Source organism: Rhinoraja longicauda, chromosome 42 (assembly GCF_053455715.1).
Source record: "Rhinoraja longicauda isolate Sanriku21f chromosome 42, sRhiLon1.1, whole genome shotgun sequence".
Lineage (NCBI taxonomy): Eukaryota > Metazoa > Chordata > Chondrichthyes > Rajiformes > Arhynchobatidae > Rhinoraja > Rhinoraja longicauda.
In genome coordinates, this window is record NC_135994.1 from 6,985,722 (window position 1) to 7,056,760 (window position 71,039).

General features: G+C 50.7%; 2 protein-coding genes across 2 annotated transcripts in view; one reads left to right on the top strand and one right to left on the bottom strand.

Moving 5' to 3' along the window:
• The first annotated feature begins 647 nt into the window (after positions 1-647).
• Positions 648-31,751, top strand: stac3 (SH3 and cysteine rich domain 3). The gene is made up of 11 exons (XM_078431367.1): positions 648-713; positions 14,913-15,177; positions 16,809-16,906; positions 17,794-17,875; positions 19,925-20,022; positions 22,789-22,852; positions 23,926-23,975; positions 25,577-25,680; positions 28,520-28,571; positions 29,746-29,883; positions 31,653-31,751. Exons 1-11 carry the CDS (start codon positions 648-650, stop codon positions 31,749-31,751), a joined length of 1,116 nt encoding a protein of 371 aa, XP_078287493.1.
• Positions 31,752-45,925: 14,174 nt separating this feature from the next.
• LOC144611940 (diacylglycerol kinase beta-like) overlaps positions 45,926-71,039 on the bottom strand; it is a 49,599-nt gene continuing 24,485 nt past the window's right edge. Inside the window, exons 12-20 of the mRNA XM_078431288.1 lie at positions 68,176-68,261; positions 61,053-61,142; positions 59,143-59,300; positions 57,547-57,611; positions 55,992-56,082; positions 52,235-52,418; positions 50,356-50,476; positions 49,657-49,717; positions 45,926-48,099 (exon numbers count right to left, since the gene is read on the bottom strand). Of these exons, the coding sequence (XP_078287414.1) occupies positions 48,025-48,099; positions 49,657-49,717; positions 50,356-50,476; positions 52,235-52,418; positions 55,992-56,082; positions 57,547-57,611; positions 59,143-59,300; positions 61,053-61,142; positions 68,176-68,261 (931 nt within the window). The 3' untranslated portion in view covers positions 45,926-48,024. The remainder of the gene's footprint in view (positions 48,100-49,656; positions 49,718-50,355; positions 50,477-52,234; positions 52,419-55,991; positions 56,083-57,546; positions 57,612-59,142; positions 59,301-61,052; positions 61,143-68,175; positions 68,262-71,039) is intronic.

The following is a 71,039-nucleotide window of genomic DNA, read 5'->3' on the forward strand; positions in this document are numbered from 1 at the left end:
GCTGGTCAGCGCAGACTCAGTGGGCCGAAGGGCCTGTGTCCGCCCCGTATCTCTAAACTGAACTAAACAAAACCATCAATTCAGTACATCCTCTTACAACAGGTCAACACCACTCATGGTTCTCCCTCAAACAATGCACCTGTGAAGTGTTGGCGAGGCTGTTACACTGGGCCCAGTCCTACAGTGACCAGAGGTGACTGTGGTCCTCCCCCACAGAGCCTTGGCCTTGGCTGCACTGAGCTTCAGTGCGTCCCTCAGCGCGTACTCTTGCAGTCTGCATCTCGTTCTGCTGGGAGGACATCAAGCTTCATGAAGACAAAACTAGGTCTTTCACTAGTCGATGATCTTCCAGAATCTGTCCCATGTTCATACAATACGAAACCTAATTCCAGTTGGCATAGAGCCACGTTGTAGATCACCAGACATCGTCATTCTGGGATGCATGTTCCTGGGAAACTCGAGTGGTTCTGAAACGTTATCCCACTGATCATTTCTATGGCTGATGTCACACGGTGCTACGTCAAAGTTGGCATTGCTTTTGGAAGAGAGTTGTTCACAAACAGGAGGACGGGATTCATTCGTTTTTTTCCGACCAATTTTCTCTTCGATTTCATGAAGCAATTTTATTCCTTCTCTTTCCATCCAGAATGACAGAGAAAGAGGCGTTGAATGATTCCAACTCCCCGCAGCACGATGAACAATCTGGATCTCCGGTAAAGTTGGTCGTTTTGTCTTGTTGAGCTGATACCACGCTGCTTGTGGGAGCAGAGAGAGAGACTGGCTCCTGTTCACGGAGATGCAGTGCTGAGGAGTTGAGTGATCAGAGTGTACCTGGGTGGAATGGGTCCGTTTGGAAGATGAGACTAAATTTCTCCTTCCTTCCTCCAATGATGTGATCCAGTGAAAGATACAATGATGTGATTATTTTCAGACTTGTCTTTCCCTTGCAAAATGGCCTGGAATGTGGTCCCCTAACCAGACCAATGACATCAATGTTGACTCACAGTTGGTTGTCAACCTCTGATTTAAGATGAGATTGGGCATTTACAACCCACTCTCGGGCAGCAGATCCACGAATCACCTGTAGAATGATGCCGTGTTGCTTATTTTAGTCAGAGGTTTCTTGGCCAGCTCATGTGGAAGATTGTAAACTTCACACCAGTGGCGAGGCTAAGGTTGGGCCGTATCGCAGCTTTGTCAGAGCGTGGATGGTGTACACAACCAGTAAATGCAAAGGGATCCTGTGTTTGTTTATGAGCCAGTATAATGTCCCCTGCCAAAGGGAGACAGATTCTCAACAAGTAAAGAGGTGAAAGGTTATTGGAAGTAGATGGGAATGCAGTGCGAGGTTACAATCAGATTTTAGTTTACTCCAGAGATACAGCATGGAAACAGGCCCTTCAGCCCATCAGGTCCACGGCAACCAGCGATCACCTGTTGACACTAGTTCTATGTTATCCCACTTTCTCATCCATTCTCTACACACCAGGGGCAGTTTACAGAGAGCCACTTAACCTACAAACCTGTGCATCTTTGGGATGTGGGAGGAAACCGGAGCACCTGGAGGAAACCCATGCGGTCACTGGGAGAACGTGCAAACGCCACAGGCAGACTGCACCCAAGGTCAGGATCGAACCAGGATTTCTCTGATGCTGCGACCACCTCTAATCAGCCTGGTTTTCACTTACATTATCAACCTGACTCTTTATTACTATCTATCTTCTTTGGTGGTACAGGTTGTGGGTTTAGGAGTTATCGTTGGAGTAACTGCCTTGCAGTTTGCAGTGGAGGGAATGGATCTTTAGTTGGCTGATGGGGAAGCAATGAAGTGGGCTGCTTTGTTCTGTGTCGAGTTTCTTGGGAATTGTTGGCAAGTGAAGAGTTTTCCATCACGGTGGTGTAGCGGTGGAGCTACTGCCTTAACAGCGTCAGAGACCTAGGTTCGATCCTGACTGTGGGGGCTGTCTTTACGGAGTTTGTACGTTCTCCCCGTGACCTGCACGGGTTTTTAACCGTGACCTCCAGTTTCCTCCCACACTGCAAAGACGTACAGGTTTGTAGGCTAATTTGCTTGATATATAGTAATTGTAAATTATCCCTAGTGTGTGTAGGATAATGTTAGTGTGCGGGGATTGCTGTTCGTCGCGGACTCGGTGGGCCGAAGGGCCTGTTTCCATGCTGTATCTCTAAACTAAACTCCTGACCTGTGGCTGGTAGATGGTGCAAAAGGCTTAGGGTGTCAGGAGGTGAGTCACACACCTCTGACATAGACTTGTAGCCGCAGTGTTTAAGTGCCTAGCCAGTTGCATTTCTGGTCACTGGTGATTCCCACGATGTTGATAATGGCAGACTTGGTGATGGTAACACTAGTGATCGTCAAATGTGGGTGGTTAGACTCTGCCTTGTTGGAGAGGATCATACTGTCTGGCACCTCAGTGGCATGAATGTTATTTATCACTTATCAACCCATCCCTGAATGTTGCCTGGATCGTGGTCCACACAGGCACGAGTACCCCGTGCCTGAATACAGTCCAGGAGGAGTCTGAGGAGTTGTGAATGGAACTAAGCATTATACAACCACTAGTGGCCATCCCCACTCCTGATCTGATGATTGAAGGAAGGTCACTGATGGAACAGCTGAAGATGGCTGGGCCCAGGACACTGCCCTGAGGAACTCCTGCAGTGAGGTTCTGGGGCGGGATGATGGACCTCCAAGAACGACAACCACCTTTCTCTGTGAGGTAACTCCCACCGAAGTTGACTTCAGAGTTACCTGGGGTCCTTGATCCCACACTCAGTCACATCTGCATTCTGCTCTGTGGTCCATGTGTGGACCATGGCTGTCATGAGGTTGCATCAAAACCAGCATTCGTGAGCAAGTGAGTGGTGAGCAGGTGATTGGTGAGCAGGGGGTTATGAGCGGGTGAGTGGTGAGCGGGTGATTATAAGCGGGTGAATGGTGATCGGGGAGCGGGTGAGTGGTGAGCGGGTGATTGTAAGTGGGTGAATGGTGATCGGGGAGCAGGTGAGCGGTGAGCAGGTGAGTGGTGAGCGGGTGATTGTGAGCGGGTGATCAGTGAGTGGGTGAGCTCGCTGCTGATGACACCTTACGCCACTGTCCTTCATTCCATCAGTGTGAATGTGACTGGGCAGGAGGCAGGTGGATCAGATTCGCCCTGTGTTTTCTGAGTGGGACACGCCTGGGCAAATTGCCACATGACCGGGTACAGGGCGATCTGTTTTCACTCGATGAACAATAGACTGGGCAGCGCGTGCTGTGTGCAGGAGCATCTTGGGCAGGTTCCCACTCTGCTGGAGCTCAGAAACATCATGTTCAAGGAGGGAGAAGAATGTCAGGTCAGACACTGCCAGAGACGCAAAGGTGTGGGGAGATAAGTGAGTGTGGGGAGCGAGAGGTGAGTGGGAGAGAGAGGTGTGAGTGTGTGGGGAGAGAGAGGTGAGTGCGGGGAGAGAGAGGTTTAAGTGTGGGGAGAGAGAGGTGAGTGTGGGGAGAGAGATGAGTGTGTGGGGAGAGAGATGAGTGTGTGGAGAGAGAGGTGAGTGTGTGGGGAGAGGTGTGTGTGGGGAGAGAGGTGAGTGTGAGGAGAGAGGGTGTGAGTGTGGGGAGAGAGGTGTGAGTGTGGGGAGAGAGAGGTGAGTGTGTGGGAGAGAGAGATGTGTGTGGGGAGGGAGAGGTGAGTGTGTGGGGAGAGAGAGGTGAGTGTGTGGGAGCGAGAGGTGTGAGTGTATGTGGGGAGAGAGGTGTGCGAGTGTGGGGAGAGAGGTGAGTGTGTGTGGGAGAGAGAGGTGAGTGTGTGTGGGAGAGAGAGGTGAGTGTGTGTGGGAGAGAGAGGTGAGTGGGGAGAGAGAGGTGTGTGGGGAGAGAGAGGTGTGTGGGGAGAGAGAGGTGTGTGGGGAGAGAGGTGTGTGGGGAGAGAGGTGATTGTGAGTGGGGAGAGAGGTGTGAGTGTGGGGAGAGAGGTGTGAGTGTGGGGAGAGATAAGTGCGCGTGGGAGAGAGAGGCGAGTGTGTGTGGGTAGAGAGGTGAGTGTAGGGGAGAGAGGCGAGTGTGTGGGGAGAGAGGTAAGTGTGTGTGGGGAGAGAGAAGTGAGTGTGTGTGGGGAGAGAGAGAAGTGAGTGTGTTTGGGGAGAGAGAGGGGTGAGTGTGTGTGGGGAGAGAGAGAGGGGTGAGTGTGTGTGTGGGGAGAGAGAGGGGTGAGTGTGTGTGTATGGGGAGAGAGGTGTGTGTGTGTGGGGAGAGAGAGGTGAGTGGGTGTGGGGAGAGAGAAAGGTGAGTGTGTGTGTGGGGAGAGAGGGGTGTGTGTGTGGGGAGAGAGAGAGGGGTGAGTGAGTGTGTGGGGAGAGAGAGAGGGATGAGTGTGTGTGGGGAGAGAGAGTGGTGTGTGTGGGGAGAGAGAGAGAGGGGTGAGTGTGTGGGGAGAGAGAGTGGTGTGTGTGTGTGTGGGGAGAGAGGTGAGTGTGTGTGGGGAGAGAGTGGTGTGAGAGTGTGGGGAGAGAGAGGCGAGTGTGTGTGGGGAGAGAGAGGGGTGAGTGAGTGTGTGGGGAGAGAGGGTGAGTGTGTGTGTGTGGGGAGAAAGAGAGGCGAGTGTGTGTGTGGGGAGAGAGAGGGGTGTGTGTGTGGGGAGAGAGAGGGGTGAGTGTGTGTGTGGGGAGAGAGGGTGAGTGTGTGTGTGTGGGGAGAGAGAGGCGAGTGTGTGTGTGGGGAGAGAGAGGCGAGTGTGTGTGGGGAGAGAGAGGGGTGAGTGAGTGTGTGGGGAGAGAGGGTGAGTGTGTGTGTGTGGGGAGAAAGAGAGGTGAGTGTGTGTGTGGGGAGAGAGAGGGGTGAGTGAGTGTGTGGGGAGAGAGGGTGAGTGTGTGTGTGTGGGGAGAAAGAGAGGCGAGTGTGTGTGTGTGGGGAGAAAGTGGTGTGAGTGTGTGGGGGGAGAGAGAGGCGAGTGTGTGGGGAGAAAGTGGTGTGAGAGTGAGTGTGTGGGGATAGAGAGAGAGGTGTGTGTGGGGAGAGAGAGAGGTGAGTGTGTGGGGAGAAAGAGAGAGGTGTGTGTGTGTGGGGAGAAAGAGAGAGGTGTGTGTGGGGAGAGAGAGGTGAGTGTGACAATAGACAATAGGTGCAGGAGGCCATTCGGCCCTTCGAGCCAGCACCGCCATTCAATGTGATCATGGCTGATCATTCTCAATCAGTACCCCGTTCCTGCCTTCTCCCCATACCCCCTGACTCCGCTATCCTTAAGAGCTCTATCCAGCTCTCTCTTGAATGCATTCAGAGAATTGGCCTCCACTGCCCTCTGAGGCAGAGAATTCCACAGATTCACAACTCTCTGACTGAAAAAGTTCTTCCTCATCTCCGTTCTAAATGGCCTACCCCTTATTCTTAAACTGTGGCCCCTTGTTCTGGACACCCCCAACATTGGGAACATGTTTCCTGCCTCTAACGTGTACAACCCCTTAATAATCTTATACGTGTGGGGAGAAAGTGGTGTGAGAGTGAGTGTGTGGGGAGAAAAAGGTGAGTGTGTGGGGAGAAAGAGAGGTGAGTGTGTGTGGGGAGAGAGAGGTGAGTGTGTGGAGAAAGAGAGAGGTGTGTGTGTGTGTGTGTGGGGAGAGAGAGAGAGGTGAGTGTGTGTGGAGAAAGAGAGAGGTGTGTGTGTGGGGGGAGAGAGAGTGGTGTGTGTGTGGGGGGAGAGAGAGGTGAGTGTGTGTGTGGGGGAGAGAGAGAGAGGTGAGTGTGTGTGTGGGGAGAAAGAGAGAGGGGAGTGTGTGGGGAGAGAGAGAGGTGAGAGTGTGTGGGGGGAGAGAGGTGAGAGTGTGTGGGGGGAGAGAGGTGAGTGTGTGTGGGGGGGGAGAGAGGTGAGTGTGTGTGTGGGGAGAGAGAGAGGTGAGTGTGTGTGTGGGGAGAGAGAGAGGTGAGTGTGTGTGGGGAGAGAGAGAGAGAGGTGAGTGTGTGGGGGGAGAGAGGTGAGAGTGTGTGGGGGGAGAGAGGTGAGTGTGTGTGGGGGGGGAGAGAGGTGAGTGTGTGGGGGAGAGAGGTGAGTGTGTGTGGGAGAGAGGTGAGTGTGTGTGGGGGGGGAGAGAGGTGAGTGTGTGTGTGGGGGGAGAGAGGTGAGTGTGTGTGTGGGGAGAAAGAGAGAGGGGAGTGTGTGGGGACAGAGAGAGGTGAGAGTGTGTGGGGGGAGAGAGGTGAGTGTGTGTGGGGGGGAGAGAGGTGAGTGTGTGTGTGGGGAGAGAGAGAGGTGAGTGTGTGTGTGGGGAGAGAGAGAGGTGAGAGTGTGTGGGGGGAGAGAGGTGAGTGTGTGTGGGGGGGGGAGAGAGGTGAGTGTGTGTGTGGGGAGAGAGAGAGGTGAGTGTGTGTGGGGAGAGAGAGGTGAGTGTGTGGGGGGAGAGAGGTGAGTGTGTGGGGGGAGAGAGGTGAGAGTGTGTGGGGGGAGAGAGGTGAGTGTGTGTGTGGGGGGGGAGAGAGGTGAGTGTGTGTGTGGGGGGGGGAGAGAGGTGAGTGTGTGGGGGGAGAGAGGTGAGAGTGTGTGGGGGGAGAGAGGTGAGTGTGTGTGGGGGGGGAGGTGAGTGTGTGTGTGTGGGGGGAGAGAGGTGAGTGTGTGGGGGGAGAGAGGTGAGTGTGTGGGGGGAGAGAGGTGAGTGTGTGGGGGGAGAGAGGCGAGTGTGTGGGGGGAGAGAGGTGAGTGTGTGTGGGGGGGGAGAGAGAGAGGTGAGTGTGTGTGGGGAGAGAGAGGTGAGTGTGTGGGGGGAGAGAGGTGAGTGTGTGGGGGGAGAGAGGTGAGTGTGTGGGGGGAGAGAGGTGAGAGTGTGTGGGGGGAGAGAGGTGAGAGTGTGTGGGGGGAGAGAGGTGAGTGTGTGTGTGGGGGGGGAGAGAGGTGAGTGTGTGGGGGGAGAGAGGTGAGTGTGTGTGTGGGGGGGGAGAGAGGTGAGTGGGGGGAGAGAGAGAGAGAGGTGAGTGTGTGGGGGGAGAGAGGTGAGTGTGTGTGTGGGGGGAGAGAGGTGAGTGTGTGGGGGGAGAGAGGTGAGTGTGTGTGTGGGGGGGAGAGAGGTGAGTGTGTGTGTGGGGGGGAGAGAGGTGAGTGTGTGGGGGGAGAGAGGTGAGTGTGTGTGGGGGGGGAGAGAGGTGAGTGTGGGGAGAGAGAGAGAGAGGTGAGTGTGTGTGGGGAGAGAGAGGTGAGTGTGTGGGGGGAGAGAGGTGAGTGTGTGGGGGGAGAGAGGTGAGTGTGTGGGGGGAGAGAGGTGAGTGTGTGGGGGGAGAGAGGTGAGTGTGTGTGGGGGGGGAGAGAGGTGAGTGTGTGTGTGGGGGGAGAGAGGTGAGTGTGTGTGTGGGGGGGGGGAGAGAGGTGAGTGTGTGTGGGGAGAGAGGTGAGTGGGGGGAGAGAGAGAGAGAGAGGTGAGTGTGTGTGGGAGAAAGTGGAGTGAGAGTGTGGGGGGTGAGAGGTGCAGGTGTGGGCCGCCATCTTTCTATAGCAGCTTACCTGTCCCCTGTCGGACATCCCGCGGTGCTTTGGCGTCGAGGGCCGTCGGGGAGGGCGGGCCGTGCCGTGCCGTACCGCGCCGGACCTCCCCTGCATGGACGGTGAGCGGACAGCGGTCATCCGGCGGCGTCGCCATGTTGGCGGGAGGCGTTGGGCGCGCGCGGCCCGAGGCTGTGCCCCTGAAGCGGCGCGCGGGAGCGTTCCCGCCAACATGGCGACGCCGCCGGATGACCGGGGGGAGACGGAGGCCAGGGCCGCCAAATAAGTCATCCTGTTTTAGCGACGGCCGGTCAGTCTGTCCCTGTCCGTCACACACACACACAATCCCTTTGTTGGTTATTTTTATCTGTCAGATTTGGTCGACGCGCCCTTTGAAGTGTCAGTGTTCACAGCTCGGAGCCGCTGGCAGTTAGCAGGGGGGTGGGGGTGGGCGGGAGAGGGAGGTCGGGTGGAGGCGGGATGGTCGCGGCAGCTCACTGGTCCACGGGCCGTATATCTGGACTCCAGTCACCGGGAGCCGCTCACATCCCCGGCGAGACCCCGGGGTAGCGCCCCACAGACTGTGAGTGAGTGAGGGAAGGGAGGAAGGCAGCAACAGCAGCAGCAGCCCGGGAGCGCAGGGTCACACAAGGGCAGGCACCGAGACTGCATGGACCTCGCAACGCCATGAAAAGTGTGTTTCAGGTAAAACCGCGAGGGTAGCGGACACGAGGAACTGCAGGTGCCGGACTCTTGAACAAAACACAAAGTGCTGGAGGAACTCAGCGGGTCGGGCAGCATCGATGGAGGGAATGAACAGGCGACTTTTCGGGTCGGGACCCCCCCCTGCAGTCTATCTCCAGTGCTGAGCTCCTCCAGCACTTTGTGGTTTGCTCAGTACCCGAGGGCTGTTGAGGACTGTTGAGGGGTAGAAGGACGCGAAGTTTGCCTTTTTGGGAATTGGCACAGCAGGGCGAGGGGCCGAATGGCAGCCGGTGCGGGAAGATTATGTGGAAACAAAGTGGTTTCGGTGCTGTTTACACGGTGTCGCTGTCTCCCCGTTCTCCACGCCTTGTATCCAATTGGTTCCCTCTGGAAGGAGTGACTGAGCTTCTGCACAATTTACAATTCAGAATGTGTAGGAAGGAACTGCATGCAGATGCTCGTTTAAACCGAAGATAGACACAAAGTGCTGGAGTAACTCAGCGGGACAGGCAGCATCTGTGGAGAGAAGGAATGGGTGACGTTTAGGGACGAGACCTTTCTTCAGACTGAGAGTCAGGGGAGAGGGAAACGAGAGATATAGACGGTGATGTAGAGAGGTGTAGAGCAAATGAATGAAAGATATGCAAAAAAGTAATGATGATAAAGGCAAACAGTTAACAATGGCCAGTTTCCCAAAACGTCACCCACTCCTTCCCTCCAGAGATGCCTGACCTGCTGAGTTGCTCCAGTATGTTGTGTCTATCTACAATTCAGAGTTTGAGTCTCACTTGGAAGAATTTTCCACAATCCTCGTCCATCATTTATCGCAATTCTGGGCAGCATCTTGCCGTTAACTTGTTCTGACGGGTGATGCCACTGGCAAAGCCCACTGAGGGAAGTGGAATATCACAGTCAACAAAGGCTTCAACCCACGCAAACTTACTGAGTCTCTGCACACTTGTCACATTGGAATGTCTCTTGCCAATAGAGAGACGAACAAGCAGCTGTAATGTGTTACAGCAAGGTCTTCCCTCATCAATGAACTGTAACAAAGACAGTGTTATAACAGCTTCTTAAATTGAGTGTGTGTTGGAAAGAGTGTTATTACAGTCTTACACCAAGGTGTGTAACAGTATTGATACAGTCTTACATTGAGTATATGTGTGTAACAGAGAGTTAAGTGTTTTTATTGTCATCTGTCCCAGATAGAACAAAGTTGTTATTTTATAAGTCTTATGCTATGTGTGTAAGTTATTACAGTCTTACACTGAGTGTGTGTGCAATAGAGAGTTCTGTCGTACACAATGTGTGTAACAGAGAGTTATAACAGTCTTACTCTGAGTGTGGACGCTGCAGACGGTTGTCACAGAGTCTTATCATGAATGTGTGTGTGGCAGTGTTATAACAGATTTACAGGACCATACTCCCCAAATACCATCCACGTGTCTCCTGCCCCACGCAGGGTGTTTAACGCTCTTGTCCATCGCTTCACCACCATCGTACGCTTATTGCTCCATCCCTCACCCACACTTCATTCGGTCTGGTCATCTGTCGGTGCCGTTCCTGCCAGCTTACAGACCGAGACTGAAACATGGGTCACCAATGAAGAGAGGAATACAGCAGTGGTCTGAGGAGTCCAAGGGTCTGCTTCAGGACTGCCTCAAGCCAGTGGACTGGAACATGTTGAAGACCACTTCATCCAGCCTAAATGAGTGTACCTCGGTCGTCACCAATATCATCGAGAAATGCCCTGACGACCGCATTCTCACAAAGACATTTAGGGTCTGTCTTGACCAGACGCTTTGGATGAACATGAGATCCACTGTGCTAAAGTCCAGATCGAAGGCTTTCAAGCTGGGTGATCCCACACTGTACTAGAAGGCCAAGTATGATCTCTGCAAGGGATGCCAAGCAAGGCTTCTAAAACAGGCTGGAGGCTCAATTTAGTCAAACATGCCAGGTGACTGTGGCAGGGCCTGAATACCATCAGGAGCTACAAGCTGAAATCAGAGGCGATCTCTGTCAAAGACGCATCGCTATAAAATGAGCTCAATGCCTTTTATGCTAATTTCGAGCAGGTAACAAACTTCCATTTAGGCGCATCTCCCATTCCTTGCTGGCTTTACCCCATACATCGAGGTGGCAGAAATCAGATCTGCCCTTGTGAGGGTAAACTCTGGGAAAGTGGCCAGCCCGGATAGTCACAGGACAGGTCCTGAAATCGTGCGATAATAAACTGTCCACGGTCTTCACCAACATCTTCAACCTCTCACTTCAACAGTCCACTGTCCACATCTGCTTCAAGGAAACCTCCATCCTTCCAGTCCCCAAGGAAAACAAAGTGATCTGTCTCTGTGGCTGCTACCCAGTTGCTCTGACATGGACCTTAATGAAGTGCTTTGAAAGATTGGGCCACATTTGCACCAGTTTTCCAGACAAACATTGCAATTCATGTTTCGGCGAAATAGGTTGATGGAGGATGCGATTTCTATGCACTACATTCAGCCCTGGATCACCTTGCCAATAAGAACACCTATATCAGGATGCTGTTCATTGATTGCAGCTCAGCCTTCAACACCATAATACAGAATAAGCTCTTCTCTAAACCTCTGGCCATTGGCCTTGGGGCCTCCATCTGCAACTGGCTTCTGGACTTCCTGACCGGCTGTGATTTTATGAATTAGTGAGGGAACTACAGATGCTGGAATTTTGCATAGAACGCAAAGTGCTGAAGTATCTCAGTGGGTCAGGAATGGGGATGGTTACTGATGATTGCACAATGTTCAATTCCTCAGGAACTGAAGCAGCCCCTGCCTGCATCCAGCAAGACACTGACAACATTCAGGTATGGGCTGGTTATGTGGCAAGTATCATTGTGCCACAAAACTACTGCGCAATGACAACTGTGGATTGTCACCTTGTCGTGGTGGAGAAGCTTGTGTGGTCCTGAAATCCTGAGGAGCGTACGCGCCTGGTAGGGTCACCCATGGCGGTAAGGTCGAGGGGGAGGTCCCTGACAAAGAGCAATCCAACCAAGACCTCAACGGTGGAACAGGCGGGGGATGATGGCTGACTTTAGTGGAGCGTCACAACAGCTGGGAAGGCGGATGAAGGCTACAGCAGAAAAGGGTCTCCGGTCGCCTTGGATTCCATGCCACTGGATCCTGACCCAGATCTGTCAAAGACCGTGTGGTGGTTGTCTGTGCATCAGTCTCCCCATGTTATACAAAGTCACGCACAGGCATCCTAAAAAAGAGGACAATCGCTCGCTTCGAGTGACCGCCGATGATGATGACTGGGCAGTGACAATCTCCAACAAGGGAGAATCTAAGCACCTTTGTTTGACATCCAGTTGCATTGTAATGACCGAGCGCTCCACCACCATCCTAGAGGGTTATCGTTGACCAGAAACTCAACTGGACCAGCCACTCAATGGACTGTGGCATTAAGAGCAGGTCAGAGGCCAGGCATCCTGTGGTGATGATTCACCAAAGCCTTTCCACCATCCGCAAGGCACAAGTCACGAGTGTGAAGGAACACTCTACTTGAATGCTGCTCCTCCAACTTCTAAGAAGCTCGATCTATCCAGGACCAAACAACCCACTTAATTGACAGCCCATCCTCTGCTCCAAACACTCCCTCCCTCCACCACCGGTACAGTGTCCAGTGTTATTCACCAAACCCACCTCTATGGCCAAGGTTAGCAGGTGCTTCGGAACACCACCACTGGCTCTAAATCCTGGAATTCCCTCCCCAGCAGCACCGTGGGAGCACCTTCACCAGAAGGTCTGCAGTGGTTCAAGGAGGCGGCTCACCCTCACCTTTTCAAAGTTAATTAGCGATGGGCAATAAATGCTGGACTTGCTGGCGATGCTCACATCTCCAAAACTTAAATAATATTCTGAGATTACTGTCAGATGATCTCTGTGCCATGTTTTCCTGTATCAATAAATGGCGATCTTCCATTGCACAACCTGCAGTCTCACAAGGAAAGACTGAAATCTTGCATTAGATCACTCTTTGAATGTAATGAATCGCTCAGAGTTTTCGTAGGAGAACAGATAAAAATCTGCATGGTCACAAACACAATACCTCATCAACTGGAAATCCACTTCAGCTTGATACTTCTTAATGTATATCACCTCATCTTACTGAATTTTGTATGATTAAGCATTGTTTAATTCCCAGTTATATGATATTCCTTTATAGAAAATAAAAGTGCAAAAACTAATACTAGGTATGAGGTGCAACGGAGAGAGATTAAGATGCTTACACTAAGTGTGGGTATAACTGAGTGTTGCAACAGGTGAGTGAATCTATAACAGAGTATAATACAGTGTTCAGAGAGTGTTACAACAGTCCTAAACTGTGCAGGAAGGAACTGCAGATGCTGCTTTACACCGAAGATTGACACAAAAAGCTGGAGTAACTCAGCGGGTCAGGCAGCATCACTGGAGAATAGGTGATTGTTTGGGCCGAGACCCTTCTTCAGACTGCTTTCTTCAGAAAAGTGCTTTTCTTGCCACCGGACTGGGAAGGAATGCAATAAGTCATAGATCAGAGAAACTCACTGCATAAAAGAAGCAAATTACATCATCCCTCACTGCTTTATTTTCCACAGAGTATTTTATTATATGTCTGAAAAGCACTTTGGGATTGTAATGAAGAGATTGAAAGATGCTAAAGAAGCATGTTGGTAACCTATTCAATAAAATAAGCAGCAATCTTTATTTAGAATTGTAATTCCACGGGGAAAATAAATTACACAGATTCTAAAATTAAATTTCACAAGATAGTTCTGTCTGTTAACGGGTTAGTTAGAATAGAAGAATGATTTATCTTACGGGAATGTGACCAACCAGAGTTGGTGACTCTGACTAAATATTTTAAGTCATAGAGTTTACAGCCCACCAGGTCCATGATGATCTTTGTTCCCATCTATACTAATCCTATTTACGCACACGGGTCTGTATTCCTCCAAGCCGTGTCTATTTATATGTCTATCTAAATGCCTCAAACGTACTGATTGTATCTGATTTCACCACTGGCAGCGAGTTCCAGATTTCAATCGCTCTCTGGTTTTGAACAAACCCACCCCTCAGATCCCCTTTCCAACTCCTTCCTCTCACCTTAAACCCTTGCCCCCTGTTGATACCCCTGTTGTGGGAGAATAGATATTCTAGACAGGACAGGCCCTCGGCCCACAAGGTCTGTGCTGAACATAGAGCCAAAATAAACTCTTATCTGCCTACATGTGATCCATGTCCCTCTATTCCCTGTATATCCATGTAGCTCTCTAAAAGCCTCTTAAATCCCAACATATCTGTTGTGTTGCTGCAAGTAAGAATTTGATTGTTCTGTTTCCGGACATATGACAATAAAACACTCTTGACTATCGTATCTGCCTCCATCACCACCCATGGCATCACTTTCCAGGCATCCACCACTCTGTGTTTAAAAAAAAACTTGCCCCGCACTTCTCCTTTAAACTTTGCCCCTCCCACCTTAAAGCTATGCCCTCCATTCTTTGACATCTCCACCCTGGGGTAAATGGTTCCGACTGTTTACCCTATCAATGCCCCTGATAATTTTATAAACTTCCATCAGGTCACTTCTCAGTCTCCAGCACTCCAGGAAAAACAAGCCCAACCTATCCCCCTAACTATAGACCTCCAAAACAGGCAATGTCCTCGCGAGTCTCCTCGGTACTCTCTCCAGTGCCAACACGTACAGTGCCCTTTCCTTACAACGCCAGAGACCCGGGTTCAATCCTGTGCTGTCTGTGTGGAATTTGCACGTTCTCAATGTGGCTTGGTGGAACCGGGTGCTCCGGTCTCCCCCCACATCCCAAACACATGCGGGTTTGTAGGTAAACTGACTGCTGTAGATTGCCCCGGATGTACAGGGAGTGGATGGTGGGAGAACCAGGAGAGTGTTGATGGGAATGTGAGAGGCAGTAGGTTACAGGGAAATAAATTTGGGGAAATGCTCGGAGAGCCGGCATAGACTAGAGGGGCTGAATGGGTCCTTTCAACATTGTATGGAAACATGAGGAGGAGGGGGAATGCAGCAAAAGAATTGAGCTCAGATCCATGGTAATACCTCCAGCTATGCCCTGGGCTGACATGCATGCAGTACCATCCTGTGACTTGCTAGAACTCCCCCAGGACCCCAGCTTCCAGGCCAGTTCTCCTTTTGTAACTGATTAGAGGTTTTAACTTCAAGAGATAACAACAGAAAATGCTGGAAACAGCAGGTCAGGCAACATTTGTGGAGATAGAAACAGCTAACATTTCGGACTGAAGACTCTTTGTCAGAACCGGGCAAGAGAAAACAAGGTTATTTTAAGTTGCAGTGCGAAAACAGGCCCTTTGGCCCACCGAGTCTGCATTGACCGGCGATCACCACACGCTCACACTATCCTACGCACTAGGGACAAGTTCCAAATTTTACCGATGCCAATTAACCTACAAACGTGTACGTCTTTGGAATGTGGGAGGAAACCGGAGCACCCGGAGAACGTACAAACTCCGTACAGACAGCACCCGTATTCAGAGTCGAACCCGGCTCTCTGAGGCAGCAGCTCTACCACTACGCCATCATTTGGACCGGACAAATGTTGAGGCTAGAGTTGCCCAGGAGATTTCAATGTGATTGATAGTTAGTAAATCTCCTGTGGGCAGGGCATTGTATAATTCCATTGGAATTCCATCCTTCTGACTTCCACTGTCTTTCCCTTAGGTCCAGAAACTGAAGTCAATCTTTCAGAAGAAACAGAAAGAATCCAGCATAGAAGAGATTCTGCCTCAGCAACCGAATGGCGAGATTGTGAACACAGGGGGCGGGGTGGTCTACTATTACTATGAGGATGACGAGGAGGAAGACGAGAAGGAGGAGTTGCCACTGCCAGAGCCCCCCAGGCCCGTTAACGACAAGCCCCACAAGTTCAAGGACCACTACTTCAAGAAGCCAAAGTTCTGCGATGTGTGCGCACGGATGATTGTCCGTAAGTGGCTCATCTAGTTGTAGTTTAGAGATACAGCATGGAAACAGGCCCTTCGGCCCATCGAGTCCGCACTGTCACTAACACTATCCTACACACACCAGGGACAATTTACATTTATACCAAGCCAATTAACCTACACACCTGTACGTATTTGGAGTGTGGGAGGAAACCGAAGATCTCTGAAAACCCGTGCAGGTCATATCATATCATATCATATATATACAGCCGCAAACAGGCCCTTCGGCCCACCGGGTCCGTGCCGCCCAGCGATCCCCGCACATTAACACTATCCTACACCCACTAGGGACAATTTTTACATTTACCCAGCCAATTAACCTACAAACCTGTACGTCTTTGGAGTGTGGGAGGAAACCGAAGATCTCGGAGAAAACCCACGCAGGTCACGGGGAGAACGTACAAACTCCTTACAGTGCAGCACCCGTAGTCAGGATCGAACCTGAGTCTCCGGCGCTGCATTCGCTGTAAAGCAGCAACTCTACCGCTGCGCTACCGTGCTGCCTTCTCTGCGTTACTGGCGGGGGAGAGGAGGATGGAGGGGGCTGATGTGGCAAACTGGACTGAGGCATTAAGTCTGTCTGTCAGTGTGTCCCAGAGTTCAGGCAGAGGGTGCGTGGTGAGGATTTGCACCAGCTCCGTTGAGGCGTGGCGTGTCCCTAACTGGTGTCTTCACCAGCATGTGCAAAATATGCTCCATGCTACACATGACTCACAGGTGTGAGCTGACCATCAACCATCCATTTACACTAATCCCTCATTAATCCCATTTATTCTCCCCACATTCCCATTCACTCCCCAGAGATTCTACTGCTTATCCACACACTTATTTTACAGAGGGCCAATTAACCCATCAACCCACACGTCTTTTGGATGTGGGAGGGAACCGGAGCACCCGGAGGAAACCCAAACTCCACACAGACAGCCCCCGAGGTCATGATTGAACCCAGGTCTCTGGCGCTGTGAGGCAGCGGCTCGACCAGCTGTGCCACCGTGCCGCTCGTGTTGGTTTATTATTGTCACGAGTACTGAGATACAGTGAAAAACTTTGCGTGCTATCCAGTCAAATCATACTATGCATGAGTACAATCATGCCATGCACGGGTACAAAATGTAGTGCTAAGAGAAAAATAACAGAATGCAGAATATAGTGTTACATCGTTAAAATAGGGAAATGTCCAAGAGGTTGGAAGATTGGGATAACACTCTAGCTCTTGGGAGGACCGTTTAGTAGTCTGATAACAGAAGTTTTTCCTGAGTCTCGTGATATTTGTTGAGTATTCTACAAGGTGCCAAATCTCCAACTGATGGCGATCAGTGACCTTTCTCTGGATGCTGCACTGGTTGCCATGGGAACTTCTCCAGTTGGGAATAACAGGTTCCATTCAGGGTGCTTCCTAATCTTTCAGCTGCAGCCTCACATATTCAACTCAGGCTTGATATCCAACTAAAATGGGCTCCCATTCCCTTAACAGCATTTGTGTGAGTGGTAACTGCATATTAAGCGCAGGGTGAAATGTTTTCACGTTTGTCGAAAAAATGATTGATGTCTCTTAAAATTCAAAATCCTTCTTTCCCCATCACGTGTTAATTGTTGATTCATTCCTGTCTTGCAGTAAATAACAAGTTTGGCTTGAGATGCAAAAATTGTAAAACCAACATCCACCAGCACTGCCAGTCTTATGTCGAGTTCCAGAGATGTTTCGGCAAGATCGTAAGTCTTCGCCTCTCCTTGGTGTCGGAACACTAATGAGGGGATATTCCTCTTAACAATCGCAGTGTACAATGATCAATGTGTACAATGGGCAATGGTTACAATGGGCAATAGTGCTGAGTGTTTTAATTCAAGGATACTTGATATTTTGAAAAGGCAAGCAGAGAGTTCTGATAGGCACTGAGACATGATGAAAACATAAAGTACCGGGGAACTCAGTGGGTCACGAAGCATCAAGGGAGAGAATAGACAGATGACGTTGTGGATTGGAACCCTTCTTCAGACTCCCAATCTGAAGAAGGGTTCTGACCCAAATCACTGTCTGTCCATTCTCTCCCTAGCTGCTGAAGATAGACACATAATGCTGGAGTAACTCAACGGGTCAGGCAGCATCTCTGGAGAAAAGGATAGGTGACGTTTCGGGTCTCGACCCTTCTTCAGAAAGTCTGAAGGAGGGTCTCAACCAAAAAGGTCACCTAATTCTTCTTTCCAGAGATGCTGCCTGACCCGCTGAGTTACCCCAGCATTATGTGTCTACCTCAGATGTAAACCAGCATCTGCAGTTCCTTCCTACACACTCTTCCTAGATGCTGCCTGACACACTAGGTTCTTCCAGCACTTTGTACTTTGCTCAGGATGCCAGCATCTGCAGTTTCTCGTGTCTACATCAAGACATGATAACTGGCCCAGAGACCGGAAGTAGAATTGTTTTGTGTGGTATTACAAATGATGATAAAATAGCAGAAAAGGGAGATCAATGAATAACCAATCTGCCAAGTTTCAGGAAGGGAAGGATAACAAATTTATCACCAGGAGAGCCACAGTGTTGCTAGTCGGCAAATGTTTTGTTAACATGCTTTGTGACTTCGGGTTTCTTTTAAATCCAGCCTCCTGGTTTCCGCCGAGCCTACAGCTCTCCCCTCTACAGTAACCAGCAGTTCGCCTGCATCAAGGAGCTTCTCCCATTCTGTAAGTGCAAAATTAGACATTAATGCATCGTGTATAGACACAAAATGCTGGAGTAACTCAGCGGGACAGGCAGCATCTCTGGAGAGAGCAAATGGGTGACGTTTTGGGTCGAGACCCATTCCTTCTCTCCAGAAATGCTGCCTGTCCCGCTGAGTTACTCCAGCATTTTGTGTCTGTCTTCGGTGTAAACCAGCATCTGCAGTTCCTTCCTACACATTAATGCACTGTGTGTTTGCTTGCGGGATGTTCGAACAAGAGGCGTTTATGACAGTGGATGATATCTGGTTTAATCAGCCCAAGCTATTTGCTGCAGCAGTTTATGAGAGCAAATGATGGGCCAAAATATCCAACCAAGTGTATCTGTAGTGTTACTTTTGAGTGGCTTGAAAATGGCCCTGTAGCACTGAAGGATCCACATTTAACAGAGACTGTACCTTCTACGCCACGCCACTGACTCTGGCACCCAACCGGGTTAAGCAGCCCATGTTGCCCTTCTCCACACTCCCTTGAAAGAAGAGCTGTGTAGGCATTTTGGGAATCCCAAGCTGCCGTTTCATAAAGCACCTGAGCAATGTCTGGCTGGATATACGTTGGAATATCGTGTGGACAGGTGTGAGGTCATCCACCTTGGTTGGAAAATATAGAAGGATAGAGCATTTATTTAAAGGATGAGGGATTGAACGGAGTTGGTATTTGGAGGAACCCACATGCACACATTCGGGCAGCACACGTGGCACAGCTGGTAGCACCGTTGCCTCACAGCGCCTGGGACCCGGGTTCGATCCTGACCACGGGTGCTGTCTGTGTGGCGTTTGCATGTTCTGTCTGTGACTGCGTGGGTTTCCTCCGGGTGTTCTAGTTTCCTCCCACATCCCAACGACATGCGGGTTTGTAGGTTAATTGGCTTCTGTCAATTGCCTCTAGTGTGTAGGGAGTAGATGAGAAAGTGGGATAACATAGAACTAGTGTGATGGTTGGCCTGGACTCTGGGCTGAAGGGCTAGTTTCTATGCTGTATCTTTCAATTCAATCAATCCCTGAAAGTTAACCCGTCGGTACAACAAACAGCTAGGAAGGTAGCAATAAGTTTATCTTTAGTCCATGAGGATTTGGGTAAAAGAGCCAAAATATGTTATTGGAATAATGTAGGGCAGATGATTGTGACGTCGTCAAATGTGAGTCCTCCATTTTAATAGGAAGAATAGAGGATTATTTAAATTATGCAAGGCCATTAAACATTGGAGTGAAAAGATCAGGGTACCCTCATACAGAAACACATGAAGTTTGCATGCAGGTAGAGAAGTCACAAGGAGGGTCCTTCCATACTGTCCGACATTGGACTTTGTCTCTGGAACTGATGCGCTACAATGCTGACAAACATATTCTGCACTCTATATCTTCCGCTTTGCTTTACCTATTGTACTTGAATTTGGACTGATTGTGTCTATGTATGGTATATCAGATCTGTTTGGATAGCATGCAAAACAAAGCTTTTCACTGTACCGTGATGTATGTGGAAATAATAAACCTAAACCGAAATAGAAGGCTGGCCACAGGAACATTGTGCCACATGATAGAATTTTAGACCTTGTGTCTCCACGTTGTAAAAGGGATCACAGGCATTGATGATGGGGCAACAATATACAAGGACGATCCCAGGACTGTGAGGCTGTTAGGGTATACCAAGCTGGTTGGGGCACTCCTCTCAGGAACATGAGAGATTCAGGTCTGCAGAATAATTAAAGAACTGAGAGAAAAGGTTCTACTGGTGGGGAGTAACAGATACAATAAAAGACTTGGAACTCTAAGTCTTTATCCCCAGAGACTGGGAAGAATATGGAAGTTCCTACTACCAATATGGACTTGGACGCAGGGTGGATGATGGATGTGCTTGAGACCTTGGGTGAGCTGCCATTAATAGGATGGGAGGGGGCTTGTGGTGTGTGAAAACATTAACACAGACCCGTCGGGCTGATTGGCCAGCTGCCCTGCTGTGTTCAGTAACTCAGACTCAGGAGGGCTGGTTTAACGTTCTGTTCTTCTCCATCAGCTGTCGCAAACCGGTCAGACCCTGTTTACGAGACCCTCAGGACGGGCGTGGTGATGGCGAATCGCGAGAGGAAGAAGAACTCGGAGGACAAAAAGAATGTGAGTGGGAAGCCCTGTGAAGGAGGGGGGGGTCGCGGGGGACGGGGCTGAAATTGTGCTCCCCTGCACCGGCATCGCGGGAGTATGCCAGGGGCAGTGGGAGCCAAAAGCTCGGGGTTCTTCGCGAGAGCCCCGTGTTTTCTGAAGGATGAGGGAGGAGTGCGGAGCCGCTGGGGAGAGGCGCAAACAAGGCTTCTTCTGTTTTAATGCGCCAGCCCTTGCAAACTGCGCAATGTCAGCAGGAGACCTCAAGCTGAAGGCACAGCAGCAACAGGAAGTAGCGTTCTCTTTGTATTGGTGTTGACCAGTCTCTGTTTTGCCTTTTGACCCTCCGTGACCCTTGGTAGGCGGCATTCGGTCTGTTAACCCTTGCGTTTGAGCTGGCAACTGTTTCCAGGGCAAGGTTGACCCACACATTTTAGTGGTCCACGTCCTGCAGCAAGGGAAGCAGCTGTCGCCAGAGAAGGTGGCTGAAGCCTTGAAATCCCCCAAGCTCAGGACGGGCGTGGTCCTGGGGGGGGGGGGGGTGGGGAGGACCTGAGAATTGGCAACATTGGCAACATTGTCATCTCTGCAGACGATCCTGGGCTGGCACTGCCCTGCATAAAGTGATGAGGGTTCCTGCGAACTTCAGTTCGCACTCTGTGCCCACCTTGGCACTGCTTCTAACCTGCTCTGACGAAGAGCCGCCAAGGCAGCAGAGGACTATCACTGCGCCAGCTCTGGAACCAGTGAGGCAGCAGCTCTACCACCTGCGCCAACCAAACTTCGGTGCTGGAATGGAGTCACATTTGGGTAAAACAAGGTGGGGCCTGTTTGTCTTTCGAACTATTAAACAGCAGCATAATAACATCCTCGGCTAGCCCGGTGGGGGGGGTCCAGTGATCTGTGGGACTCTCCACTGAGGTCACTGCAGGATACTGAGAATCTTTTCATTTACATCTTCTGGCAGCCATGGTGGCATTTGATTACCTGTCCAGTACCCTAACGAACCTTTGTAAGACCTTCACACTGCCCTCTCCAGAGCAAGCTCCATTATGGTCAACCCCCAGCAACACATTTGTGGACCTGGACTTCACAACATCCACCTTTTTGGTTCTCGAAGGTCTCCTGTCCCAGGAGTGCTCACACTTGCCCTTGCACTGACCAGAACATTGAGCACTGACCTTCAGTGATGCAACAAGGAACTGCAGATGCGGGTTTACCAAAAAAGGCATGAAGTGCTGGAGTAACTCAGTGGGTCAGGCCGCATCTGTGGAGAACGTGGATGGGTGACGTTGCGGGTGGGGACCCTTCTTCCGCTTCTTCAGGAACACCTGATGGTTGGCACGGACACGGTGGGCCAAAGGGCCTGATTCTGTACGCTCGCTGATTCTTTCCAAGATCGGACTTTTCAGTGACTTGGAAGTTGTAAGATGGCGCCAGAATGTGGCGATTCTCTGCGTGCTGTACAAGAAGAGGATCTGTTTTACCCATGTGTATAAGGATTTGACTGGATAGCACGCAGAACAAACTTTTCACTGTCTCGGTACATGTGACAATAATAAACGAACTGATCTAAATTAAACTATCTTTGACACTCACGAATGGCTTCTGCTGGGCAGCTCCTGCCTGGCCCTGGTTCTAGGTCTCGCACCTGAGTGCGGTCTTTGGGTGGACTTTAGGCCAATGGCAGCACTCGCCAGCACTTGTTCATCATGTGCTGTGGAATTGTAGGAAAATGGACTAGGAGAGACTTTGCTCAGCGCTCAAAAGGGACAAGGAGTGGGAGGCCAACACATTTTGGTTGCGTGTCCAGAGTGTTGGCATTAGGCCTAAGCCTCTCTCCAACTGGGCCTTTACATTAGAGTCGGGGAAGAAGGTCTGTCAGAATAAGACCATGACCACAGTCCTTGTCTTGATAGAAGCCCAAGAACAGATGGGACACATGGACGCCACACAAATCTTTCATGGGCCCATTACAATGAGTGACAGGGTTTTGGGGAGGGGACAGGAATAGGGTTAGGGTGCTGTAAAGGTCAGAAAATGCCCCAGGAAAGCCATTAGTTCTGCGTATGGCAGAGGTTTTTGTGCGTGTACATCATTGCAGGCAGATAAACAAACAAACAGAGGCTGAGCGGACACCTGATAGAAGTATACAAAATGACGAGAGGCATAGACAGGGTTGACAGTCACAACCTTTTTCCCAGGGGGGAAATGTCAAAGACTGGAGGGTTGAAGCTGAGAGGGTGAGAGTTTAATGGAGATGCAAGTCTTTTTACACAGAGGGTGGTGGGTGCCTGGAACATGCAGCCGGGAATGGTGGTGGAGACGGATACGATGGCATTTAAGAGGCTTTTAGATAGGCACATGGATATGCAGGGAACGGAGGGACATGGGTTCACCTGTAGGAAGAAGAGGTTCGTTTAACTTGGCATGGACATTGTGGCCAAAGGGCCTGTTTTTATGCTCTCTGGATCTCTGCTCTATTGGGTGTTGAGCGAGCAGGGGGCAAAATTGTTGGATTTTCTTGAAGCTTTGCAGCAACTCCCAAAACAAGGGAGTGCTTTCCCCAGAGCCGGGTGCATCTAGGCAGGGCATCGTGCTTCTCCAATGCTTCAGCTGGGAGCCCTTGATACCCGAGCACCTGTCAATGCAAAGGGACAAGGAAGCCCGACGTGCAAAGTGCCGGCCATTGGTGCGGGAGCGCAATTTCAGCCCCACGGTGTGCAAGTTGGTGGAGCGGACGTCCCGGGTAACTCTGTCACTCTTTCCTGTGCTTTGCAGCCTGCGCAAATGGTTGATGAAGAACTTGATATCCCCAAGCCCGGCGAGGAGCTCGGGTCTGGAGGTAGGTGTCAGGGCAGCGGCAGCGGCAGCACCGCACGTGAAACACCGCCTATGTTGGGATGAGTGTGAGAGGTTTCCCATCTAACAGGTTGCATTGCTCCCCCCCCCCCCCCCCCACCCTACCCCCAGCAGTTGCCACAATACCTAGCCGACACAGAGAGAGGTCGCAGCAGGGTCACTGAGATGGGTTACTCACCATTCAATCATCTGCTTGAGTTTCCCTGTGGCCTTCCCGTAGGAGAAAATGATTCCCCTTCAAACCTCCAGCAGAAATAGTTGCAAAATTCAACTTGGGTGGGGGTGCAGGGCAGGTGATATCTGGTTGCTTGCCCCTCTTCCTGTGTGCACCATCTCTTAACGTTGCAGCTGGTTGAGGTGGTTGGGCAGAGAAAAGGGAACCCATCCATGCCCATCCACTCTTCACTCCTTCCCTCCTCCAATATTCAGCTCCCAAAAGTCTGCAAAATTCATGTGGAGAGAAGCAGGGGAGACCCCACTGGCCTGAACTACAGCACATCCCATCTCCACCCCTCCGCCGCCTAGCTTACAGTGTGGTTGCACCTCTTGGCTAGACGTGGCTAGATATTACTGGCAACTGCTGGACTTGAGGGTTTAACTAACCTACAACAAAGATTACTGTCAACAGGAAAAGATGAAGGCTGATGAGGGAGAGTTCTTTGTTCAAAAGGCAGGCATAAGTGGAAGAGTGAACAAAGCTGGGGCGTGGGGAGGCACATGGGGCCATCTTAATGCCCCCACAGTGTCACTTCCAAATTCTGATACTTCCAAATCCCCAGTGATTGAAAGGAATTCAGTAAATCCCATTCAGTGGAATGGTTTATTTATTAAATGGTGCTCTGTATTTTTTGGAGAGCAGGTTCAGTCTAATTGTTTTGAGTCTCCTCATTCTTCCACAAATTACGGAGAGGAACTGACTGCTACCAATGAGCGGGGCAGATTCCATGGAGCACGACTGTGATGTTGGTTTGGGTCTTTGTCTCACGAGACCGAGCTTTTTCTGGTGATCTGAACACCTTGGAAGTAACGTGGATTTTTTGTTGTTTTTTTTTGCAGTTGGAGAGGCAGCAGACAAAAAGGACAAGAATAATCCAGATGAAGCAAAGGTAAGTCTAGGAGTCGGCCATATTGGTGAGGTCAGTGGCATGCATGTGAAGGTCATCTTCACAGATGAGAAGAGGTTGACCATCCTGGATTACAGAGAGGGAAATGGTCAAAAAGCAAAACTTCTCTCCTCATCTCTCAACGTTGCCTTTGCTGATGAGTCAAGCTGAACATAGGCCAGCACAGTGGGGCAGCCTCACATCCCCAGCGACTGTGGGTTCAATCCTGACCTCCGGTGCTGTATGTGTGGAGTTTCACAGGCTTCTGTAAACTTCCCCCTGTGTGTGGGTGAGGGGTAAAATCTGGGGGTTGGGGAGAATAAAATGAGATTAGTGTAAATGGGTGCAGGGCTTGGTGGATCGAAGGGCTTCTTTCCATGTTAGAACATAGAATAAGCACAGTACAGCACAGGAACAGGCCCTTCAGCGCACAATGTCTCGCTGTTGGTGCTGTGCCAACCTCCATTGGTTATGGCCTGCCAGTGCAGATGCCAGTGGCACCCAGGCGTGATTCAACCATTGTCTGATGTGACGGATGTGCAGCACATGGGACCAAGGTCAGATCTGGCTGGGGATGGAGGGGGGGATATTAGAGGAAGAGGGTTGGTTGATGGGGGGTGCTGCGTCGTTCCCGTGAGTGTTTGGACCGATGGACCAAGAGCACTGGATGGGAGTGCGTCCAGTGTGGAGATGGACCATTCGGGAACAAATTCTGCAAACAATTAATTCTCCACACAGTGAGTTGACATCTAGAGCGGCCTCCTGTCCAAGGAGTTGGATCACTGGGGGTTATGTGACTGAGATTGCTAAATGTTGGTTTGATAAGCGTGGTAAGCGCGATTGAAGTGTGTGTGTGGGGCAGGATCTCATCAGCTCATGGAGACGGAGGCTCCAAAATGGCTCTGGGTCCCAGATTCTGAAGTTTGCATTCAATAGATAGGCAGCACGTCACCAGTCTTCAGACACCATGAGGTGGCAGATCTCCTGGCACCAGTTGCTGGCTTGTTGTTCACCCCTGCCACCAGCCCGTAGTTGAGAGCAGAATATTGGCGTGGACTGTGTGGAACTAGTTTGTCCAGCGGACGAATGCTTTTGGCAGCTGATGCTTGCAGTATGATGTGATGTGGTGTGGAGCAGAAGAACAATTTTGTGTTTATTTCTGAGCCTGGGCTGATCTCTGTCAGAGTTGGCTGAGGGGAGAAGAGGAATCCAGAACCAGCAGCATAGTCAGAGGATGAAGGGTTGTGCATTTCACACGTAGATGGGGAGAATTCTCTACTTTCAGAGCACCGACAATCTTTGGACTTCTCTTAGATGGACGCACAAAGCTGGAGTAACTCAGCGGGACATGCAGCATCTCTCGAGAAAAGGAATAGGTGACGTTTCGGGTCGAGACCTTTCTTCAGACGGACCCACATCCAATCTGAAGAAGAGTCTCGACTTGAAATGTCACCTATTTTTTCCAGAGATGTTAGGGGTGTTTGTAAATCCAGTGTTCATAACCCAGGGGAAACCTGTAAAGGGCATTCATGCAAATATTTGGTTTGCTAATGGTGCTAATGTTCTGAAGCAAAAATTTTGACCATCGCTTTCTCTTTGGACAGAACAAAAAGCCACAGCCGGGGATGCGAGGCGGTTTCTCCCAGACTCACTATTTTGTGGCGATGTACAGATACAAAGCCCAAGAGAAGGATGATCTTGATTTCCAGTAAGTGGCACCCTGGGATGTCATCTGTTTGAGAGGAGACACCGAGAGAGATGAGTGACTCACTGCAGGGCCGTTTTTACAGCATTATGGGCCCCCGGGCAAAGCAGTGTACTGGGGCCCCTACCGTTACTCTCCCCCACCCCCCTTTCCCTACCAGCCCCCCCCCTGTCGTGCCGGCGAAAAGCACTTACCGAAAAGCACTTAGCGATGGACTTAGGGTGCTACATTGTTGCGAAAAGCACTTACAGATCGCTGTGAGATGCACTTAGGGACCGAAAATGTTGCGAAAAAAGCACTTATTGAACCTACATTTTTAAAGTAGTATTTATTTATTGCAAGTCACTTAACATACACAGATCAGCATGGGGCCCCTATGCTCATGGGGCCCCGGGCAAGTGCCCATCAGGCCCATGCGTTAAGACGGCCCTGACTCACTGTGTTTACTTAGATAATGCACACCCCACAACGATGAGATGAGAATAAGCAATTTGGATTTTTTAAAGAATGTAAGTATGAAATCTGAAATATAGAACACAGAACCATACAGCACAGGAAGAGGCCCTTCAGCCCACAATGTCTGTGTTGAACAGGATGCATAGTTAAACTAATCCCCTCTGCCTGCACATGATCCACGTCCCTCCATTGCCTGCATATCCATGTGCCTATCTAAAAGCCCCTTAAACACCACTATCGTATCTGCCTCCACCACCACCCCTGGCAGCGCGTTCCAGGCACCCACCACCCTCTGTGTCAAAAGCTTGCTCTACACATCTCCTTTAAACTTTGTTCCTCTCATCTTAAATATATGCCCTCTAATCTTTGCCATTTCCACCCTGGGAAAAGGTTCTGACTGTCTACCCTATCTACGCCTTTAATAATTTTATCAACTTCTGATGGGTCTCCCCTCAGCGTCCGGCGCTCCAGAGAAATCCGATCCAGGTTTGTCCAACCTCTCCCAGAAATAAAAACAAGTAATGCTGGACACACTCGGGAGTCTGGGCAGCATCCGTGAAGAAAGAAACATCATAATCGCCACACAGCCCACGTTTACTGGGAGATGACTCACTCTCCCTCTCACACCTGGGTGCTATGTTTGTGTGTCATGTCTGGGTATGAATTTAAATGAATGAGGTTTAATTTCAGACTTTACACTTGAAACGCGAGCTCTGTTTCTTTCTCCACATGTGCTGCCTGCCCTGCTGAGTGTTTCCCAGCATATTCATATTTCATCTTTACACCATCTGCAGTATTTTGCGTTTTGCTGAAGTGCGGAGGTGTTTTAGGTTTGGCCTCGGAGCTCTCGCCTTCTGTGTGTTCATTGACTGAGGACTGGATGAAACCACAGCTTCTTTGTGCTGACTGCTAGTCCAGGTCCTGAGAAACACCAGGGGGACCGAGGGCATGTCTCCCACAGATGCCAGGAGAAATATGTAGAGGTGTTTGGGTTCTTCTACCGTTCCCTTTCAACACTATCTCCCAGTTCCTGAAAGAATGATGGTGCTTAGTTATTTATTAATGCACAAAGGAGGCCATTCAGCCCATTGGGTCCATACTAGCTCACAGGGGAGCAATCCCAGTCATCGAATAACCCTTCTCGGTACTTTCCCTGTTGCTCTGCACGTTATTCTCTCTTACACACCCCCTTTCCCCCACACATTCGGAACAATTTACAGAGGCCAGTGAAGCTCCCCGCACCCCTTTGGCATTTGGAGGAAATGGTGCAGCTGGGAGGAATCCACGCGGTTACAGAGAGAACGTGCAAACTCCACACAGACAGCACTGGAGATCAGGATTGAACCTGTGTCTCTTGAGCTGTGAGGCAGTAAATCTACTGGCTGCTTCACTCCAGGAGTCGCTGCCTCAAAAAGGCAGCCAGCGTGTTCAGAGACACACACCACCCTGGCCACGCTCTCATTCCACCCCTGCCATCGGAAAGAAGGTACAGGAGCCTGAAAACTGTAACGTCCAGGTTCAGGAACAGCTTCTTCCCTACCACCATCAGGCTGTTAAACACCACAACCTCAAATAAGCTCCGAACTACATCGACTTGGTGACAATTTTTTTGTCTTTGTGCTATTATTGTTTGTTAGTTTTATATATTGTTAGTATATATAGCATAATTCGTGTGTATGTGTGTTTATATAATATATACGCTAACAATACTATATATACATACAGTATATCCCACCCCTTGACAGGTGCCATTGTAACAAGATAACCAATGTTATGCACTTCACCTGTCAGTGGTCATAATGTTTTGGCTGATCGGTGTATACTGAGCTTCCTTTTTTGTTGTTTATTCAGTTTAGTTTTGTCACGTGTACCGAGGTACAGTGAAAAGCTTTTGTTGCGTGCTAACCAGTCAGCAGAAAGACAATACATGATTACAATCAATTAAGTTATAGTGTATAGATAAATGATAAGGAAATAACGTTCCGTGCAAGGCAAAGCCAGTAAAGTCCAGTCAAGGATAGTCCGAGGATAAAGAGGCACTGCTCTCTGGATGTGGTGTTATTAATTACAGAGTATTATGTTTTCATATACATTGTGCTGCTGCAAGTAAAAATCTCATTGTTCCGTTTCAGGACATATGACAATAAACCACTCTCGACTGTACTGCCCATACAGAGTAAAGGACCGTTTTGACTAAGTGGGGTAGTTGAAGGGGGGAGGTCATGAAGTGAAACTTCTAAAGTAAACCCCCAACAAGAATCAGCTCTCTCAGGCACATAGGAATGGTGGAGCAGGTGCTTTTGTGTAATAGCATAAAGGCACGCTTTGGAGATCGGTCAATGTCAGGCCTTGTTCAGTAACACAATCTTCTGCCTTTCTGTTACAGTGCAGGCGACAGGATAACTGTCTTTGACGACTCCAATGAGGAATGGTGGAAGGTGAGTGCTGTAGAGGGGTGCAGTGTCAGCCATGGCTGCTTCTGCACCACCCACAATCCATATAAATAAACATCACATCCCTGAACTGAAATGGTGTTGCACCGTTTTAGCACTGAATGCATCGAGGCCTTGATGCAAATTCCAATGCATGGTATTTTATCTGGTGTTGGTTTATTATTGTCACGTGAACTGAGATACAGTGAAACACTTTGCATGTTAAATCATACCGTACATGAGTACATCGGGTAGTGCAAAAAGAGAAATGATACAGAGTGCAGAATAGAGTTTTACAGGTAAAAAGAAAGTGTGGATAAATGAAAGTGCAAGGGCCACAACAAGGTGGGTTGAATGATTGGGAATGTGTCCCTAGCATATGAGAGGTCTATTCAAGGGTCTGAGCACAGCAGGGAAGAGACTGTTCTTGAGTCCGATGACCATGCTTTCAAGCTTTTGTATCTTCTGCCTGGTGGGAGAGCAGAGAAGAGAGTCCACTGGTTATACCTTTGCTAACAATAGTCTGTGAAACTATCAAAAGCCTTTTGAAAGTCTCAACATGAACAGCAGTACTCACAATCTCTCTCTTTATCAAAGATCTCCATTATTCATTAAACAGAATTTTCTTCAACAAATCTGTCATTTACTCACCAAAAACTTCCAAGAGCCTATTAATTTGGTCTCAGATTATTGCCGCTAAAGGTTCTCACACTCTTAAAGTGCTGCCAATCTGTTCAACCTCTCTCCTTCCCGCCCTTTATTGTAACATTCCCTTCCTCAATGATGAAACCTCAGCCGTGCCCTCTTGCATCAGCAAGAAAACCTTTCCGTTCCCCAATATGCCCAATCTTTCCTTTGACTACCCTTTTGTTAATTGTGTTCAGAAATGATTTAAGTTAGTCTCTCCTCATCAGCTTTTTCTGGCCCGCTGTTGGCTTCTTTCAATTCACCTTTATACGTACAGAGACCCAAAACGTTCTCCAGATATAGAAGACTGCTGTGCAAAGGGGAGCCATTGTACTAGGCTAATGCAAGCCTTGGTTAGACTCCACTTGGAACATTGTAAATGGTTCAGGGCACCACACCTTAGAGAGGATATATTGGGGTTGCAGAGAGTGCAGTGTGGATCAACTAATACCTGGTCTCCTCTGTGTCTAACCCAGACACCCTTCTATTTCAGGGTAAAATTGGAGAGAAGTCTGGATATTTCCCAGCAAACTACATCATCAGAGTGCGTGCAGGAGAGCGTGTTCATAAAGTAATCAGGTCATTCGTTGGCAACAAGGAGATGGGCCAGATTACCCTGAAGAAGGATCAGGTGGGTTAAGTGGGGAGTGTGTGAGGAGCCAGAACACAAATGGTAGAGCCTCTGCCTCACAGCTCCAGAGACCTGGGTTTGATCCTGACCTCAAAAGCTCTCTGTGTGGAGTTTGCACGTTCTCCCTGTGACCACATGGGTGCCTCCAGGTGCTCCAGTTTCCTCCCACATCCCCAAAGACGTGCGGGTTTGTAGATTCATTAAGTTTAATTTTTAGACATACAACGTGGAAACAGTCCCATCAGCCCACCAAGTCAATGCTGACCATCGATCACCCATTCACACTAGTTCACACTAGTCACAGTGTGACTGCTTTTCCTGTGATTTAAACTGCAAATCAAATTTAGTATCTGATCAGTTTAACCAATTCACTGCCAAGATTTTTTTCCACTTGTACTATCTGAGCCGGGTATGCTCGGGGGTGGCACTGAACATGTTAAGCAGCAGATTTTACCTCCTCCAGATACAGAGACATTATACAACTTCCAAAACAAATCGTTAATGGGAGGAATAAAATGACAGCGTGGTGTGGGAAGGAGGAGGGGATGAGAATTAAAAATAGAAAATACTGGAAACACTCAGCTGGTCAGGCAGTGTCTATGGAGAGAGAAAGAGAGTTAATGTTTCAGGTCTGGGATCATGGGTTGGGTATGAGGAGGTTGGGAATGGGCAGGCAAATGTTCGCGAGTTTTTCCCATCCAATAACTGGTAAAAGCAGCAAATAGGATGTCTATGGATTTAAAGGACAATTAGTTCACTTCTGGAAGGAGAATGGTGGGTGTATGGAACGAACTGCCAGAGGAGGTCGTTGAAGTAGGTACTATAACAACATTTCAAAGATTTAGACAGGTACATGAATAGGAAAGGTTTAGAGGGATATGGGCCAAATGCAGGCAGGTGGGACTAATGTAGATGGGACATCTTGGGCAGGGGCAAGTTGAAGCACCTGTTTCCATGCTATATGACTATGAGAAGAGATTGAGGGAAATAATGGGAAGAAGGGGACTTATGTATGAGAAGAAATCGATTTAACATGCATAATGGCTGTTCCAATTCCTAAAGCTGCTTTATCAGGGAACTTGCAATAGCGCTCACCATTATAGTGCTCAGCACAAGTGTTACCCCATCTCTCCTCTGCGAGTCATCGAGTGTTGGACAGGAGACTAGGCCAAGCAGCAAATGCCCAGGTGCCAAGCTTGCTGCCATGCTACGGGAGATCAAGGGGACTTGCTGCATGAAAGGGAGAAAGTAATACAGGAAGGGGTGTAGAAGCAAGGAACTGCAGATGCCGGTTAATACACCAAAAGACACAAAGTGCCGGAATAACTCAGTGGGTCAGACAGCATCTCTGGAGAACACGGTTAGGTGATGTTTTGGGTAGAGACTTGAAGCTTCACCAATCCATGTTCCCCACAGATGCTGCCTGACCCGCTGAGTTACTCCAGCACTCTGTGAAACGTCACCTATCCATGTCCTCCAGAGATGCTGCCTGACCCGCTGAGTTACTCCAGCACTCTGTGAAACGTCACCTATCCATGTTCTCCAGAGATGCTGCCTGACCCGCTGAGTTACTCCAGCACTCTGTGAAAAGTCACCTATCCATGTCCTCCAGAGATGCTGCCTGACCCGCTGAGTTACTCCAGCACTCTGTGTCCTTTCAAGAAGCAATGGATCCGGGGCTGTCTTGTTTGTAGCACCCATTTGATAGCAAGGCTGAGATAACAGGTAAATCAGATCTGCCTAACCCATTTCCCTTCAATCCGTAACAGATTGTGGTGCAGAAGGGAGAGGAGGTCAACGGCTACATCAAAGTGTTCACAGGCAGGAAAGTGGGAATGTTCCCCATTGACTTCCTGGAGGAAATCTGAGCACGTGCAGAAACCAGGAGAAGCCTGGAGATGGTGGTTCCAAGTCCGTGCAAGCGCCCAACCTCCCCGCGTGTGAAGAAACTGTCTCCACCTGTCCGTGTGGAAGAAACATATTTCATGGTTGTACCTGAACCAGTGGGAGTGAATCTTCTAGACAAAGCTGGAGGACTGTTGCTACGGAGATCTAAGCATACCTTGGTGTGTTAGGGAAACTTTATTTTGAAGATAAAAGATAAAAGAATAGCTGATTTTATTTGTGTACTTAGCGTAGCACAAATTTGCCATCTTGTGTGAGACTTCTTGGTGTTAATTTATGCTTTTATTTGCAGGAATTTGGATGAAAATATTTGAGGTAAATGGTGGCTGTAAATGTGCATGATCCATGCCCACAATGTCAGGGGTTTCTGGAATGCATTCATCATTGTTACCAAATGACAAAATGATGGATTTTTCGAGTATGGCTTATTGACTAGGCCAGCTCCAATGATTAAATTAAGAACTACAATGACAGGGTGCCACGCCAGAGTCGGGACTGGAATGAGGGCCAGGAGACTTCATTCATGGCAGAGTCTGTAGCCTTTAATGCTAACGAAATTCTGCTGGGGCTTTCTCTACCCAAAGAGTTTAATTTCCATTTCAACAATCTGTGACTCTTGGCTAGGGAAACATTCCAGTCTTGAACCTGATACCCGGACAGCTGCTGTAACAGATAGAACATGGGGATGTGACATGCTGTTAACTGCGAGGGCGAGTGTAATGGATTTTTCCCTTGGCCTCAGGAAGATGTTTCCCAAAAGGAAATGAGGAGAGAGTAGCTGTAATTATAGTTTTGCCAGCAGACACCCTCTGAGGGAAGGAATGGGTTGTGTCTTTATCTGCAGCTACAGATCAGTTGTGGGGACCTGAGAGAGGCCATTTTCCAGCCCTCAGCACAGGCCGTTGATCGAATGACACACGAGGTAAATGGATACTAAGGTATGACTAGACTAAGCATATTTCATTGTGAGCTATTTCTGTGAAGGAGTCGATAGGGAATTGGAGACAAGTCAGGAATATAGTGCAGGTGGAGTGGGACTGTTCAGAGCTCTTGGTGTGTGTGTGTACGTATGTGTGTGCGCATGCACACACACTCTATCCTTGAACACACTTACTGTCATTAGCTATCGGCAATGACTTTTCATTATTTTCTGCTATTTTTGGGTCAATTCTGCAGGCTACAATTAATTTTGATGCTGAAATATTTCAGTTTTGCTGTGATAGATTTATTTTTAGCTGCGTCCAATTTGAATATACATCCCCTATCCCGACGGGCCTAGTTCACTTCACCAGGTGTGGGCATCACTGGCAATGCCAGCATTTATTGCCCACCCCTCACTGCCTCTTGAACTGAGGAGACAGCTCGCCAGGCAAGGTGGGTCTGACCGGATAAGGGCAGATTTCCACGACCGAAGGTCATAAGTGACCCAGACAAGTTTTTACAACAATCTGGTGGTTTCATGATTATCGTTATTATATATTTTTAAAATTCCAGATATATTAAATTATGTGCATTTCAATTCCATAGATCTGTGTTGGGATTTGAACTTGTGCCTCAAGGTCAACAGGTCAGAAGTCTGGCTGTTAGTCCAGTAAATTGACTGCTACACTACCACACGCCTTGAGGTATTATTGCCTTTATCTATCCCATTTTATACATCAGTGATATACTTCTTCTCAAAGGACCTTTAATAATGTTTCTCACAGTCCTCTCCCTTCCACTCCAGATATTCATGTTGCTTCTCCCTTGTCCTCGGTTGTGGTCCCCTGTGCAAATGTGGGCCGAATGGCTCCTTTGAGTACTTCTTTGTTCAATGTTCAAAGTGATGGCTCAATTGTCCCTTGCTGCATCTCATTGTTAAATCCATCATTCACTCTGCCCTTTTGGGGTATATATTTCTTCCCTGTTAGAAAACTGCACATTTCACAGTGTTATGTTTCAGTGCCAGCAGTTGTCCAATCTTGAAATGCTCGCACATTACACTGCAAAAGCAGCCACAGGCTGTGGTGCATTTAGGTACGTCATGAGCTTCAGAAAACTCTGACGGCACTTGTCAGGCTCATGGCTCTCCTCTGCACTGGCCCCAAAGTCTGGATGTTCTTCCAAAGTCACAGTGACGTCACCCTGCCCAGCACTCCAGAGGCTGCATAGATCTTTGGTCAGTTTGAGTGAGAAATCCCCGCGATGGAAAACAATGGTAAGACATTTGAAGTGGAGGAGTGCAGAGGGGCATGAGGAGAGGACAGGACAACAGCATCAGTCTGGATCAGTCCAAGGAGAGATGGGACATAGAAACATAGAAAATAGGTGCAGGAGTAGGCCATTCGGCCCTTCGAGCCTGCACCGCCATTCAATATGATCATGGCTGATCATCCAACTCAGTATCCCGTACCTGCCTTCTCTCCATACCCCCTGATCCCTTTAGCCACAAGGGCCACATCTAACTCCCTCTTAAATATAGCCAACGAACTGGCCTCAACTACCCTCTGTGGCAGAGAATTCCACAGACTCACCACTCTGTGAAGAAATGTTTTCTCATCTCGGTCCTAATCTCGGTCCTAAAAGACTTCCCCCTTATTCTTAAGCTGTGACCCCTGGTTCTGGACTCCCCCAACATCGGGAACAATCTTCCCGCATCTAGCCTGTCCAACCCCTTAAGAATTTTATATGTTTCAATAAGATCCCCCCTCAGTCTTCTAAATTCCAGCGAGTATAAGCCTAGTATATACAGTCTTTCTTCATATGAAAGTCCTGCCATCCCAGGGATCAATCTGGTGAACCTTCTCTGGTGTCAAACATGTCCCCTGGTGGAGCAAACCTCAATGGTTCCTGTCTGCAATTGTTTGGGTGCCTCATGACACTGAGACTTGGTGAGGAGGGAGCCCGATCATGCATTGACTACTCAGACATCTCTGTCCTGTTTACAATTTACAAGTGCCTCTTTTCCATCTAATGTCCAGTAGCTTACAACAATATTCCACTGAGCTGGGTCTCAAACTCAAACTTGACCCGAAACATCATCTATTCCTTTTCTCCACACATGCTGCCTGACCTGCGGAGTTACTCCAGTAATTTGTGTCTATATTGGGTTCAAACCTTGCCATTCTCTCTTTCTACAATCCTACGGTACGATACGATAGAACTTTGTTTATCCCAGGAGGGAAATTGATCTGCCAACAGTCATAAAACACAAGTTACTTGAAATGTGAAATTAAAGTGTGGAGTGGAAATGATTGGGGGATGTGCAAAGATTTTTTGGGGGGGGGGGGGGGGTGCGGAAGGTCAGTCAGTCTCCGTCTACCCCACGACAGAAGGGGGAGGGGTTGTACAGTTTGATAGCCACAGGGAAGAAGGATCTCCTGTGGCGTTCGTTCTGTGCTGCATCTTGGTGGAACCAGTCTGTTGCTGAAGGTGCTCCTCAGGTTGACCGGTGTGTCACGGAGGGGGTGAGCTGTATTGTCCGGGATGCTCCACAGTTTGAGGAGCATCCTCCCCTCCAAGACCACCTCCCGTGAATCCAACTCCAACTCCAACTCCGCCCCCAGGGCAGAGCCAGCCTTCTTGATGAGTTTGTCGATCCTGTTGGCTTGACTGTGTCTTCCGAGTGAACAGCTTACTCGACCTCTTGTCACCTGGAAATATAGATAACTGCTAATTCAAATTAGTTTATTGTCCTATACCACAGGTGCGATGAAATTCCTTGTTCACATGAAGCTCACAGAGTAAACAATACACATTCAGTGTGTAGGAAGGAAATCCAGATGCTGGTTTACACCGTAGACACAAAAATGCTGAAGTAACTCAGTAGTTCAGGCAGCATCCCTGGAGAGAAGGGATGGGTGACGAAGGGTCTCTACCCGAAACGTCGCCTTTTCCATCCCCTTTCCCACCACCCCCCAAACTAACCAGCAGTCTGTGAGCTTCCCAGAACATAGAAACATAGGTGCAAGAGTAGGCCATTCGGCCCTTTGAGCCTGTACGCACCGCCATTCAATATGATCATGGCTGATCATCCAACTCAGTATCCCGTACCTGCCTTCTCTCCATACCCCCTGATCCCTTTAGCCACAAGGGCCACATCTAACTCCCTCTTAAATATAGCCAATGAACTGGCCTCAACTACCTTCTGTGGCAGAGAATTCCACAGACTCACCACTCTCTGTGTGAAGAAATGTTTTCTCATCTCGGTCCTAAAAGACTTCTCCCTTATCCTTAAGCTGTGACCCCTGGTTCTGGACTTCCCCAACATCGGGAACAATCTTCCTGCATCTAGCCTCTCCAACCCCTTAAGAATTTTATATGTTTCTATAAGATCCCCCCCTCAGTCTTCTAAATTCCAGCGAGTACAAGCCTAACATGACCGCTCTCCAGGGGAACCTTTTAGTTCAACACCTAAGGCCCATGTTTCTTGAGTGCCTTCACCATCTACCCCCTCCCATTTCCCTCTCTCTCTCGTCTCCACTTTCCCCAGACTCTGTCACTTCCATCTCACCCCCTCGCGATTGCCCCCTCGCCCCTTGTCCTGCTCCCTTCTCCCCACTCTCCTGAGCCTCCTTCTTTCGCCTTCCCTCCCTCACTGTCTCTGCCACTTCTCTCCCTCCCTCCCCCTCTGCTCCTCCCATCCCCCCCCCCCCCCGGCCCGCTCTCCCTGATGCGGACGGGGCATAGCAAGGGGCAGGGTTTGCAGCACTCCCTCCCCTGGGATGGCGTGGGCACTCCGCCCAGTGAAACCAGAGCTGTTGCTTTTGGTCGTCCTGTGGGGTGGAACAACGACGAGCGCTGCAGCTGCGCCTGTCACTCTGCGGGACTGTTTAACCCATTCTCCGCAGTCTGCGCTAAAGCCCGGAGTGAGCGGCGTGCTGACCGCCCAGCTACAGTACAGCTGGCAGCTACTCGGCCCGCGGCTCTGGTCTAGGGATTAACACAGGCAGGAGACACAACTGCACGGGGAGTGAGTGGGACTCGTTCTCCCCTTGACCAGCCGCTTAGCCATTCCAATAAACCTTGACTCCTATGTGGACAAAACGTGCATCCTTGAACTCAAGCAATGGCTCTTTTGAGGCTATAAGAAAATAACTGCAGATGCTGGTACAAATCGAAGGTATTTATTCACAAAATGCTGGAGTAACTCAGCGGGTCAGGCAGCATCTCGGGAGAGAAGGAATGGGTGACGTTTCGGGTCGAGACCCTTCTTCAGTCTTTTGAGGCTGGTGGTTTGGCACAGAACCCCCAAAAATGGACAGTGGCGCAGATGGTAGCGTCGCTGCCTCACAGCGCCAGAGACCCGGGTTCGATCCTCACTACGGGTGCTGTCTGTGTGGAGTTTGTACCTTCTCCCCGTGACCTGCGTGGGTTTTCTCCGGGTGCTCTGGTTTCCTCCCACATCCCAAAGAAGTACGTTTGTAGGCTAATTGGTGTAAATTGTAAATTGCCCCAAGTGTCGGGAGTGGATGAGAAAGTGTCTATAACATAGAACTAGTGTGAACGTGATCGATGGCTGGTATGGACCCGGTGGGCCGAAGGGCCTGTTTCCATGCTGTATCTCTAAACTAAACTAAACAAGGGTTAAATCAAGTTGAGAGTGTTTAATTGTCAATATGCACCGGGACCAGAACAATGAGACTCTTACTTGCTGCATCTTTAGTTCAAGAGTAGGGTTGCCAATTGTCCCGTATTAGCCGGGACATACTGTATTTTAGGCTAAATTGGTTTGTCCCATGTGGGACCGCCCTTGTCCTGTATTAGGTCCAGGGGGTGCGGTAGGCCTGGACGCTGTAGGTCCGGACAGTGTAGGTCCGGAGGCCCGGGCACGGTCTAACAGTCTGCGTAGCAATCCGCCTCCCGGTCCAGGCGGCCGCCATTTGTGGAGTGGGAGCACGTGGCTGCTGGCTGGGTGAGGTCACGCGGGGCGGTGACGTCACCTTGTCCCGTATTTGGGAGTGAGATAGTTGGCAACCCCTATTCAAGAGCCTGATAGTTGCTAGGAAGAAGCTGTTCTTGAACTTGGAGGTCACGGTCCAAGTTCATTCTTCCTGATGGCAGCAACAAGATGAGAGCGTGGCCAGGGTGGAGTAGGTCTTTCATGATATGAGCTGCCTTCTTGAGGTAGCGCTTTCCTGTTAATCCCTTCGATGGTGGGGAGGTCAATACCTGTGATGGACCAGGCAGTGTCCACCATTTTCTGCAGCCTCCTTCGTTCCTGGGTGTTCAAGTTATTGAACCAGGCCGTGATACAACTAGTCAGTATGCTCTCCCCTGTACACCTGTAGAAGGTTGACGTGCCGAACCTCCGCAAATATCTCAGGAAGTAAAGGCACTGAGGAGCTTTGTGATTGCATCATATCATATCATATATATACAGCCGGAAACAGGCCTTTTCGGCCCACCAAGTCCGTGCAGCCCAGCGATCCCCGTACATTAACACTATCCCACACCCAATAGGGACAATCTACATTTACCCAGCCAATTAACCTACATACCTGTACATCTTTGGAGTTCAGCACTAAATAGGGGTGCCAACTATCTCACTCCCAAATAATGGACAAGGTGACGTCACCGACCCGCGCCCCACGTGACCTCACCCAGCCAACGGCCACATGCTCCCCCTCCACCAATGGTGGTTGCCCGGGCCGGAAGGCAGGGTGCTACGCAACTTCCGTTAGGCAGCGCCCGGGGCTCCGGGCCTACACTGTCTGGGCCTATGGCATCCGGGCCTACAGTGTCTGGGCCTACAATGGCCCCTGGGCCTAATACGGGACAAGGGCAGTCCCAATTTAGCCCAAAATAAGGGATGTCCCGGCTAATACGGGACAGTTGGCAACCCTAGCAGTAATGAAACTCAAAAACAAACTGCGGATATTACAAAGCTGAAATAAAAGCAGAAAACGCAGGAAATCCTCATAGTTCAGGCAGCACCTGTGGAAAAAAACAAAGGCAATATTTCTGGAAGGTAATCTTTGGCTGCTTCTGTCTATAGATGCTACCTGACCTGCTGAGGACTTCCAGCATTCGCTGGCAATACACAACATTGTATAAGTTCCAGGAGCAGAATAAGGCCATTCAGCCCATCAAGTCTACTCCGCCATTCAATCATGGCGAATCTATCTATCCCTCCTAACCCCTTTTTCATGCCTTCTACCCATAACCCCTGACACCCATACTAATCAAGAATCTATCAATCTCCACCTTAAAAATATCCACTGACTTGGCCTCCACAGCCGTCTGTGACAATGAGTTCCACAGATTCACCACCCTCTGACTACAGAAATTCCTCCTCATCTTTCTAAAGGTATGCCCTTTATTTCTGAGGCTGTGGCCTCTTGTTCTAGACTCTCCCACTAGTGGAGTTGAGAGAGAAAGATAGATCAGCCATGATTGAATGGCAGAGTAGACTTGATGGGCCGAATTCTGCTCCTAGAACTTATGAACAGTAGAAACATCCTCTCCACATCCACTCTATCCAGGCCTTTCACTATTCGGTAAGTTTCAATGAGTCCCCCCCCCCCCCCCCCCCCCCCCCTTCGTCTTATAAACTCCAGCGAGTACAGGCCCAGTTACAGTGGATACAGGCCCTTCGGCCCAACTTGCCCCACACCGGGCCAACATGTCCCAGCTGCACTAGTCCCACCTGCCCGCGTTTGGCCCATATCCCTCCCAAACCTGTCCTACACATGTACCTGTCAATTGTTTCTTAAATGTTGCGATAGTACCTGCCACAACCACCTCCTCTGGCAGCTCGTTCCATTCACCCACCATTAGGGACGGTAATTTTTGTTTTTGAAGTTGTGTTTAGTTTATTGCCACATGTACCGAGGTACAGTGAAAAACATTTGTTGCGTGCTGAATGGAGCAGACCATGGGTGCGTGGTGAGCATTGAGTGAGCCCCCCCCTGGCCCAAGGCAGTAATACTGCTGACACCAACACACTCTTTACCACATGGCCACTCTGCCTGTAACTCACAGCACCCAATATCCGAGTGTCCCCTTTCTGCACACCGAGTTCATTGTTCTGGTGAAATGGATAACTCCCAGAGGAACCCATGCGGCAACACGGGCATCATTTGTACCATGACGTCAGAGCCAGCGTTCCTGGCCAACTGGCTAAATGCAGAGGGCCACAGCTGCGATCTCTTCTCAACCACCACCTGTCCATCACATCAAACCCCAGGATTATCGGGGCTATTCTGGCTGAGTGCGATCAGATATCCCACTGCCAGATTGAGGCAGTGACACGACCGAGGATTAATGGGCCATTTTGCAGTTGCTGTTGGGTTCATCACATCCCCAAACGCGACTTCCAAAATAGTTTGTTCGCTGCCATCTTTCAGGAGAGTGTGCAACTTGTCGATATATTCAGAAACACGCAGCATTATGGATTAACGTCACACCACTGCTTGGGGAGGCTTATTTGACAGCAATTCTTTCCCCCCCCGCCTCCCCCCCAATCATCTTGTTGTTTACAACAACAGCTTGCATTTACAGGGTGCCTTGAAGGTAGTAAAAATGTCACAGGGCACTCCACACTTTAGAGAGACACAAAATGCTGGAGTAACTCACGGAGCATCTCTGGATAGAAGGATTGGGTGACGTTTCGGGTCTAGACCCCTCTTCAGACTGAGAGTCAGGGGAGAGGGGAGACACGGAGATACAGAAACATAGAAACATAGAAAATAGGTGCAGGAGTAGGCCATTCGGCCCTTCGAGCCTGTACGCACCGCCATTCAATGTGATCATGGCTGATCATCCAACTCAGTATCCCGTATCTGCCTTCTCTCCATACCCCCTGATCCCTTTAGCCACAAGGGCCACATCTAACTCCCTCTTAAATATAGCCAATGAACTGGCCTCAACTGGAAGGGTATGGAAGGGTAAGGTGTGAAAACGAGAGATTAAAGGGGACGAAGCTCAAGGTATATAGACAATAGACAATAGGTGCAGGAGTAGGCCATTCAGGCTTTCGAGCCAGCACCGCCATTCAATGCGATCATGGCTGATCACTCAATCAGTACCCCGTTCCTGCCTTCTCCCCATACCCCCTCACTCCGCTATCCTTAAGAGCTCTATCCAGCTCTCTCTTGAAAGCATCCAACGAACTGGCCTCCACTGCCTTCCACTGCCTTTCAACATACGACAGTCCCGCCATTCCGGGAATTAACCTAGCGAACCTATGCTGCACGCCCTCCATAGCAAGAATATCCTTCCTCAAATACATTGGGGAAGCTTGGGAAGATGACAATGAGGCATATAAAGCAGGGGGTGTTAAATTCATACGTTCCAGGAGGAGAATTAGGCCATTCGACCCATCAGGTCTACTCTGCTATCCATCATGGCTGATCTATCTTTCCCTCTCAACCCCATTCTCCTGCCTTCTCCCACGACACCCTGATAGGCATGTGGCCAATGAGAGAGAGAGAGAGAGAGAGAGAGAGAGAGAGGAGAGAGAGGAGGAGAGAGAGAGAGAGAGAGAGAGAGAGAGAGAGAGAGAGAGAGAGAGAGAGAGAGAGAAAGAGAGAGAAAAGAAAAAAAAAGAAAAAAAAAAAGAGCTTATGGGAGGGAATTTGAGACCTCAGGCGCCTTGTAGCTGAAGCTAAAACCAGGAATGATCGAGAGTCCTGACTTGGTTTATTTGTCCAGTCGGGTCTCTGGAGCTGAGAGACAGCAGCACTACTTGCTGCATCCACTGTGTTGCTTCACACTGTTAAGGTGAAGTTAGTTTAGAGATACAGCCCAGAAACAGGGTCTTCAGCCCATTGGGTCCGTGCTGACCAGCGATCCCCACACACCAACACTATCCTACACACACTGGGGACAATTTACTATGTTTGGTAGAGGTTACCCAAAGTTGGAGAATTTAATGTTCGTATCGCTGGGGTGTAAGCTACCCAAGCGGAATATGAGGTGCTGTTCCTCCAGTTTGTGTGTGGCCTCACTCTGGCATTTCTACATCTTTAGCAGAGCTATCTAGTTGCTCCCCCCCCTCCCCCCAACTTCCCCCACAGCCACACACTTTATATTCCTTCTCAAGTATTTATCCACTTCACTGTAGTTTAGAGATACAGCGCGGAAACAGGGTCCAGCCCACCGAGTCCACGCCTACCAGCGATCCCCGCACACTAACACTATCCTACACGCACTAGGGACAGTTTGCAATTTCACCAAGCCAATTAGCCTGCAAACCTGTACGTCTTTGGAGTGTGGGGAGGACCATCACACAAACCAACCTCCCTTCCACTGACTCCATCGACACCTCACGCTGCCTCGGCAAGGCCAGCAGCCCAGACCATCACACAAACCAACCTCCCTTCCATCGACTCCATCTACACCTCACGCTGCCTCGGCAAGGCCAGCAGCCCAGACCGTCACACAAACCAACCTCCCTTCCACTAACTCCATCGACACCTCACGCTGCCTCGGCAAGGCCAGCAGCCCAGACCGTCACACAAACCAACCTCCCTTCCACCGACTCCATCGACACCTCACGCTGCCTCGGCAAGGCCAGCAGCCCAGACCGTCACACAAACCAACCTCCCTTCCATCGACTCCATCTACACCTCACGCTGCCTCGGCAAGGCCAGCAGCATAATCAAGGACCAGTCTCACCCCGGCCACTCCCTCTTCTCCCCTCTCCCATCGGGCAAGAGGTACAGAAGTGTGAAAACGCACACCTCCAGATTCAGGGACAGTTTCTTCCCGGCTGTTATCAGGCAACTGAATCGTCCTCTCATCAGCTAGAGGGGAAAACTGGAGCACCTGGAGAAAACCCACGCAGGTCACGGGGAGAACGTACAAACTCCGTACAGACAGCACCCGTAGTCAGGATGGAACCCGGGTCTCTGGCGCCGTGAGGCAGCAACTCTACCGCTGCGCCACCGTGCCGCCCCACCATCTTGGTGCTCTGCCATTGGCACCATTGGTCTCTGGAGAGACCCAGAAAGATGCTCAGTCAAATCCAGTCAGGTGACAGGCTGGGATAGTCACACCCTGAGAACTGGCTTTGCCATGGAATTCCCATGTACTGCAGTGGATTTTAAACTAACATGTACAACTTACTATGTCAGACCTCACCTCTGTCTCACCCATTTATCATATCATATCATATCATATATATACAGCCGGAAACAGGCCTTTTCGGCCCACCAAGTCCGTGCCGCCCAGCGATCCCCGTACATTAACACTATCCTACATCCACTAGGGACAATTTTTACATTTACCCAGCCAATTAACCTACATACCTGCACGTCTTTGGAGTGTGGGAGGAAACCGAAGATCTCGGAGAAAACCCACGCAGGTCACGGGGAGAACGTACAAACTCCTTACAGTGCAGCACCCGTTTATTTATGTTGGATGGGTGGTGAAGGCAGACTCAATAGGAACTGTTGATAAAGAGGGGCATCACGGTGGCGCAGCGGTAGAACCCGGGTCTCTGGCGCTGTGAGGCAGCAACTCTGCCACCGTGCCACCCCTTGTTATTTACAGTTCCTATTGAATCTGCCCTCACCTCCCCATTCAGGCTTCTCCCTCACAAGCTCAGCAGCTCACTGCCTGAAGATCCTCTCTCCGAGATTCTCCCACCACCACCACCACCACCGTGCCATGTGCCCTGGACACTGGGAACAGTTTCTCCCTGTTCAGATCCATAATTTATCAAATGTTGCTTGACTTCGCTGGGCATCAACAGAAACCTTGAAATGAACATATTAATAATTAAAACTCAATCATCTTTCCAAAGAATAGCAAAAGCTCCTCAGAACTCCAATCGATTTCACCAACATCTTTTCACGCAAGGTGGAGTGTTTCCTTCACCGCCTCAGTGGCATTTGCACCTACAAGTCCCACACATCAGCCCTGGGTCTTGCCCAACCACTTGTATCTAAACCCAACCCCACACTGATCAAGCTTCAACTGATCACTCTTGTGGACAAGGGCTGATTCCTGGGACGGAGATTGAGAGATTAGTTTAGTTTATAGTTTAGAGATACAGCGCAGAATCAGGCCCTTCGGCCCACCGAGTCCATGCCGACCAGCGATCCCCGCGCACTAACTCTATCCTAGGGACAATATACGATTATATCAAAGCCAATTAACCTACAAACCTGTACGTCTTTGGAGTGTGGGAGGAAACCAGAGCACCCGGAGAAAACCCACGCAGGTCACGGGGAGAACGTACAAACTCCGTACAGACAGCACCCGTAGTCAGGATCAAACCCGGGTCTCTGGCGCTGTGAGGCAGCAACTCTACCCGCCACACCACTGTGCCACTCCTCTTTATCAACAGTTCCTATTGAGTCTGCCTTCATCACCCATCCAACATAGATGGGTGAGACAGAGGTGAGGTCTGACATAGTAAGTTGTACATGTTAGTTTAAAATCCACTGCAGTACATGGGAATTCCATGGCAAAGCCAGTTCTCAGGGTGTGACTATCCCAGCCTGTCACCTGACTGGATTTGACTGAGCATCTTTCTGGGTCTCTCCAGAGACCAATGGTGCCAATGGCAGAGCACCAAGATGGTGGGGCGGCACGGTGGCGCAGCGGTAGAGTTGCTGCCTCACGGCGCCAGAGACCCGGGTTCCATCCTGACTACAGGTGCTGTCTGTACGGAGTTTGTACGTTCTCCCCATGATCTGCGTGGGTTTTCTCCAGGTGCTCCAGTTTTCCCCTCTAGCTGATGAGAGGACGGTTCAGTTGCCCGATAACAGCCAGGAAGAAACTGTCCCTGAATCTGGAGGTGTGCGTTTTCACACTTCTGTACCTCTTGCCTGATGGGAGAGGGGAGACGTGACCGGGGTGAGACTGGTCCGTGATTATGCTGCTGGTCTTGCCGAGGCAGCGTGAGGTGTAGATGGAGTCGATGGAAGGGAGGTTGGTTTGTGTGATGGTCTGGGCTGCTGGCCTTGCCGAGGCAGCGTGAGGTGTAGATGGAGTCGATGGAAGGGAGGTTGGTTTGTGTGATGGTCTGGGCTGCTGACCTTGCCGAGGCAGCGTGAGGTGTAGATGGAGTCGATGGAAGGGAGGTTGGTTTGTGTGATGGTCTGGGCTGCTGGCCTTGCCGAGGCAGCGTGAGGTGTAGATGGAGTCGATGGAAGGGAGGTTGGTTTGTGTGATGGTCTGGGCTGCTGGCCTTGCCAAGGCAGCGTGAGGTGTAGATGGAGTCGATGGAAGGGAGGTTGGTTTGTGTGATGGTCTGGGCTGCTGGCCTTGCCAAGGCAGCGTGAGGTGTAGATGGAGTCGATGGAAGGGATGTTGGTTTGTGTGATGGTCTGAGCTGCGTCCACAACTCTCTGCAAATTCTTGCGGTCTTTGATGGAGCTGTTCACATTTCTTGGCCATTGTCTCACTCTGAGCCTTATTTGTGTCGCTCAGGCTTGGCTTGGACCACTGCTGCCCTCTGCTGGTTTCCATATAAAGCACGTTACGGCCACTGACAACAGACTACCTGATGCACGACTAGTGTGCAATAGGTGATCTGGACAGGTACGCATCCGAGCAAGACTTTGCCTGTAGGTTGCACTCAGTGTCCAGGAGAAACCCTCACACCAGACTTTTCAAGTCGCTCATTTCGTTTAGTTTAGAGATCCAGCGCGGAAACAGGCCCTTCGGCCCATCGGGTCCTCGTCAAACAATGATTCCCGAACACACTAGGGCCAACTTACAATTTTACCGAAGCCAATTAACGTACAAACCTGTACGTCTTTGGAGTGTGGGAGGAAACCGGAGCACCCGGAGAAAACCCACGCAGGTCACGGGGAGAAACGTACAAACTCCGCACAGACGGCAACCCATGGTCAGGATGGAACCCGGGTCTCTTGACACGATAAGGCAGCAACTCTACCGCTGCAGGGTCTCGACCCGAAACGTCACCCATTCCTTCTCTCCAGAGATGCTGCTTCACCCGCTGAGTTACTCCAGCATTTTGTGTCAACCTTGGGTGAATTTGATGTTTAACTCTGCCAACCCCCTGACATCAGCCTGAAGAAGGGTCTCGACCCGAAACATCACCCATTCCTTCTCTCCCGAGATGCTGCCTGACCCGCTGAGTTACTCCAGCATTTTGTCTCTACCTTTCAATTTTAACCCGCATCTGCAGTTTTTACCCGAAATAAATTCACCCACGTCAATTGGCAATCCGAAGCTTTTTTATTTCTCTTATATTTACAAAATATTTTAAGGTGTGCACATCTATACATCTCCATCATCCACGTACCTCAATATACAGATACAAAAATACATCAAGCTTCTTACCAGCACCTCTGCCACCTGCCCGCAAGTCAGCTAGCCATGGGTGGGGGGGAAAGGGGGTGGGGTAGGGGATCGGACTTGTGCCAAGCGGGCGTGGCAATGCCCGCAGCCTGAGCAAGCGGTGCCCTCGGGAAGGACCACAGCGCACGTTCCATATGCAAGGGGCTCCGACCTGAAACGTCTCCCTCTCTCTCTCCCCCCCCCCCCCACAGATGCTGCCTGACCCGTTGAGTGTTTCCATTTTTTTTCTGTTTTTCTTTCGGATTTCCAGCTTTTTCCCCCCCCTCTCTGCGGGGGGTGGGGGGGATTCCATACTCTTCCCTCCCTCCTGCCTTCTCAGCGTGTCCCAGTCTCTACACTCGCCCGTCCCACTTGTATCCAGAGCTCACTGTGCCACTCTGCGGACAAAGGGAACAGGGCAGGGAGAGGAATGTTAAGAAATCCTGGTCTCCATTGTAATCAGAAGACCGTGAATGCTATCTGATCATTGAGGCAGAACAGGCCTGGCGCACTGATTTGGATGAGGGTAAGTTGGGTTCCATCAACGAATTAGCTTCAGTTTATTACAATGAACTCTTATCACCAATCAAGCACAGACTCAAAATGGCTGAGTTTCATTCCCAGCGCACAGTGAACCAACCGCCACCCCTGTTCTGCCGCACACACATGACGATGAAACTAAACCACCACTAATAGAAACATAGAAACATAGAAAATAGGTGCAGGAGGAGGCCATTCGGCCCTTCAAGCCAGCACCACCATTCATTGTGATCATAGCTGATCGTCCCCAATCAATAACCCGTGCCTGCCTTCTCCCCATATCCCCTGATTCCACTGGCCCCTAGAGCTCTATCTAACTCTCTCTTAAATCCATCCAGTGATTTGGCCTCCACTGCCCTCTGTGGCAGAGAATTCCACAAATTCACAACTCTCTGGGTGAATTTTTTTTTTCTCACCTCAGTTTTAAATGGCCTCCCCTTTATTCTAAGACTGTGTGTGTGTGTGGCCCCTGGTTCTGGACTCGCCCGACATGGGGAATATTTTTCCTGCATCTGGCTTGTCCAGTCCTTTTATAATTTCATATGTTTCTATAAGATCCCCTCTCATCCTTCCAAACTCCAGTGAATGCAAGCCCAGTCTTTTCAATCTCGCCTGGTTTGATACCATTTCTCAATGATTATACTGACGGGGAGGCAAATCACCACCACCCCCATTGCAAAGTATTCAGTTGCGCATAAAAACATTGCACCGAATTTTAACCAAAAGCATTAAAAAGGTCACCGACTTCTTGAGGTTTCACAGCCGGTGTTTGAATCCATCTGCCCAGCCAAACGCCTGATTATATATGATCGCGTTAATGCACCACAAATGTCAAGTAGTAAAGGCCTTAATTTAGTCCCGCTTGCAGAAGCTAGAGTGTGTTGTGGTTATAAAGTGCGAAGGAACCCTAATGTGGTCTTTGTAATCCTTGATGGACAGCTGCCGATCGATCCATCACTACACTTGTGATTAAATAGTTTTACTCTCTTGTTTGTCTGGTCAGTGTTTACCTGCCCCCTCACGGAAAGGCCGAAATAATTTCTCCTCAGATATCACTGCCTCTCTGTTAAATAGCAACTTTCAATGAGTATACAATGAGTTAGCACCTGTAAATTGCATGCAAGACACTGCTCATTCCTAGAATATACTCCGGATATCTGCCAATGTGAGTCAAAATGTCACTGGGTAGTGTTAGGGCAAATATAAATGCACCGTCATATTTCAACGGAGTGTGATAGATCGCTATGATGACATTCCTAAAGAACGCGTTGAAGGGAGTGAAAGGTAGATCGAAGGGCGCGGGGATCAACTGAAGATGAAAGGCTCTGAAAAAGCAAAGGGTTCAGATAGAATTTGAAATCGTGTAACATGGAGTCCAATGGGCTGAAGAGGTCAATGAGCCAAAGAGCCCGGAAGATTGAGAGGATTCGATGATTGAAGCAACGTGTCTTTGCCGCCTCACTTTTTCGATCCAAATGACTTTGTGGAAGGACCCAACAACATTGGCGACTGGTTTTTATGGGTTATCTTGATCTGCAGGAGTCACAAAGAGGAGGCTGTTAGCAAGTTGAACCTGGTGAATGAATCTAGAAACTGCAGATGCTGGTTTACAGAAATGGACACAGAGTGCTGGAGTAACTCAGCGGGTCAGGCAGCATCTCTGGAGAACATGGATAGGTGACGTTTCACAGAGTGCTGGAGTAACTCAGCGGGTCAGGCAGCATCTCTGGAGAACATGGATAGGTGACGTTCCGGCCCGGGACCCTTCTTCCAGACTGATTTGCTTTGGGACCGACCTGAAGAAGGGTCCCAATCCAAATCGTCACCTATCCATGTTCCCCAGAGATGCTGCCTGACCCGCTGAGTTACTCCAACACTCTGTGAAACGTCACCTATCCATGTTCTCCAGAGATGCTGCCTGACCCGCTGAGTTACTCCAGCACTCTGTGAAACGTCACCTATCCATGTTCACCACAGATGCTGCCTGATCCGCTGAGTTCCTCCAGCGTTTTGTGCCTCTCTTCCTGGTGCAAACCAGCATCTGCAGTTCCTTCTGACACAAAAGACTATGGCTTCTGGTTACATGATTAAAAAAAACTACACTCCAGCAAAGGATCAATTCAAACCAGTGTGAGATGAGCCAAAGCAATTCCACACACGAGTGCGGTTGGTCTTTGTACAGCAGGGCAGCAATCAGCTGCCCAACACCTTCGGACAACTCTGTGTCAAGCACACACATAGGAAGGTAGACACAAAATGCTGGAGTAACTCAGCGGGTCGGGCAGCATCCCGGGAGAGAAGGAATGGGTGACGTTTCGGGTCGAGACTCTCGACCCGAAACGTCACCCATTCCTTCTCTCCCGAGATGCTGCCTGACCCGCTGAGTTACTCCAGCATTTTGTGTCTACCTTCAATTTGAACCAGCATCTGCAGTTGTTTTTTCCTGCACGCATAGGAAGCAAGGCTTGTACGCTCACTGTCCATCGCTGAGAGTGGAGAGCACAGGAGAAAGAGTGCCAGAGGAGGAGGCATCCATCCTTATCCTGAAGATAGGCTGGTTGGAAGGTTAACAGCCCGCAGCGCATTGCCTCCACCAGGTGGCGCGCTGGAGACCCGGGAGGGAGGGGGTGGACACCTGAGAATAGCTACAGGGAGATGTGGGCGAATGGGAACAAGGTGAACACCTTGAGAGCTGACAATCACTCGATGGGCCAAATGGCCTCTTTCTTTACTTTAGACGTTAGAGGTACAGCGCGGAAACAGGCCCTTCGGCCCACCGGGTCCGTGCCGACCAGCGATCCCCGCACACTAACACTATCCTACACACGCTAGGGACAATTTACAATTTTACCGAAGCCAATTAGTCTACAAACCTGCACGTCTTTGGAGTGTGGGAGGAAACCGGGGCGCCCGGAGAAAACCCACGCAGGTCACGGGGAGAACGTGCAAACAAACTCCGTGCAGACGGCGCCCGTGGTCAGGATGGAACCCGGGTCTCCGGCGCTGTGAGTTACTACAGCTTTTTGCGTCTGTGTCGTGGCGGGCTTGTCGGTCCCAAGGTCAGGTTGCGCGCAGTGCGGCGTGACTTACCGTGCACGGCGGCTGCACCCAGGGCTCGCCGTCTATCTGCATCGGCAGCAGTCGCTTTGTCCTGAAGGAGAAGCAAACGGCGTGAGAAGCAGGCACAAGAAGTCACCGTTCCAATAGACAATAGACAATAGACAATAGGTGCAGGAGGAGGCCATTCAGCCCTTCGAGCCTGTACGCACCGCCATTCAATGCGATCATGGCTGATCATTCTCAATCAGTACCCCGTTCCTACCTTCTCCCCATACCCCCTCACTCCGCTATCCTTAAGAGCTTTATCCAGCTCTCTCTTGAAAGCATCCAACGAACTGGCCTCCACTGCCTTCTGAGGCAGAGAATTCCACACCTTCACCACACTCTGACTGAAAAAGTTCTTCCTCATCTCCGTTCTAAATGGCCTACCCCTTATTCTTAAACTGTGGCCCCTTGTTCTGGACTCCCCCAACATTGGGAACATGTTTCCTGCCTCTAATGTGTCCAATCCCCTAATTATCTTATATGTTTCAATAAGATCCCCCCTCATCCTTCTAAATTCCAGTGTATACAAGCCCAATCGCTCCAGCCTTTCAACATACGACAGTCCCGCCATTCCGGGAATTAACCTAGTGAACCTACGCTGCAGGCCCTCCATAGCAAGTTCCGGCCTGATCGAGAGAAGGAAGCCGGTGGTAGAGGCCGTGCCGTGCCGTGCCGTGCTCTTACCTGATGGTGACCTCGCTGCACTGAGCCAGCCGCGTTCCCGCGTTCTTCAGGCCCGCGTAAATCTGCCCCATCTCGATCACCCCTTCCAGCCCCACCACCTCCAGCAGCTGGTCGCTCAGCTCTGCAAAGGAGAAACATTGCGTCAATCCCCCTCTTGCACATCGAGCCTGCATGGTTCCGTCACGGTGGCGCAGCGGTAGAGTTGCTGCCTTACGGTGAATGCGGCGCCAGAGGCCCGGGTTCGATCCCGACTACGGGCGCCGCCTGTACGGAGTTTGTACGTTCTCCCCGTGGGTTTTCTCCGAGATCTTCGGTCTCCTCCCACACTCCAAAGACGTGCAGGTTTGTAGGTTAATTGGCTTGGTAAATGTAAAAATTGTCCCTAGTGGGTATCGGATGGCGTTAGTGTGCGGGGATCGCTGGTCGGCGCGGACCCGGTGGGCCAAAAGGGCCTGTTTCCGCGCTGAATCTCTAAACTAAACTAAACTAAACCGCTGTCAACACAGAAGCCCACACAAGGCACGGCGGACAAAATGAACTACACTGAACGGAGCCAAACAATATCACGGGAGGGCGGCCATTGCTGGCGGTAAGCCTTCACAGAGGGATAATCGCCACACCCGGAGACCATGTGACCTCTGATCACATGTCTGGGAGGCCATCTCTGCATCCACCCTGTCAGGCACGTGCGAATGTGCGCTCTGCCCTCTACTATTTGATATTCCCATCCTGGGGGAATGATTGTGACTATGTATATACTAAAACTCGTTTGTTTGTTTGTTTGTTCCTGAACTACAGGCAAAACGGTACACGATAGCGCGACAATTTTAGGCCCACCTTACTCACCGTCGTCCCTTTGGTGCTAATGGAAGAAGTTTCATTGAAATCGGTGTTATATTTTTAAAGTTATTCGCATTTTAAAGTTTATATCTATCTCTTAGGGAGGGAGAGGGGGGAGGGAGGGGAGATAAGGGGGTTGAGGGGGGTGGAGTGGGGGAGGAGGGAAAGGGGAGAGGGGGAGAGGGGGAGGGAGGGGGAGTGGGGAAGAGGGGAGGGGGAGGGAGAGAGGGAGGGGAGAGAGGGAGGGAGGGGGAGAGGGGAGGGGGGGGAAGAGGGGGGAAGAGGGAGGGAGGGGAGGGGGAGAGGGGATGGGGGAAGTGGGGGTGGGGAGAGGGGAGGGGGAGGAGGGAGGTAGGGCAGGGGGAGGAGGGAGGGTGGGAGGGGGGAGGGGCGGGGAGGAGAGGGTGCTGCACCAATGCAGGAGAGGTTTGGGCCCAATGGGTCTACTTGGTCTAGTCTACCCTATTTATGGCTCTCCTAGTGTTATGGCCCTCTACCTTAGTCTCACCACAACCTCCGATGTTCCAGAGAAACAATCCAAATCCATCCAACCTCTCCCTGTAGCTAATAATCCAGAGTAGGAAAAAAAACTGCAGATGCCGGTTTAAATCGAAGGTAGACACAAAAGGCTGGAGTAACTCAGCGGGTCAGACGGCATCTCGGGAGAGAAGGAATGGGTGACGTTTCGGGTCGAGGCCCTGAAACATCACCCATTCCTTCTCTCCCGAGATGCCGCCTGACCCGCTGAGTTACTCCAGCCTTTTGTGTCTACCTTCGCTAATAATCCAGACGTCGCCCTGGTAAACCTCCTCTGCACTCTTCCCAAAGCCTTGGCCATCCACAATCAGTACCCCGTTCCTGCTTTCTCCCTGTATCCCTTGATTCCGTTAGCCCGAAGAGCTCCATCTAACTCTCTCATGAAAACATCCAGTGAATTAATTCCCAGGTCATGGCTGCAGTACCTGCCCCCATCTCTTTGAACCTTTTAACCAAAGCCGGGCACATGGCCCACTTTGGCTGCTGCACCACGGTTACTTACCTTGCACGCACGACTTCAGTGCTTCGGGGTCGGTTATGGCCGTGTGGCTTTTGTTCAGCTGGGGCTTGCTCTCTCCTCTCTTGTTCTCGCCCCACAGGTTGGAGCCCCCGTGCATGCTGGGGATGTTCAGGATGGCGATTCCCTCCAACGACAGGCTGCTCAAGTCGAGCAGTGTCCCAGAGCACTGCAGGGGGTGGGGGGGGAAGAGGAAACGCCGTTCAGCATGCCCCGCAAGTAAGGAAAGCAGCGCCGGAGACCTGGGTTCCATCCCGACCACGGGCGCTGCCTGTACGGAGTTTGTACCTTCTCCCCGTGACCAGTGTGGGTTTCCCCCCACACTCCAAAGATGTGCAGGTTACCAAGGTTAATTGGCTTGGTAAATTTAAAAAAATGGTCCCTAGTGGGTGTAGGATCGTGTGAGTGTGCGGGGATCGCTGGTCGGCACGGACCCGATGGGCCGAAGGGCCTGTTTCCGCGCTGTATCTCTAAACTGAACTAAACTAATGTACAAGGCTATGGGTAGTTCCAATAATGTATCTTGCCTGATTCACGGCTGTGGAGACTAAAGTGGGTGGTGGTGTACACGGTGAAGATGGCTGTCAAAGATGACAGCAGGATTTGGATCAGTTGGCCAGGTGGGCTGAGGAATGGTCGATGGAATTTAATGCGGAGAAACCTGACGTGTTGTGTTTTGAGAAGTCGAACATGGGCAGGACCTACACAGTGAATGGCAGGGCCCCAGGGAGTGTTGCAGAGCAGAGGGATCTCGGAGTGCAGGTGCATGGTTCCTTGAAAGTGGTATCACAGGAGGATAGGGTGGTCAAGAAGGCTTTCGGCACATTGGCCTTCATCGGTCAGAGTATTGAGCGTAGAAGTTGGGAGGTCATGTTACAGTTAGACAAGACGTCAGTGAGGCCACCTGTGGAGTATTGTGTTCAGTTTTGGACACCTCGATCCGTGACCATATCACCCCCGTCCTTTATAAACTCCACTGGCTCCCCATCCCCCAGAGAATCCAGTACAAAATCCTCCTCATAACCTACAAAGCCCTCCATAACCTGGCCCCATCCTACCTGACCGACCTCCTCCACAGGCACACTCCCACCTGCACCCTCCGCTCTGCCGCTGCCAATCTCCTATCCCCCCACATCCGGACCAAACTCAGATCCTGGGGGGACAGGGCTTTCTCCATCGCTGCTCCCACCCTATGGAACTCACTACCCCAAACCGTTAGAGACTCCTCCACACTCACCACATTCAAAACATCGCTGAAGTCTCACCTGTTCAGTACTGCCTTCAACCACTGAAGGTCACCTCACCTTCTGTCTCCTTTCTCTGTTCATTTATTTATTTACTTATTTATCTATTTATTCATTTCCCTATGTTCTCAAAATCTCTGTAAAGCGTCTTTGAGTATATGAAAAGCGCTATATAAATAAAATGCATTATTATTATTATTATTATTATGTTGTAGGAAAGATGTTGTCAAGCTTGACAGAGTTCAGAGAAGATTTACCAGGATGTTGCAAGGACTCGAGGGACTGAGCTAAAGGGAGAGGTTGAACAGGCTGGGAGCGCAGGAGGATGAGGGGTGATCTTATTGAGGTGTACATAATTACGAGAGGAATAGATCGGGTAGACGCACAGAGTCTTTTGCCCAGAGTAGGGGAATCGAGAACCAGAGGGCATAGGTTTAAGGTGAGGGGGGGGGGGAAAGGTTTAATAGGAATCTGAGTGGTAACTTTTCCACACAAAAGGTGGTGGGTGTATGGAACGAACTGCCAGAGGAGGTAGTTGAGGCTGGGACTATCCCAACGTTTAAGAAACAGTTAGACAGGTACATTGGTTTGGAGGGATGGGTTTGGAGGGATATGGGCCAAACGCGGGCAGGTGGGACGAGTGTAGATGGGGCATGTTGGCCGGTGTGGGCAAGTTGGGCCGAAGGGCCTGTTTCCACGCTGTATCACTCTATGGCTCTCAGAGAGGATTTGGTGGGAGGCTGCCAGTCCATCCCAGCAGCCAAGGATTACTGGATGTGGGAGATCCAAGATTACTGGCTGTGGGAGATTAACTTCACACCATCCGACCACCATTGCTTAAAGGGATCACTGGCGATATACATCGATCAGCCAAAACATTATGACCACTGACAGGCGAAGTGAATAACATTGATTATCTTGTTACAATGGCACCTGTCAAGGGGTGGGATATATTAGGCAGCAAGTGAACAGTCAGTTCTTGAAGTTGACGTGTTGGATGCAGGAGAAATGGGCAGGAGTAAAGACCTGAGCGACTTTGACAAGGGCCAAATTGTTATGGCTAGACGACTGGGTCAGAGCATCTCCGAAACGTCAAGGCTTGTGGGGTGCTCCCGGTCAGCAGTGGTGAGTACCGACCGACAGAGGTTCGAGGAGGGACAAACCACAAACCGGCGACAGGCAGGGTGTTGGGCGCCCAAGGCTCATCGATGCGCGAGGGCAACGAAGGCTATCCCATCTGGTCCGAACCGACAGAAGGTCGACTGTGGCACAAGTCACAGAGAATGTTAATGGTGGTCACGGGAGGAATGTGTCACAATACACAGTGCATCGCACCCTGCTGCGTATGGGGCTGCACACGGAGGACCAACAGCACATTAGGCAGGTGGGCATAATGTTTTGGCTCATCAGGTCATAGTGTTTTTGGGTTTTGGCTGATTTCCAAGTTAGGAGGGTGTGTGGCTTGGAGGATATTTCCCAGGTGGTGGAGTTTCCTGTGCTTTTGCTGATATTGCCCACCTCACTGGTAACGGTGGAGGGTTTGGAAGGTGCCGTCCAAGTAGTCTCATAGAGCTGCTGCAGAGCATCCTGTACATGGTACAAACCAATACTCCTGTGTAGGAAGGAACTGCAGATGTCGGTTTGTAACGAAGACAGACACAAAGTGCTGGAGTAACTTGGCGGGTCAGGAGAGAAGGAATGGGCGACGTTTCGGGTCGAGACCCCGTGAACGGCTCGGTTGTAGTCTTTCCGCCGGCTGGTCAGCACGCAACAAAAGCTTTTCACTGTACCTCGGGCGGCACGGTAGCGCAGCGGTAGAGTTGCTGCTTTACAGCGAATGCAGCGCCGGAGACTCAGGTTCGATCCTGACTACGGGTGCTGCACTGTAAGGAGTTTGTACGTTCCCCCCGTGACCTGCGTGGGTTTTCTCCGAGATCTTCGGTTTCCTCCCACACTCCAAAGACGTACAGGTATGTAGGTTAATTGGCTGGGTAAATGTAAAAATTGTCCCTAGTGGGTGTAGGATAGTGTTAATGTACGGGGATCGCTGGGCGGCACGGACTTGGAGGGCCGAAAAGGCCTGTTTCCGGCTGTATATATATGATATGATATGGTACACGTGGCAATAAACTCAACTCAAACTCAATCTCTCTGTAAGCCGACCAATGTTCTGTCCAAAGACAGACACAAATAGCTGGAGTAACTCAGCGGGACAGGCAGCATCTCTGGAGGGAAGGAATGGCTGACGTTTTGGGCCGAGACCCTTCTTCTATCCAAGTCAATACGTCCCTTGCTACTACCTTAACCTTTATTTTCCACCAATAACCATAGCCCTGGCACCTTATCAGGTGCCTTCTGCATCCCCTTCATCCACAACACATGTTGTGGCTTCAAAGACCTGCAGTAAATTGGAGCAATAACGTTTGTCACTATATTTCCTTTGGTCCCGTGGCTCCTGCTCAGCCAACATTAAGCCCGACTGACACAAAGCAACTCACTTCTATCTCCAGAATCTCCTGCAGATTCTTGCACGTGGCAGAGACCGTTTCCGAGGTTGCAAACTCAAAGTACCACAGCTTATTCTTCATCCTGTAAAGAAGAAAATGTCAGATTGTAAGTGCTCGAGCTTTGCAAGGCAACTGGAAGAAGTACACAGTGGTCTTTTCAACTGGGATGCCACAACGTGGCTGAATCTACAAGAGCATCGAAGGTAACACAAAATGCTGGAGTAACTCAGCAGGTCAGGCAGCATCTCTGGAGAGAAGGAATGGGTGACGTTTCGGGTCGAGACCCTTCTTCAGACTGATGTCAGGGGGGCGGGACAAAGGAAGGATATAGGTGGAGACGGGAAGACAGAGGGAGATCTGGGAAGGGGGAGGGGAAGAGAGGGACAGAGGAACTATCTAAAGTTGGAGAAGTCAATGTTCATACCGCTGGGCTGCAAGCTGCCCAAGCGAAATATGAGGTGCTGTTCCTCCAATTTCCGGTGGGCCTCACTATGGCACTGGAGGAGGCCCATGACAGAAAGGTCAGACTGGGAGTGGGAGGGGGACTTGAAGTGCTCAGCCACCGGGAGATCAGGTTGATCTCCTTCGCTCAGTCCGCCTTAACCAACCTGATCTCCCGGTGGCTGAGCACTTCAACTCCCCCTCCCACATGCCGACCTTTCTGCCCTTCTGCACTAATCCCATTTGCTCAAATCAGGACCACACACTTCTGTGTAGGAAGGAACTGCAGATGCTGGTTTACACCGAAGGTAGACACTAAATGCTGGAGTAACTCAGCGGGTCAGGCAGCATCTCTCGAGTAAAGGAATGGGTGACATTTCAGGTTGAGACCCTTCTTCAGACTGAGAGTCAGGGGAGAGGGAAGCTAGAGGTGTGAAAAGGTACAGGACTGATCAGAGCCGGCACCGATGACCCAGGAGAGGTGGAGCCCACAACGGTCCATTGTTGGTAGAGGTGATAATGACGAGACAGAGTAGAGCAAGGAAACTGAGATTCTTCAACAACCTAGACCCAGTGGTGGTGAAACCCTTGTCCCAGGTCACCTGTTCTCCAAGCACGTGTAGTTTAGAGATACAGTGCGGAAACAGGCCCTTCGGCCCATCGGGTCCGCGCCGACCAGCGATCCCCGCACATTAACACTATCCTACACCCGCTGGGGACAATTTTTACATTTACCGAGCCAATGAACCGACAAACCCGTACGCCTTTGGAGTGCGGGAGGAAACCGAAGATCTCGGAGAAAACCCACGCAGGTCACGGGGAGAACGTGCAAACTCCGTACGGACAGCGCCCGTAGTCGGGGTGAAACCCGGGACTCCGGCGCTGCATTCGCTGTAAGGCGGCAACTCTACCGCTGCGCCACCGTGCCGCACAAACGTTCTTCTCATTGGATGGGGCTTTGAATGGGTTCACCATGTGCGGGTCTCAGCTGCCAGCTGCTGGCACACACAGCCTGGCGAGGAGCGCCAAGATGCCATTGCTGTATCTGTGATGTATCCTAGGTGCAGCGGGCCCACGGACTGTACGCAGCTATTCACTGGCTCACCTGCTGTTGAATTTCTCCGGGTACTTCTCCCTCATCACATGGAATCGATGAGCGATCGAGGCATCCTGTGAATAAAGCAAGAAAAGATGGCGGCAGTCAGATCTTGCCATCACCCCATCGCTTCGATTTTGAACGCCGCGCTGACAACACTGCAGCAAGGTGGCTGCGTCTACGTGCACCGCTCTTGCACGTCAAACAATGGAGGACACGGTGAGGGGGGGGGGACCGCCGAGAGGGACAATAACAGAGGATCTGGGAACCGCTGGGAACTAAGGGGGACAAGTGGAACGTGTTAAAAAGAAAATGGTTCGTGTTAAAATGGAATTTGCGACTTTGTCGGCGCCCTTTATGTGGCGACTCTTTGCATACCTCAGGTGTGCAAGACAAAGAATATCATTGAGACAATAGACAATCGACAATAGGTGCAGGAGGAGGCCATTCGGCCCTTCGAGCCAGCACCACCATTCAATGTGATCATGGCTGATCATCCACAATCAGTACCCCGTTCCTGCCTTCTCCCCATACCCCCTGACTCCGCTATCCTTAAGAGCTCTATCTAGCTCTCTCTTGAATGCATTCGGAGAATTGGCCTCCACTGCCTTCTGAGGCAGAGAATTCTACAGATTCACAACTCTCTGACTGAAAAAGTTTTTCCTCATCTCCGTTCTAAATGGCCTACCCCTTATTCTTAAACTGTGGCCCCTGGTTCTGGACTCCCCCAACATTGGGAACATGTTTCCTGCCTCTAACGTGTCCAACCCCTTAATAATCTTATACGTTTCGATAAGATCCCCTCTCATCCTTCTAAATTCCAGTGTATACAAGCCTAGTATACAAAACCAAGATGGCGCCCAGCTGGTCATAGAAGTGGATCTGCAATCACACATTACCATCGCTCCAATCCCTAATCTGTTCACTGTGACACGGCTCGATTGCAATCGTGTAGAATCTTTCCAATGGCTGGTTAGCACGCAACAAAGGCTTTTGACTGTACACGTGACAATAAACTAAACCAAACTAAGGGGGGGGGGGAAATCCCTTTTTTGGGATTTTTCCAGGATGCTGGGGTAGGAATGGAGATGGGAAGCTAGTCATCTTTGCCGGTTCTGGCCTGTGTGAGAATCCGGTCCTGCACCAGTGCCTGGAACACTTGACAGAGGTCGTGTCGGAAGGAACTGGAGATGCTGCCTTACACCGAAGAGAGGCACAGAGTGCTGGAGTAACTCAGCAGGACAGGCAGCATCTCTGGAGAGAAGGAATGGGCAATGTTTCGGGTCGAGTTACTCCAGCACTCTGTGAAACGTCACCTATCCATGTTCTCCACAGATGCTGCCTGACCCGCTGAGTTACTCCAGCACTCTGTGAAACGTCACCTATCCATGTTCTCCACAGATGCTGCCTGACCCGCTGAGTTACTCCAGCATTTTGTGAAACGTCACCTATCCATGTTCTCCACAGATGCTGCCTGACCCGCTGAGTTACTCCAGCACTCTGTGAAACGTCACCTATCCATGTTCTCCACAGATGCTGCCTGACCCGCTGAGTTACTCCAGCATTTTGTGTCTACCTTCGGAAACATAAACTTTCAGGACTTACCACCCCGATGGAAAAGTAGTTGTTAATGATGTTGTGAGGGACAGGATCTCCTTTCTCCTGGCCAGTCTCAGTCACCTTGAAGCTCCATCGATCCAGCATCGTCGGAAAGCTCACCTCAATGTCCTTCAGGATCTTTGTGAGCTTCTCGCCATCGTATCCTTTGAAACACAGCCAGACTTTACCCAGAATCCACAGCAACAGATTAAACGTTCCCTCCAACCACCCCTGAAGTGCAGCGGGATGTGATGCCAACACGAGAGGTGGCAGAGGTTGGCGGCAGCTCAACGTGCCACAGGGTGAGGGAACAATCTGCTTTAGTTTCGTTTAGTTCAGAGATACAGCGCGGAAACAGGCCCTTCGGCCCACCGGGTCCGCGCCGCCCAGTGATCCCCGCACACTAACACTATCCTACACCCACGAGGGACAATTTTTACATTTACCCAGCCAATTAACCTACAAACCTGCACGTCTTTGGAGTGTGGGAGGAAACCGAAGATCTCAGAGAAAACCCACGCAGGTCACGGGGAGAACGTGCAAACTCCGTACAGACGGCGCCCGTAGTCGGGATGGAACCCGGGTCTCCGGCGCTGCATTCATTGTAAGGCAGCAACTCTACCGCTGCGCCACCGTGACCGCCCTTGTACACAACACAAAGGATTTCCCCCTGAGGAGCTTCAGAGTTGGTGAGGATAAAGGAGGATTTCATTCTTCAACAGCTGGCCGTCAGAGGAGCAATATGAATAACATTACTCCAATAGTGAGCGGCCTGGATAGAGTGGATGCAGTAGAGGATGTTTCAACTAGTGGGAGAGTCTAGGACCAGAGGGCACAGCCTCAGAATTAAAGGACCGCACCTTTGGAAAGGAGATGAGGAGGGGTTTCTTTAGCCAGAGGGTGGTGAATGTGTGGAATTCATTGCCACAGAGAGTGGAGGCCAAGTCAGTGGATATTGATAAGGTGAGATTGATAGATTCTTGATTAGGACTGGTGTCAGGGGTTATGCGGAGAAGGCAGGGGAATGGTGTTGAGAGGGAGAGATAGACCTGATGGGCCGAATGGCCTGATTCTGATCCTATAATTTATGAGCATGCCGGAGTAACTCAGCAGGTTAGGCAGTATCTCTGGAGAAGAGGAATTGGTGATGTTTCGGGTCGAGACTTTGTGTCTGAAGAAGGGTCTCGACCCGAAACGTCACTTCTCTCCTGAGATGCTGCCTGACCCGCTGAGTTACTCCAGCTTTTTGAGTCGACCTAGTCTGGAATTAGTTTGTTTGGCTGCACAGGCGTGGTGGGCCGATGGGCCTGACCCTGTACTATGTTATTTGTTCTATAAATGTGAAGATTGGAAGGTTAATCGGACGTGATGACCAAAGATACTGGAGGAACAAGATGGACCACTCCATTGAAATCGCCTATACTGAAGTGTAGTACGCAAAGGAGCGTAGCGTCCGCCATTTTAGTAGGCAACCAAAGATACTAGAGGAACAAGATGGACCACTCCATTGAAATCGCCTATACTGAAGTGTAGTACGCAAAGGAGCCATTTTAGTAAGCAAAACTCACCGTTCGCTCTGCCTCTCGCAGTGTAATCAGTGTTTTGGGGGAACAGTATGTATGAATGATACCATTAAAATGCAGAATATATCTCATCTATCAATTCACAGATTGTTGTTATTTTTCTTTTTAAATGTTTCTGCAAGTTTCTGCCTACTAAAATGGCCGCCGTGACCGACTACGGTTGTTAGGGTCGAGTGGTCTATCTTGTTCCTCTAGTATCTTTGGTTGTGATTTGCCCCTCAGGAGTTTGTTGGGAACGTGGGGAGAGTGAGATGGGATGGGTGTATGTAGGTGGGTGACTGGAGTCAGTTGGCTCCAGGGCCTGTTATCGTGCTGCACCAGGCTGATTCTCACCTCCTCCCCATCTCAGGCAGCGTGCCAAGTCGTTCCCTGTACCCAGCGGCAGAATGGCGACCGGAGGCTTGACCGCAAAGTGCATTTTGTCTGAAAGCAAAGGAAAGATGATTGTAACATGAGCCGCGTGACAAGCCTGAGATGAGCAGACGTACGTTCCCAATTGTTGGGCGAGTCCAGAACCAGGGGCCACACAGTCTAAGAATAAAGGGGAGGCCGTTTAAAACTGAGGTGAGAAGGAACTTTTTCACCCAGAGAGTTGCGAATTTGTGGAATTCTCTGCCACAGAGGGCAGTGGAGGCCAAATCACTGGATGAATTTAAAAGAGAGTTAGATAGAGCTCTAGGGGCTAGTGGAATCAAGGGATATGGGGAGAAGGCAGGCACGGGTTACTGATTGTGGACGATCAGCCATGATCAATAGACAATAGACAATAGGTGCAGGAGGAGGCCATTTGGCCCTTCGAGCCAGCACCGCCATTCAATTGGCTGATCATTCTCAATCAGTACCCCGTTCCTGCCTTTTCCCCATACCCCCTGACTCCGCTATCCTTAAGAGCTCTATCTAGCTCCCTCTTGAATGCATTCAGAGAATTGGCCTCCACTGCCTTCTGAGGCAGAGAATTCCACAGATTTACAACTCTCTGACTGAAAAAGTTTTTCCTCATCTCAGTTCTAAATGGCCTACCCCTTATTCTTAAACTGTGGCCCCTGGTTCTGGACTCCCCCAACATTGGGAACATGTATCCTGCCTCTAACGTGTCCAACCCCTTAATAATCTTATACGTTTCGATAAGATCTCCTCTCATCCTTCTAAATTCCAGTGTATACAAGCCTAGCCGCTCCAGTCTTTCAACATATGACAGTCCTGCCATTCCGGGAATTAACCCAGTAAACCTACGCTGCACGCCCTCAATAGCAAGAATATCCTTCCTCAAATTTGGAGACCAAAACTGCACACAGTACTCCAGGTGCGGTCTCACTAGGGCCCTGTACAACTGCAGAAGGACCTCTTTGCTCCTATACTCAACTCCTCTTGTTATGAAGGCCAACATTCCATTGGCTTTCTTCACTGCCTGCTGTACCTGCATGCTTCCTTTCAGTGACTGATGCACTAGGACACCCAGATCTCGTTGTACGTCTCCTTTGTACATCACAATGAATGGTGGTGCGTACAGGCTCGAAGGGCCAAATGGCCTCCTCCTGCACCTATTTTCTATGTTTCTATGTTTCTAAGTACATTGCTGAAGATAGGACACAAAAAGCTGGAGTAACTCAGCGGGCCAGGCAGCATCTCTGGAGAGAAGGAATGGGTGACATCTTGGGTCGAGACCCTTCTTCGGACCTTCTCTCCGGAGATGCTGCCTGTCCCCCTCGAGTTACTCCAGCTTTTTCTGTCGATCTTCGGTTGAAACCCGCATCTGCAGTTCCTTCATGCGCGGATGTACATTGCTGGACCCACAACTAACCCACAGCAACGTTGAGTGATCCCAAACACCTCAGGATAAACTAACTCACAACAGCAGGAAGGAGGAGGAGTGAGTTGGAGACGATACAATCGACAATAGACAATGGGTGCAGGAGGAGGCCATTCGAGCCAGCACCGCCATTCAATGTGATCATGGCTGATCATCCACAATCAGTACCCCGTTCCTGCACTCTCCCCGTACCCCCTAACTCCGCTATCCTTAAGAGCTCTATCGATACAATACGATACGATAGAACTTTATTTATCCCAGGAGGGAAATTAATCTGCCAACAGTTATAAAAACACAGAATGCATGAAATATGAAATTAAAGTGATGAGTGGAAAAGATTGGGGATGTGCTAAGATTGGGGAAGGGAGGGGGAGGGGAGTCAGTCTCAGTTAGGGTTGCCAACTGTCCCGTATTAGCCGGGACACCCCGTATTTTGGGCTAAATTGGTTTGTCCCGTACCTTGTCCCGTATTAGTAGGGTTGCCAACTTCCTCACTCCCAAAGAAGGGACAAAGGGTGACGTCACCGCCCCTACGTGACCTCACCCGGCCAGCGGCCACGTGTTCCCGCTCCACCAATGGCGGCCACCCGGGCAGGTGACGTCACCCTTTGTCCCGTATTTGGGAGCGAGGAAGTTGGCAACCCCAGTCTCAGTCCAGCCCACGACAGAAGGGGGAGGCGTTGTACAGTCTGATAGCCACAGGGAAGAAGGATCTCCTGTGGCATTCTGTGCTGCATGTTGGAGGAACCAGGGCCGGTGCCTGGCGGCAGGCATGGACTCATTGGCGAGAACTTCCTGTCCTTCCACAGGTCAGCTATAAACCTCTCGCTCTTGTGCCACAGAAACATAGGAAATAGCTGCAGGAGGAGGCCATTCGGCCCTTCGAGCCAGCACCGCCATTCAATATAATCATGGCTGATCATCCACAATCAGTACCCCGTTCCTGCTTTCTCCCCATATCCCTTGATTCCGTTAGCCCTAACAGCTAAATCTAACTCTCTCTTGAAAACGTGTAGTAGGAAGGAACTGCAGATGCTGGTTTATACCGAAGATAGACACAAAGTGTAACTCATCAGGTCATGAGTTCTTGGAGCAGAATTAGGCCATTCGGCCCATCAAGTCTACTCCGCCATTCAATCATGTCTGATCTGTCTCTCCCTCTCACCCCCATTCTCCTGCCTTCTCCCCACAACCCCTGACACCCGCACTAAACGAGAATCTGCCAATCTGCGCCTGAAAAATATCCGAAAATAGACACAAAGTGCTGGAGTAACTCAGCGGGACAGGCAGCATCTCTGGAGAGAAGGAATGGAGGACGTTTCGGGTCGAGACCCTTCTTCAGACCTTAAAAATATCCATTGACTTGGCCTCCACAGCCGTCTGTGGCAATGAATTCCACAGATTCACCACCCTCTGACTAAAGAAATACCTGCTCATGTCCATTCTAAAGGTACGTCCTTTTATTTTGAGCCTGTGCCCTCCATTCCTAGACTCTCCCACTAGTGGAAACATCCTCTCCACATCCACTCTATCCAAGCCTCTCGCTATTCGGTACGTTTCAATGAGGTCCCCCCTCATCCTTCTACACTCCAGTGAGTGCAGGCCCAGTGCCAACGAACGCTCATAGGTTAACCCTGGGATCATTCTCGTAAACCTCCTCTGGACCCTCTCCAGGGCCAGCACTTCCTTCCTCAGATATTGGGCCCAAAACTCGTCGGCTCGAGACACTTCTTCAGAAGAGGTCTGGAGAAGGGTTTCGACTCGAAACGTCACCTATCCATGTTCTCCACAGATGCTGCCTGACCTGCTGAGTTACTCCAGCACTCTGTGAAACGTCACCTATCCATGTTCTCCACAGATGTTGCCTGACCCGCTGAGTTACTCCAGCACTCTGTGAAACGTCACCTATCCATGTTCTCCACAGATGCCGCCTGACCCGCTGAGTTACTCCAGCACTCTGTGAAACGTCACCTATCCATGTTCTCCACAGATGCCGCCTGACCCGCTGAGTTACTCCAGCACTCTGTGAAACGTCACCTATCCATGTTCTCCACAGATGCCGCCTGACCCGCCGAGTTACTCCAGCGCTTTGCGTCTATCTTCGGTCTACGAAAAATGTTACTTGCGCTACCATGCAGCCGATCAACTTGCAGTTCTTGGCGCTGTTGGCGAGCGGGCACGTGCGACAAGGGGTTAAATACCGCCCAGCGCCCACGGCATTCGTGGGAGCCTGCAGGGCAGGTTAGGGAAGCACCCCAGCCCCACAGGCAAGGACGCCCCCTCCTGGTGATGGGTGGCTGTCCGGGGGGGGGGCTACCACAGACTGGAGGGGCCGAATGGTCCAGTAACAACAGGGTGCAGCGGGCAGGCTGGACGGTGGCGTGCAAGGTCAGCATGGAGCCCACCGTCTCAAGGCAAGGAGTGTGGAGAGGAAAGAATTCAATGCAAAGCTCCTCGGCTTGAAGATGCAACACGCCAAGCAATGTGTGGCAGTGCCACTCCTTGCTCAGGCCTCCGTGTTGCAGGTACCTGCAATGCTCTAACCTGCTGGAGTAACTCAGCGGGACAGGCAGCGTCTCTGGAGAGAAGGAATGGGTGACGTCTCGGGTCGAGACCCTTCCTTCAGACCACTGAATTGCTGCTGTTCTGCCCTGCGTGTGCCACACATGGCCACGCGCTCATCACTATCTACATCGACGCATCGTGGAGAGGGCATCAGCCTTCTGCTGTGGGCAGAGGTGCAGTGTACCAGCTGCCCTGGCGAAGTTAGTGTTTAGTTTAGAGATGTTGTTCGTCCTTCGGGTTGGAAGATGACCATGACTTCACTTTCAGTTGGAGGATTGGTGACTGTGGGTCCGGAAGTGACTGGTGAGGCCAATCCGGGCCCGGAATGCACGCCCACACGTAGGACACAAGTGGATGGGTGCTGAAGTGGAGGTAGCCCGGGCCTTGCACCCGGTGCGTTTCCTCTGGGCCTAGTTTAGAGATACAGCGCGGAAACAGGCCCTTCGGCCCACCGACCAGCGCCGACCAGCGATCCCCGCACACTAACACTATCCTACACACACTCGGGACATATTTACAATTTTAAACAAAGCCAATTAACCTACAGACCTGTACGTCTTTGGAGTGTGGGTAGAAGCCGGAGCACCCGGAGAAAACCCACGCAGGTCACGGGGAGAACGTACAAACTCCGTACAGACAGCACCCGTGGTCTCTGGCGCTGTGAGGCAGCAACTCTACCGCTGCGCCACCGTGCCGCCCTCTAATAATCTATGGCCCTCCATTCCCTGCATATCATATCATATCATATCATATATATACAGCCGGAAACAGGCCTTTTCGGCCCTCCAAGTCCGTGCCGCCCAGCGATCCCCGTACATTAACACTATCCTACACCCACTAGGGACAATTTTTACATTTTACCCAGCCAATTAACCTACATACATGTGCCTCTCCAGAAGTCCAGTGCTTGCCAGTCTATGAAACTGCTCCTCTTGCGCTCTGCCTCAACCCCGCCCCCCTCCCCCCGCCCCCTGCCCGCTTCGAGCACGGATAATTAGCGCAATGTGCTTGGGGGGGGGGGGGGGCTACAGAGAAGGCCGTCTGCCTGGAGTTTGGGGGAAACAAGGCTGGAACCATCAGCGGAGACCCTCACACTGCAGGCTGGAGTCGGCTACATGGGGGGTGTGGGCCGCACAGTGCGGGGAAACGCTGGCCCCACTGTACCGCGCAACACCAACGCTGGGTCAGCAGACTGCCTCCCCTGCTCGCGGGAAGTTCCACTCCTTATAACAGACGCGGAACAGAATGAGCAACGCTGGGTGGCCAGAGAGAAGCAGGAAGCCCACACGCTCAAATTAAGGTCTTGAACCCGAGCCATTTGACCTTCCCTTCGCTCCAGGCAAGCAGACACTTCAGGGGCTGAAGATTCACGTGGGCACTTGCCTCCCTTGCAAAGTCACCAGCCCCAACCCACTCCTGCTGGATGAGAGCTGAGGACACAAAGCTTCCTCCTAACTTGGTCACAGTTCTCAGTCTGACTCAAAGCAAAGAGCGACCCGACATGGGAGGAGGGGGAGGGGGAGGGGGAGGGGGAGGGGGAGGGGGAGGGGGAGGGGGAGGGGGAGGGGGAGGGGGAGGGGGAGGGGGAGGGGGAGGGGGAGGGGGAGGGGGAGGGGGAGGGGGAGGGGGAGGGGGAGGGGGAGGGGGAGGGGGAGGGGGAGGGGGAGGGGGAGGGGGAGGGGGAGGGGGAGGGGGAGGGGGAGGGGGAGGGGGCCGCCAAGAACAAAGACTCCATCGAACACTTTGTAACTTTGTTGGTGCCCTCTACGTGGCAACCCTTTGCATACCTTGTGTGTGGTACGCAAAACAAAGAATCTCACCACGACATGTCACGCCTGATAATAAAGTATCACCCACTCACTCATTCATTCATTCATTCATTCATTCACTCATTCATTCATTCATTCACTCACTCATTCATTCACTCATTCGTCAATGAATTAATTAATTAATCGATTAATTAATTCATTCATTAATTAATTCACTCATTCATTCACTCATCCATTCATCATTCACTCATTCACTCATTCACTCATTCACTCATTCACTCATTCATTCACTCACTCACTCATTCACTCATTCATTCATTCATTCAGCTACAGAGATGTCTGACGACACGTGGAATAAACAGGCCCACTCGCCAATGTAGGGAACAGCATGGGAATGGGGGCTGAGTGTGGATGGAGCGTGACTCTCAGCTGCCGCTGCCCCGGCAGTGTGTGGCAGGACACGGTGGCGGGGGCTTCACGCAGTGTGTCACGCACGCCCCTGGAGCGTGTGAAGGTGCAAAGACGTACAATAGTCACATTACATCGGGCGGCCATTATGATACAATAGTGCCATCTTTATCTACAATGCGCGGAGACCAGAGCTCACGGAAGGTTCCAGAGTCCCCGTGGACACGGCGTGTTCCCTCTCCAGGGACACGCGGGCACGGACGTAGGCCCGGGAGAGGGGCGGGCAGCCGACTCTGGTGTGATCATCGCCCACCCGCTGCCTGGACCCGCGAGCGGCCATCTTGGCCAGGCCTCAAGCTTCATCCTGTGTGGAACCCTTCCTGTCTCTGGCCTGGGGGATTCACGCCAACATCCTGCCCCTGAAATCAAAAGTACTCCTTCTACCGCCGAGCGCCCTCCAATCCACACCACCGGAAAGGCCTCGTGTGTGAATGAAAATTAATTATTTCGTTGAGTTTAGATCAGAGATACAGCGCAGAAACAGGCCCTTCGGCCCACCGAGTCCGTGCCGACCAGCGATCACATTAACACTAATCCCACACACACACTGGGGACAATTTACACATAACACCAAGCCAATTAACCTACACACCTGCACGCCTTTGGAGTGTGGGAGGAAAGCGAAGCTCTCGGAGAAAACCCACGCAGGTCACGGGGAGAACGTGCAAATGGAACGCGTAGTCGGGATGGAACCCGGGTCTCCGGCGCTGTGAGGCAGCAACTCTACCGCTGCTCCCGTTTCAAATGTAAAATCCCCTCTGGGCAGCACATAGTTGTAATAAGCGCATGATAGCATGGTTGGAGGCACGGTTTGTTGTTGGAAGGTCATTAAAGCATACAATACCAGTGGAGTCTAGAATCCATCCCACTGTGCCATCGCCTCCACACACCAGAACTCGGATATTCGGGACATCCTGAAAGAATTTCAGCCTGCAAGAGAGGGAAGTGAGGCACCGTTACCGAGACTCGAAACGTGGGGGCAGGCACCTCCTGCAGAAACCCCACCTCTTCCTCGGTGGAATTACTCGGGGAGACTCTCGTCTGGGATCTTCGTGGGACCTCAACCTCGGCCCGTGTGCTGGATCAGAGGGTGGCCCATCCCCCAGGTGCGGTCTAGACACATTAGGAGCCGCAGACGCTGGTTTAATACAAAAAAAGGGCCAAAGTGCTGGAGTAAGTGGGCCGGCACGGTGGCGCAGCGGTAGAGTTGCCGCCTCGCAGCGCCAGAGACCCGGCTTCCATCCCGACCACGGGCGCTGTCCGTACAGGGTTTGTACGTTCTCCCCGTGACCTGCGTGGGTTTTCTCCGGGAGCTCCGGTTTCCTCCCATTAATGGGATTAATGGCGTCACCATTAATGCCAAAGACGTTCAGGTTTGTAAGTTAATTGGCTTCGCTAAAACTTGTACAAATTGTACCTAGTGTGTGGGATTGTGTTAGTGTAGGGGTTGGGCGGGGGCGGTCGGCACGGACTCGGTGGGCCGAAGGGCCTGTTTCTGCGCTGTATCTCTCAAGTAAAGTGAACTAAAGTAAAAAACCCAGCGGGTCAGGCAGCATCCCTGGAGGATATGGATAGTCGATGTTTCAGGTCGAGACCCTTCTTCAGAATGATTCCGAAGAAGGGTACCGACATGAATCGTCACCTATCCATGTTCTCCACAGATGCTGCCTGACCCGCTGAGTTACTCCAGCACTCTGTGAAACGTCACCTATCCATGTTCTCCACAGATGCTGCCTGACCCGCTGAGTTACTCCAGCACTCTGTGAAACGTCGCCTATCCATGTTCCCCACAGATGCTGCCTGACCCGCTGAGTTACTCCAGCACTCTGTGAAACGTCACCTATCCATGTTCTTTAGATTTAGATTTAGAGATACAGCGCGGAAACAGGCCCTTCGGCCCACCGAGTCCGCGCCGCCCAGCGATCCCCGAACATTAACACTATCCTACACACACTAGGGACAATTTTTACATTTACCCAGTCAATTAACCTACATACCTGTACGTCTTTGGAGTGTGGGAGGAAACCGAAGATCTCAGAGAAAACCCACGCAGGTCACGGGGAGAACGTACAAACTCCATACAGACGGCGCCCGTAGTCAGGATCGAACCCGAGTCTCCGGCGCTGCATTTGCTGTAAGGCAGCAACTCTACCGCTGCACCACCGTTCTCCACAGATGCTGCCTGACCCGCTGAGTTACTCCAGCACTCTGTGAAACGTCACCTATCCATGTTCTCCACAGATGCTGCCTGACCCGCTGAGTTACTCCAGCACTGTGTGAAACGTCACCTATCCATGTTCTCCACAGATGCTGCCTGACCCGCTGAGTTACTCCAGCACTCTGTGAAACGTCACCTATCCATGTTCTCCACAGATGCTGCCTGACCCGCTGAGTTACTCCAGCACTCTGTGAAACGTCACCTATCCATGTTCTCCACAGATGCTGCCTGACCCGCTGAGTTACTCCAGCACTCTGTGAAACGTCACCTATCCATGTTCTCCACAGATGCTGCCTGACCCGCTGAGTTACTCCAGCACTGTGGGTTTTTTCCTGTGAGGTCTAACTCGATCGCATCCCGTGCGTGGTTTAGTTGGGGCCGGGCGGCCGCCATTGGTGGAGCTGGCTGGGTGAGGTCACGTGGGGCACGGGGCGGTGACGTCACCCTTTGACCCTTATTTGGGAGTGAGGAAGTTGGCAACCCTACTCATATGGGACAAGGGCGGTCCCATATGGGACAAACTAATTTAGCCCAAAATACGGGATGTCCCGGCTAATACGGGACAGTTGGCAACCCTACCCCTGAGGAGGGCAGTATCTGGGGATGGAGAGACGTTCTAAGGGCAAGCATTACCATTAATGCCAAGCGTACAAGTCACTTATCTTCAATGGTGTCTTACTGGAGACAGCAGGCTTGAGAAAGAGTGTTACATTGTCCTGGGGATAGGCTAACGTTGGACTGTGAAAGACTTGGACTGAGACACAGTTACTAACTGTGTCTTTTAGACTTACCAAGTGGGCTGTTGGACAGACCTCTTCAAGCAACTTGTTGACTTTATTTTCAGTTTTAGTTTAGTTTAGAGATACTGTGCGGAAATAGGCCCTTCGGCCCACCGAGTCTGTACTGACCAGCGATCCCTACACACTAACACAATCCTACACACACGAGGGGCAGTTTACATTTATACCACGACAATTAACCTACAAACCTGTACGTCTTTGGAGTGTGGGAGGAAACCGAAGATCCCGGAGAAAACCCACACGGTCACGGGGAGAACGTGCAAACTCCGCACAGACAGACAGTCGGGATGGAACCCGGGTCTCTGAGGCAGCAACTCTACCGCTGCGCCACCATGTTATGTTCATGTTGCAATTTTCAAAAGACAACTACCATTCAGAACCAGGGACCCAACAGGGAGCTCTGAAGCTTGGAAGTAGTTACCGAGAGAATGAAGTTGTCAGAATGAGTCTCAGTGGCTGCTGGAGGTGACTGGTGCAGCTTGCATGGCAGTGAAGGTAGATTCACTGCCAAAGTATTTATCACTGTGAGTCTTGTGTAGTTTCGAGAGGTTCTGTTGGGCGACCTGTGGAATTGTATATCGGCAGCCGAGTGTAAATAATGTGTACGTGAAGAGAAGGTAGACACAAAACACTGGAGTAACTCAGCGGGTCAGGCAGCATCTGTGGAGAACATGGATAGGTGACGTTTCA

Bases quoted from the DNA above. Each gene is read 5' to 3' on its own strand.
- stac3 (XM_078431367.1), top strand. From the start codon at position 648: ATGACAGAGAAAGAGGCGTTGAATGATTCCAACTCCCCGCAGCACGAT. The intron at 16,907-17,793 runs GTAAGTCTTCGC...TTTTAAATCCAG, and splicing joins AGAGATGTTTCGGCAAGATC to CCTCCTGGTTTCCGCCGAGC. The intron at 20,023-22,788 runs GTGAGTGGGAAG...TGTGCTTTGCAG, and splicing joins ACTCGGAGGACAAAAAGAAT to CCTGCGCAAATGGTTGATGA.